At 37.6% G+C, this 72,089-nt stretch overlaps 2 pseudogenes; one reads left to right on the forward strand and one right to left on the reverse strand.

The window, feature by feature from the left end:
• Positions 1-15,634: 15,634 nt before the first annotated feature.
• Positions 15,635-17,847, reverse strand: Gm52282 (annotated as a pseudogene).
• A 22,201-nt stretch (positions 17,848-40,048) lies between these two features.
• On the forward strand, positions 40,049-41,092 carry Obox6-ps1 (annotated as a pseudogene).
• The last annotated feature ends 30,997 nt before the right edge of the window (positions 41,093-72,089 follow it).

A 72,089-nucleotide genomic window follows, 5' to 3' on the forward strand; every position in this document is an offset into this window, starting at 1 on the left:
ATACCAGAAAAAAAGGTCGCTCTTTTTTTTTTTTTTTTTTTTTTTCCGTCTAAAGTGGTTTCCCGTTTTTAAAATCTTAGCGAGGACAAGACTGAATCTGAAATGTGTCCAGACACCTAGATTGTTAAGATGATTGATTGACCAGCTTATCCCGCTACTATATCCATGCTTCCAATCAGTAAAGTCTTACTGTAAAAGTATCTTTCTTCTCCTGTAGGCTTACTCCAAGGTTTGTCTCCAAGGCTTACTGCCTCCATCTGCTAACCAAGGCCTAGTCCTGGAAGCTTCTAGCCTCCGTACAATCTTATTTAGACCAAGGGTGTTTTCAAGTCTCTGAGACTTACTTTTCACTAAGCTCGATAAGCTATTTCTAGTTCTGAGTTCTGACTGGCTTGTTCAGCTCAGCTGCTCTGTCTGTGTCCTGCCCTCTTCAAGATGACTGATTCAACTTGAACTGAGATCCACTGATAGGAGGGTCTTCATAGCTGGTGTTGCAAACCTAGCTAACTACCTGTGGCTGGTGATGACATGAACATTAGAGCAGCGCCTCCTACTGGCAGCTCCTGAATTAATATAGTTTCGAATTATACTCTACCTTTAGACCCAGAGAAAAATGTAACTCTCACTCTTCATCCATGAAGCATGATTTTTAAAGCAGATGAACACTGTTACAGAGACCCACGACTAGTCCAATGAAGGACAGTAAGTAGTGGTGGAGGCCCAAATACAACTGGTATACCTAAAAAGCAACTTCCACACTTAAAACAACTTCCACACTTAAAGCTCAGAGAGTATTACAGAAGAAAGAATAAAAAGATTGGAGGAGCTAAAGCACTAAGATATCTTCTTTTTTCTTCTTCTTTTTTTCTTTTTCATTAATTATTCCATTCATTTACATCTCAAATGATGCCACCCTTCCCGGTTAACCCTCCACAACTCCCCCCTCTCTTTGCCTCTATGAAGGTGTTCTCCAACCCACTCAGTTCTGCCCCACTGCTCCAGCATCCCCCTACTCTGGGGCATCAAAACTCCACAGGACCAAGGACCTCCCCTCCCTTTGATGTCACACAAAGCCATCCTCTGCTATTTATGTATCTGGAGCCATGGATCCCTCCTCCCCCTCCTTAGTTGGTGGTCTAGTCCCTGGGAGCTCCGGGTGGTCCAGCCAGCCAACATTGTTCTTCCTATGGGGTTACAATCCCCCTCCACTCCTCCAGTCCTTCCCGCAGCTTCCCCACCGGAGCCCAGAGCTCAGTCTGATGGTTGGCTGCTAGCATGCACATCTTCATTCTTCAGGTGTTGGCAGAGCCACTCAGGGGACAGGTACACCAGGTTGCTGTCTGCAAAAGCTTCTTGGCAGCAGCAACATTTTGCTGTCTGAAGACAGGATGGATCCTCAGGTGTATTGCAGTCCCCGGTTAACCCTTCTTTCAGCCTCTGCTCCAATTTTTGGTCCCTGTCTTTCCTTGAGACAGTAACATTTAAGGGGTAATAACTTTGAGATGGGTGGGTGGCCCACCATCCTTCGACTGGGGACCGTGCCTATCTGCTGGAGGTGGTCTCTACAGGTTCTATCTCCCATTTGATGCACATTTGGGCTAAAGTAATCCCTGTTGGGTCCTAGGAGCCTCTCCCTTCCCTGGCATCTGAGATCCTCCACTGGCTCCTCCCCCAGTTCCTCATCCCTCACAGCTACATAATTTTATTCGATTTCCTGACCCTCTGTACCTCTCTCCAGTCCTCTCCAATACCTGATTCTGCCCACCCCTGGCCCCCACTGAGGCCATTCTCCAATGGCTGGTAAGCATCCAACACTTCAGTCTTCCTTCTTGAGCTTCATGTCACGCAAACATTCTATTCACAAGAAAACCAAGAGAAAACTTTCATTTAACAGTTTCACTGGGATATCTGAAATTATTTCTAAATCAATTTCTAATTTGTGATCTGGATAATAACTTATCCTAGTTAGATTTAAATATTAAACCTGTAAAGACAATTTCAAGGTCTTTGTAAGCATAAATGAAGTTCTTTGTTGTAGACTTACTACAAAGTCGGTCCTTATTCCTCATAGTCAGTCTTCTCTCACTACCCACTGTTTTATGATATTTAGGCTTCTCCCTTTATGGGACTCCCTCTCTGCAATCAATCTGAAATTGACTATATAGTTTAGATCAATAGTGTACTGTAAAACTGATCCTGTTCCAATACCAGATCTGGGTATAATGACTTCACTGCTTTCTTCCTATTCTAAATGTCTATGTTTGATTTTACCTGGTTGAAAAGAACAGTAGTTATGGTAAACAAGTAGATGTGTAGACAACGATTCATTTGAAGTGTCACTAAGGTGAGCAGTAATGGTTGAGAGCCTTAACCCCGTGTTTATTGTTCAACCCACTGAAATTCAGTGTTCTTTGACTATACACCAAACATTTGGAAATAAATACACTCTATCCACACTAAACTCATTAAAAAGAATGTTGTTTCTTGATCTAGCATCAATTTGATAAAAGCACCAAACAACAGTGAATAAGATGAGCTATGGAAAGTAGACTATGTGCTGTCCTGTTGATGACCAGAACCATCCGAACACAAGAAACACTCTTGACAAACTAAACTTCTTGCTCCTTAGGTTAATGTTATCAATAAACCAAGTTTTACAAATAAGAATCTGGGTATTATCAGAATTTTTGGGCCATATAGAATGAGATGAAAGCAAGCATTGAGAATAAAAGAGAGATAGAGGGTAATACCATGAAAATTAATTGAAAGTTAAAATACAAAACATGTTTGTACTTCAGTAACCTACATATTGGTTGGATTAGTTAAAAACAAACAAACAACTCCAAAATTCTTTCAAAATATCTGATTAGGATTATGTTTTAATCGATAAATGCCCCCTCAATAATCCACTGAGTGCACTAAGTTCCCTGTAAATTTAGAAGACATAATCTTATAATAGTTCCTCATACATGAAGAAATCATTTGTATATCTGACAAATGTTGAAAGGCACAAACACACACACATACACACATACACACACACACATGTCTGTGTGCATGCACACATAAACACACACACACACACACACACACACTACACTAGTTCTTTGTGTATGGATAGCTAAATATATTTTCCCACATTTTCTATGGAAATCTTTAACTAAATACATTTTTCTGCCTTTTTTTGAAATTGTTAAGAAACAACATATTACTTACTATGGTTGCGTATTGGTGTTACTATAAGTAAAGTATTTTGACCTATATAATTTGACATTTTTCTGTTTTAAATAGTGATAGTCAACATTACTCCATGTATTATAACTTAGTATCTCACCAAGTTATGGTTTTTACTTCAAAATAATTTTTCAAACCTATAAGTTAAAAATAAAATGATATGAAATGCATCTGAACATTAAAGCATGCTTTTTTCTTAGGTGAAAGTTATGTTTATTGAGACACCAATACTAAGAAGAGTGCACTTCCTTCAAAAAAGCAAGTTATTTATGGTTGTCATATTATGATTTAGACCTCTGCATCAGCTATGGGAAGACAAAAGCAAAGACATATCCTCAAGTCTATGCAAAGTTTACGTGGACAATTTGCCATGGAATCAGTTCTATAAAGTAATTTCATAGTATTCATAACTCAGCTTTAGTTCTTCCTTCACATAACTCTGTCTGCCTTCAATGAGTATTAAAAACTTTTACATGATCAAAGTACAGGGATTTCAGAGTATAAGGTTAGGTCCAATGCTAGCAATGAAATGTGTGTGACCAACTGTTTCTTCCTTGATGTGAAATTCTGTTCTGTGTATTGCTCACATTAGTGTTTACTTGAAATGGGTGACATATGTATTAGACAGAGCACAAGGCTTGCGATTGAAATCCTGCATCCAATTCTCAAAGCTCAGAGATCTTCAGCAAGTTTTTCAATTGCTCTGAGCCTCAGGTACTTAAGGGAAAATTCTCAATCTCAAAATGTAAATGTATGAGTAGGTTGTTGTGTGGCTGGCATAATTGAATAATCCAAGCAAGTTGACCAGCCCTGGATAACAAATAAGCGTGAGTTATTCTCCATTTCTCTTAGCACAAAATACATATTAAAAACAATATACCATTCTAAAAGCACAAAGAAAAATCAAAATATGATGGCCAGAAACCTAGACAATTGAAATGCAGATAAAATCTTATCAGCATGCCTCCTTTAATAAATCTTGTGAAATGTGGAAGAAAAAAAGTTTATAAATGCTCTTTAAAAGAAAACTATGAAAACAAAAACATTTTGAAGAAAGTATTTTTAAAAAGTACTTAACCCTTTGTGTCACCATTAATTTGTCATAAATTTATATATTTAATTTCAGAACCATAAGTATCTTAACTATCTAAGAGACAAACGTGGATTTCATCAACACATGTGATGGTTGGGTGTATATATGGAAGAATAGGTTTACATGTGGTATATGTGTGTGTTTGTATATGCCCATGTGAACAAGTGTATGCCTCTGTAGATATATACACTGATGGGGAGGTATCTCTCTCTCTCTCTCTCTCTCTCTCTCTCTCTCTCTATCTATCTATCTCTGTGTGTGTGTGCATGTGTATGTGTGTGTGTGTGTGTGTGTGTGTGTGTGTGTGTGTGTGTGTAAGCAAATTCCCAAAGAATTTTAACTGAGGGAAGAATTTCATCCTGAAAATGTGGAGGACCACTTCATCACCCAAGGTTCTGGAATAAACAAAAAGAAAATGGGAAGAACAAGTTCAACTCTGGAATTTCCCTTTCTCTCTGAGGATGACAATTCTGCTGCTATAGATCTGAGCCACTGTGCATTCGGCACTGAGATGGAAGATACTGAGTCAAAATATACCACTCATCTGTTAATTTTCTTCTTGTCAGGTATTTGGATGAAGTTTCAAAAAAAAAAAAGAGTACTACATAAAATTGGTGCTGGGAACAGAGCTATTGCTTTAAAAGAAAAAAAAATGTTCATGTAGAATGTCAAAAATGTGGAGCTGTGGAACAGCAAAGCCCTGGAACACTTTAAGCACAGATTAGTAAGCAATCTTGGAAGGAAATCAGAAAATCATAATTCATAGAAAAAAAACAGCTACAAAAGACTATGTTTATGAAGAAAGAGGAATGTTGGCTCCCATGTGTGGTCTTGGTACTTGGCAGGTGGATGCAGGGGAGTTATACACAGTGGGTTTGTTTACATGATACTATGCCTCTAAAATAAATGCTCTGATAAAAATTTTAGAGGATAACAGGAAATCAACAGGAAACAGGGCTACAGGTTATTGCTGCTGTAAAATGACAAAGAATCTAGCTGAATTCTGCCTATTCTGCCTGCATTCTGAATATTTGAGCAAGGGTAAAATAAAAAGCTGTGTATTAAGGTGTTTGAAAAAAGCCTCAAGATATCACACAATATAATATTTTGGCTGTGGCAAGTGTTTGAATACTGCAAGCCCCTGAGTTTAGAATCAGAGAGAGTAAAAACAACTGCAAAAACATAGAAGATAGGTAGTTTGTCCAGGACAGGAGTCTGAGTCTTTTGATGAGGCAGATATAGCAAAGGCATATGTAATATATAAACAATAACTCAGTCAAAGAGAATCCACAGACTTTACATGGGGACAATAGAGAAAGCGCCATGAAGGTATGACTCTACTTGCTTAAAGAGTTACAGGGTGAAACAATATAAATTCACCATAAAGTTTCTATTTCAAAATAGAGTGACTAAGCAAAGAGAGTCTTCAGGGATTCTTAAACCAGAAGAGTCACCTAAGAAGAGGTGGAGTTTATGTTTGTTTGTTTGTTTGTTTGTTTTGTTGTTTGTTTTGTTTTTGTCTTAAACCAAGTATAACCTCAAATGCACAAGAGACTGTATATTAGTTACCTGTATCCTTGTTATGACAAAAAAATATCTTAAGAAGTAATTGGTAAAAGACTTATGGGTACAGCCTATCTTATTGTCTTAATGGGACAGTTAAGGTGACTGGTGTCTAAGGCATCTGGTCATATACATCTCCTATAATGATGTTGAAAGCACTGTCTGTGCTCAACATGTTTCTTGTTGTTACATGAAATTAGAGGATTCCAAGAAACTGTTCCTCCCATATTTAGGGTAAGTCTTCCTACCTTAACCTAAATAATTCTTTACAGATATGCACAGAGATTTGCTTCCATGTTGATTCTAAATCCCATTAAGTTGTCAAACATGATCCTATACTAAAAACCTGACTCTTGTCTACTTGATACCTAATTACATTGCTTGTAAGCCACAAATTTCCCCATCTTGTTTCTTTAAACTCATGCTCATTTCACAGAAAAAGGAAAAAAAGATGTATTTACACCAACTTAAAAAAAAATGCCCTATTGTCTTTTGAAAGTCCCAACATATTGAAAATCTTTAGCGCAAGTCTTGCATGATACTGAATACAATTTTATTATAGCTGGGCTTCTTTAAGATCAAAGTCTATTTACCTAATTCTTATCCACAATGGCAGAATGTAAAGTCCCTTTCCATCTTGGAAGAATGAGCTTAGCAAGGATGGAATACTGAAGATCATAGAAAATATCCTGAAGCATCACAGCAGCACTTTGGGCTAACAACGGAATCATTTCTTCAAAATCATTCCTTCGAACTCTTTACACATTTTATAACGTAAGTCCACCTTCCTAGGGTTGATCCCACCCATCTGAGGGAAGATCTCACAGCCCGAAGAGAATGTTAGATCTTAATACATGCCAGAGAAAGAAAAGAACTCCCCTGGATAGGGTTTTACAGATACTATGAATTGAGGACTAACTGAGTTCATTTTATTTCTCCAAATGATGACATACTTATCTTACCTTTCTTAGGTGCTAGACATGGAGTTACATGGTTTGGTATTTGTGTTGCTGTCATTCAGTATTAGAGTATTAGAGTCATTTCATAATCTTCTTTAAAATTAATTAATTAATTAATTATTTTTTTTTACAATCCAGATTTTATTTGCCCCCTTGGGTCACCCCTTCAACTGCTCCACATCCCATACCTCCTCCCCATCCCCTGTCTTCAAGAGGATGTCCCCAACCCCAACTCCCCACCCCCACCCACCTGACATTATAAACTTCCTGGGGGCTCCAGACTCTTGAGGGTTAGGTGCATCGTCTCTGATTGAACACAGACCTGGCAGTCCTCTGCTGAATATGTGTTGGAGGCCTCATCAGCTGGTGTATGCTGCCTGTTTGGTGGTTCAGTGTCTGGAGTCCAAGTTAATTGAGACAGCTGGTCCTCCTACAGGGTTGCCTTCCTCCTCTGCTTCTTTCAGCCTTTCCCTAATTCAACCACAGAGGTCAGCAGCTTCTGTCCATTGGTTAGGTAAAAATATCTGCATCTGACTCTTTCGGGTGCTTGTTGGGAATACTAGAATGAGGTTATGCTAATTCCCTTTCTTTGAGCACTCCATAGCCCCAGTAATAGTGTCAGGCCTTGGGACCTCCCCTTGAGCAGGATCCCACTTTGAGCCTGTTGCTGGACCTTATTTTCATCAGGCTCCTCCCCCTTTTCATCCCTGTAGTTCTTTCAGACAGGAAAAATTAGGGGTGAGAGGTTTTTATTTTTTTATTTTTTTATTAGGTATTTTCCTCATTTACATTTTCAATGCTATCCCAAAGGTCCCACATACCCACCCCCCCCCAATTCCCTACCCACCCACTCCCCCTTTTTGGCCCCGGCGTTCCTCTGTACTGGGGCATATAAAGTTTGCAAGTCCAATGGGCCTCTCTTTGCAGTGATGGCCGACTAAGCCATCTTTTGATACATATGCAGCTAAAGACAAGAGCTCCCAGGTACTGGTTAGTTCATATTGTTGTTCCACCTATAGGGTTGAAGTTCCCTATAGCTCCTTGGGTAATTTCTCTAGCTCTTCCATTAGGGGCCGTGTGATCCATCCAATAGCTGACTGTGATCATCCACTTCTGTGTTTGCTAGGCCCCGGCATAGTCTCACAAGAGAGAGCTATAACTGGGTCCTTTCAGCGAAATCTTGCTAGTGTTTGCAATGGTGTCAGCATTTGGAAGCTGATTATGGGATGGATCCCTGCATATGGCAGTCACTAGATGGTCCATCCTTTCGTCACAGCTCCAAATTTTGTCTCTGTAACTCCTTCTATGGGTGTTTTGTTCCCATTTCTAAGAAAGGGTAAAGTGTCCACACTTTGGTCTTCGTTCTTCTTGAATTTCATGTGTTTGGCAAGTTGTATCTTATATCTTGGGTATCCTAAGTTTCTGGGCTATTATCCACTTATCAGTGAGTACATATTGTGCGAGTTCCTTTGTGATTGGGTTACTTCACTCAGGATGATACCCTCCAGGTCCATCAATTTGCCTAGGAATTTCATAAATTCATTTTTTTAATAGCTGAGTAGTATTGCATTGTGTAAATATACCACATTTTCTGTATCCATTCCTCTGTTGAGGGCCATCTGGGTTCTTTCCAGCTTCTGGCTATTATAAACAAGGCTGCTATGAACATAGTGGAGCATGTGTTCTTCTTACCGGTTGGGACATCTTCTGGATATATGCCCAGGAGAGGTATTGCTGGATCCTCCGGTAGTACTATGTCCGATTTTCTGAGGAACCGCCAGACTGATTTCCAGAGTGGTTGTACAAGCTTGCAATCCCACCAACAATGGAGGAGTGTTCCCCTTTCTCCACATCCTCGCCAACATCTGCTGTCACCTGAGTTTTTGATCTTAGCCATTCTGACTGGAGTGAAGTGGAATCTCAGTGTTGTTTTGATTTGCATTTCCCTGATGATTAAGGATGTTGAACATTTTTTCAGGTGTTTCTCTGCCATTCGGTATTCCTCAGGTGAGAATTCTTTGTTCAGCTCTGAGCCCCATTTTTAATGGGGTTATTTGATTTTCTGGAGTCCACCTTCTTGAGTTCTTTATATATATTGGATATTAGTCCCCTATCCGATTTGGGATAGGTAAAGATCCTTTCCCAATCTGTTGGTGGCCTTTTCGTCTTATTGACGGTGTCTTTTGCTTTGCAGAAGCTTTGCAATTTTATGAGGTCCTATTTATTGATTCTTGATCTTACAACACAAGCCATTGCTGTTCTATTCAGGAATTTTTCCCCTGTACCCATATCTTCGAGGCTTTTCCCTACTTTCTCCTCTATAAGTTTCAGTGTCTCTGGTTATATGGGGAGTTCCTTAATCCACTTAGATTTGACCTTAGTACAAGGAGATAGAAATGGATCAATTCACATTCTTCTACATGATAACCGCCAGTTGTGCCAGCACCATTTGTTGAAAATGCTGTCTTTTTTCCACTGGATGGTTTTAACTCCCTTGTCAAAGATCAAGTGACCATAAGTGTGTGGGTCCATCTCTTGGTCTTCAATTCTGTTCCATTGGTCTACTTGTCTGTCACTATACCAGTACCATGCAGTTTTGATCACAATTGCTCTGTAGTACAGTTTTAGGTCAGGCATGGTGATTCCACCAGAGGTTTTTTTATCCTTGAGAAGAGTTTTTGCTATCCTTGGTTTTTTGTTATTCCAGATGAATCTGCAGATTGCCCTTTCTAATTCGTTGAAGAATTGAGTTGGAATTTTGATGGGGATTGCATTGAATCTGTAGATTGCTTTTGGCAAGATAGCCATTTTTACAATGTTGATCCAGCCAATCCATGAGCATGGGAGATCTTTCCATCTTCTGAGATCTTCTTTAATTTCTTTCTTTAGAGACTTGAAGTTCTTATCATACAGATCTTTCACTTCCTTAGTTAGAGTCACGCCAAGGTATTTTATATTATTTGTGACTATTGAGAACGGTGTTGTTTCCCTAATTTCTTTCTCAGCCTGTTTATCCTTTGTATACAGAAAGGCCATTGACTTGTGTGAGTTAATTTTATATCCAGCTACTTCATTGAAGCTGTTTATCAGGCTTAGGAGTTCTCTGGTGGAATTTTTAGGGTCATTTATATATACTATCATATCATCTGCAAAAAGTGATATTTTGACTTCTACCTTTCCAATTTGTATCCCCTTGATCTCCTTTTGTTGTCTAATTGCTCTGGCTAGGACTTCAAGTACAATGTTGAATAGGTAGGGCGAGAGTGGACAGCTTTGTCTATTCCCTGATTTTAGTGGGAATGCTTCCAGCTTCTCACCATTTACTTTGATGTTGGCTACTGGTTTGCTGTAGATTGCTTTTATCATGTTTAGGTATGGGCATTGAATTCCTGACCTTTCCAAGACTTTTATCATGAATTGGTGTTGGATTTTTGTCAAATGCTTTCTCAGCATCTAACGAGATGATCATGTGGTTTTTGTCTTTGAGTTTGTTTATATACTGGATTATATTGATGGATTTTGGTATATTAAACCATCCCTGCATCCCTGGGATGAAACTTACTTGGTCAGGATGGATGATTGTTTTGATGTGTTCTTGGATCGGTTAGCAAGAACTTTATTGAGGATTTTTGCATCGATATTCATAAGGGAAATTGGTCTGAAGTTCTCTATCTTTGTTGGGTCTTTTTGTGGTTTAGGTATCAGAGTAATTGTGGCTACATAGAATGAGTTGGGTAGAGTACCTTCCGTTTCTATTTTGTGGAATAGTTTGTGAAGAACTGGAATTAGGTCTTCTTTGAAGGTCTGATAGAACTGTGCACTAAAACCATCTGGTCCTGGGGTTTTTTGGCTGGGAGACTATTAATAACTGCTTCTATTTCTTTAGGGGATATGGGACTTTTTAGATGGTCAACTTGATCCTGATTCAACTTTGGTACCTGGTATCTGTCCAGAAATTTGTCCATTTTGTCCAGGTTTTCCAGTTTTGTTGAGTATAGCCTTTTGTAGAAGGATATGATGGTGTTTTGGATTTCTTCAGGATCTGTTGTTATGTCTCCCTTTTCATTTCTGATTTTGTTAATTAGGATGTTGTCCCTGTGCCCTCTAGTGAGTCTAGCTAAGGGTTTATCTATCTTGTTGATTTTCTCAAAGAACTAACTCCTCTTTTGGTTAATTCTTTGAATAGTTCTTCTTGTTTCCACTTGGTTGATTTCACCCCTGAGTTTGATTTTTTCCTGCCTTCTACTCCTTTTGGGTGAATTTGCTTCCTTTTCTTCTAGACCTTTTAGGTGTTTTGTCAAGCTGCTAATGTGTGCTCTCTCTAGTTTCTTTTTGGAGGCACTCAGAGCTATGAGTTTTCCTCTTAGGAATGCTTTCATTGTGTCCCATAAGTTTGGGTATGTTGTGGCTTCATTTTCCTTAAACTCCAAAAAGTCCTTAATTTCTTTCTTTATTCCTTCCTTGACCAAGGTATCATTGAGAATAGTGTTGTTCAGTTTCCACGTGAATGTTGGCTTTCTATTATTTATTTTGTTATTGAAGATCAGCCTTAGTCCATGGTGATCTGATAGGATGCATGAGACAATTTCAATATTTTTGTATATGTTGAGGCTTGTTTTGTGACCAATTATGTGGTCAATTTTAGAGAAGGTACCATGAGGTGCTGAGAAGAAGGTATATCCTTTTGTTTTAGGATAAAATGTTCTCTAGATATCTGTTAAGTCCATTTGTTTCATCACTTCTGTTAGTTTCACTGTGTCCCTGTTTAGTTTCTGTTTCCATGATCTGTCCATTGGTGAAAGTGGTGTGTTGACGTCTCCCACTATTATCGTGTGAGGTGCAATGTGTGCTTTGAGCTTTACTAAAGTTTCTTTAATGAATGTGGCTGCCCTTGTATTTGGAGCATAGATATTCAGAATTGAGAGTTCCTCTTGGAGGATTTTACCTTTGATGAGTATGAAGTGCCCCTCCTTGTCTTTTTTGATTATTTTGGGTTGGAAGTCGATTTTGTTAGATATTAGAATGGATGGATACCCCAGCTTGTTTCTTCAGACCATTTGCTTGGAAAATTGTTTTCCAGCCTTTCATTCTGAGGTAGTGTCTATCTTTTTCTCTGAGATGAATTTCCTGTAAGCAGCAAAATGTTGGGTCCTGTTTGTGTAGCCAGTCTGTTAGTCTATGTCTTTTTATTGGGGAGTTGAGACCATTGATATTAAGAGATATTAAGGAAAAGTAATTGTTGCTTCCTGTTATTTTTGTTGTTAAAGTTGGCATTCTGTTCTTGTGGCTGTCTTCTTTTAGTTTTGTTGAGGGATTATCTTCTTGTTTTTTCTAGGGCGTGGTTTCCGTCCTTGTATTGTTTTTTTTTCTGTTATTATCCTTTGAAGGGCTGGATTCGTGGAGAGATAATGGGTGAATTTAGTTTTGTCCTGGAATACTTTGGTTTCTCCATCTATGGTAATTGAGAGTTTGGCTGGGTATAGTAGCCTGGGCTGGAATTTGTGTTCTCTTAGTGTCTGTATAACATCTGTCCAGGCTCTTCTGGCTTTCATAGTCTCTGGTGAAAAATCTGGTGTAATTCTGATAGGCTTGCCTTTATATGTTACTTGATCTTTTTCCCTTACTGCTTTTAGTATTCTATCTTTATTTAGTGCATTTGATGTTCTGATTACTATGTGTCGGGAGGAATTTCTTTTCTAGTACAGTCTATTTGGAGTTCTGTAGGCTTCTTGTATGTTCATGGGCATCTCTTTCTTTAGATTTGGGAAGTTTTCTTCAATAATTTTGTTGAAGATATTTGCTGGTCCTTTGAGTTGAAAATCTTCATTCTCATCCACTTCTATTATCTGTAGGTTTGGTCTTCTCATTGTGTCCTGGATTTCCTGGATGTTTTGAGTTAGGATCTTTTTGCATTTTCCATTTTCTTTGATTGTTGTGCCGGTGTTCTCTATGGGATCTTCTGCACCTGAGATTCTCTCTTCCATCTATTGTATTCTGTTGCTGATGTTGGCATCTATGGTTCCAGATTTCTTTCCTAGGATTTCTATCTCCAGCGTTGCCTCACTTTGGGTTTTCTTTATTGTGTCTACTTCCCTTTTTATGTCTAGTATGGTTTTGTTCATTTCCATCACCTGTTTGGATGTGTTTTCCTGTTTTTCTATAAGGACTTCTACCTGTTTGGTTGTGTTTTCCTGATTTTCTTTAAGGACTTGTAACTCTTTAGCAGTGTTCTCCTGTATTTCTTTAAGTGAGTTATTAAATTCCTTCTTTATGTCCTCTACCATCATCATGAGATATGCTTTTAAATCCAGGTCTACCTTTTCAGGTGTGTTAGGGTGCCCTGGACTGGGCGAAGTGGGCGTTCTGGGTTCTGATGATGGTGAGTGGTCCTGGTTTCTGTTATTAGGATTCTTACGTTTACCTTTCGACATCTGGCAATCTCTGGAGTTAGTTGTTATAGTTGTCTTTGTTTAGAGATTGTTCTTCTGTTGATTTTGTTACCCTCTGAGTTTCACTGGTCAGAGCAGTCTCTGCAGGCAAGCTCTCCTCTTTCAGGGAAGGTGCACAGTTATCTGGTGGTTGGACCTCCTCCTGGCTGAAGATGAAGGCCCAAAACAGGATCTTTCCCAGAAGCTGTGTTGCTTTGGCCAGGAAGGTGGCCGGTTGTCTGGAGCCGAAGATGGCACTGCCTCACAAGCTCTGTGGCTCTCCCTATTGTGTGATTCTAAGAGCTGTGGTCAGGGTGAGAGTTTTGATTGGGGTGGCAACCCCCTCCTATTTTGATATATATATATATATTTAGAGAGAGAGAGAGAGAGAGAGAGAGAGAATGAGAGAGAAGAAGTTCATTTGCTGCCAAACTACACTACAAAGCCTGAGTTTGACGTCAGGGACTCACATGGTAGAAAAAGAGTAATAAGTGCTACTAGTTGTCCCTTGGGTTTAATAAGTGCACTTGTCTGATTTCTTCAATGTATGAGAGAACATAATAAATAAAGGATTATGTGGAGCATTAATTAAAACTAAAGGCCTCTTGAAAAGCCAAATGGATACCCACCATTCTAGAACCTTCCTAAAATATGTGTGTGTGTCCAGTTGGAGGAAGAGTGTCATTGATGGTAGGCTTTGGAGTATTAAAGGGCCAAGCCAAATTCAGTCCAATCCTATATATATATATATATATATATATATATATATATATATATATATATTTTAAATGAAGTTACTACATAATATGTGTGATGTTTAATAACCAGCTATCATATACAGTTAAAATACATACATACATATATACATACATACATACGTACATACATATATATATATATATACTATTTTTAGATGGAGACATTTAAAGCAAGGTTAGTACAAAAGTTATTTTCTGTTTTCTCATTAAGCATATTTTATGTGCGATGAGCCATACAACTTCACTGCCACAGCACAAACCACCTGCTGATGAAATGGCGGATGGTATCCCCTCAAATAGTGGGCCAACAAACAACCCAACAGTCACATACATACAATATCAAACACACAGAAAACATATCTATCCCTAATTCATAGTAATGTTTAGATGTATTTTGCCTGCTTATCATTTTGATAATGTTTTTGTTTCAAATTTAACTGTGAAACTTAAAATAAAATAGGCTATGCAAAAGCACTTGTAGTGTTTCTGAAGAACAATTGACCTCATAGACCATGGCCTTGTTAGAGTTCTCTTGGCCTTATTGAGGTAAGTTTGGCCTAGTTGGAGGAAGTGTGTTATTGGTGGTAGGCTTTGGGTTATCAAAAGGCCAAACTAAACCCAGTTCTCTTACTCTTCTTTCTGCCTTTGGATATGGATGTACCCTCAGTTACCCTGTCTACCTTTGTTGACCCCTCCTCTCTGTTATGAGGTGAATAAACTAAATTTCTGAAATTATAAACAAGCCCCAATTAAATGGTTTCTTCTTATAATACTTGCCATGAACTTGGTGTCTCTTCACAGCAGTGGAACACTGGCAAAGACAATTTTTCCCCATCTGAGTTTGATAATGTTCATTAGTATTTTATTTTAAACATTATGGATATATTGATTGTGAGAATAATGAATTGTATAAAGTATAAAATAATGTTTTAAGATTCTGGTGGATTATAGGAGATAAAGCATTGGATAGTGGATGTAATCATGAAAATAGAACAATATTTCCTGTATCTATTATGTATTTATTAAAAGATAAGACCATATAAATAACTAAAACAACAATCAATACCAGGATGAAACTGTTTAAGTGATTTTTAGATTTTTAGTGTGTATGTTTTTGTGTATGTGTGTGTGTGTGTGTGTGTTTGTGTGTGTGTGTGTTTGTGTGTGTGTGTGCGCGCGCGCGGGATGAATAGTTCAGAAGTGAGTGTCAAATTCTCTAAAGTTGGAATTGCAGTCAATTGTGAGTATCTCGGCATTAAATACTTGGAACCAAACTGGGGTCCTCTAAAGTTTTATTAAAACATAGTCATGCCTACTGGATATACACATGGTTGTGACAAATTGTAAAATTTGATGAGAATTTGAAGAGTTTATAGATTGGCTAAGTAACATTCTTGGGGAAAATGAGGACAAAAATTTTAAAGATATTTCCATTATTTTATAGCAGTTTATTAGGAAGGAACCTATATTCATACTTATATGTAAACAAAGATGTCAAAAATATCTAGAGAAACGCATCTGATATCACATGTGTACAGTTATTGTTACATTATCCTTTATATAACCAATGTACAATACTTAAGTAAAGTTTAATCCTTTTTAAGCAAACATTTTTGCATACACTGCCTTGTCTTTATCATTTGTTTTACTTCAAGTAATCTGCTTGGAGAGCTTTAACTCCTGGGGCTATCTCCTGTACCTGCTTAAGATCAGCCAGTGTTCATCATATTATTTTAATTCAAACTATCCTTGTGCTTTGCAATACAGTGTTTTGTGCTTGCCATGTCTATTTCATGAGCCTCTAAACAATTTAAATTGCTCTCTGCCAATTGGGCATCTTCAATTTACAAGCACCAATACTTAGCTCACGGTTTAAGGCTATAGGTTGCAGTCAGGATGGATCTGCTGTCTCAATAAAAGCCTTTGAATTATTCATATGCCTTAAAACTTTGTGTGTTTTTAGTAGCCACCTTCCAGTTTATAGATTTGAAATAAGATATTCCCAATTTTTAAGTCTTTGGTTTTTAATAAAATTTTACCTACATCTTTTAAATCTTTAGCTCCATCTTTGGGTTCTTACCAGTGTCTTCTTTGGATTTTTTTTTCCTCTGCCATTTGAAATTGTTGCTGACAACAGGTAGCATTTGTCACAGGAGTAGCTAGCACTGAGAAGGGTGGATACCTTAAGAGACCATCACATGAAAAAGAGAAATGTACGTCTGAATTTCAGTGAAAACTACAAGGATTTGGTGATAATAGTGTTCTGAGACATCCAGCAGATAAAGCTACATATAGGATATAGAAACAGCTCAATAGATAGATTATATTGCCTATATTGATGGAAGAGATTTCAACATAGCCAAGGGTGCTAGAACTATCATAATACACAGGAATACTGGTAAAGAACCTGATATTCTCATTCAAAACCCAAGGCAATTAGTTGCCACAAGTTTTCACTATAGCATAAAGGTTTTTATATTATATTCTACAAAAAGGGAAAAATTGTTTTGTTTGCCTTCCAAATTATAAGTGGAATATAATAAACAGAAGCAGGCAACATAAACTGGAGGCTTTAGATGCAGAACTCAAAACAATGGTAGGAGAACATCCTCAGCGCGATATTTGCATAACTTCCATTCCCCTGTGGGCTTCTAGCTGCAAGTAGACTCCAGTTTCCTTATCTTTATTTGCAATAGAAGGGGAAGTTTGCTAATCTTCCTGAACAATTAGGTGTACAGAGAAGAAACAGATTATTCCTGCCAGAAAATTTATCTTTACAGGTTATCTAGCTGCACTAAAGTCTACAGTGAAACATAGGCTTTAATGGGACTAGAGGATGTTCTAGATTGCCATCGAGGATGCATAAATGCAATGCTGACAGCTGGCTAAGCTGTGAAAAAGCAAAACACATTGGCCTTATAACAATTAGCCCGAGTTAAGAAAAGAGGAGTGTACCCTGGGAAGCCTGGCCAAATAGCATCACATTCACTTTCCCCACTGAAGATCTGCTAGCCTTAACGTGGGAAATATCCTAAGATAGTAGTCCAATTATGCTATAGCACTGATCCTCAGTCCAATTATCCCAGAGCCCTGAATCCCCAAAAAACTGCATGCATCCCAAGTATCTTGAGAGCTTACAAAACAGCTTGTTGAGAGCCACCCTGGAAATTCGGATTCTAACAAGCTCCCAAGTGACGAAGATACTGCTGACTTCCGTCTACATTTGGGGAATGTAAGGAGCAAAGGTGTGATTCGATTCAAATCTTAAAATATTTGGTTTTCAAGACTTATGGTGTATGCTATAGTTTTTAAATGTGGATGGGACCAAATAGAAACTATGAGAATGACCATAATAGTCACAGGAATAGGGATATTCTTTCAGTGTCAAAATCCAGTGTTAAGTATATTGTTTTTATACAGAGGGTGCTGATAACCAATTGTTTTAGCTGGTGCAGTAAGATATATAGAAATACTAACTTACATGTAGCATTATTCTTTAGAAATTATATTGCAAATCACATATTAAAACATCAGCTTGTTAGCATACACCCTCACATATAAAATATGTAGATCACCCCTGGGCTGCAGAATTTCTTTGATTTGCAATCAAGTGACTCCTGTGTAGGAAGCTATCAGTGTGTACCATGGGAGATAATGCTCTCACATAGCACTGTGCATTGCAAAGAGAGATTAAGTGTTTGGTTTACTAGAAGGAAAATATGTTCAAACAATAAACACCTTGTCCCATGTCTTCATTTTGGTAGCAAAAGTTTTAAGATCAAAACTGCACTTTTTATACTTTCACAACCCATGACATTACCTTAAAATACAAAGGAGAAGCTGGAGATGTGGGTCAGTGCTTAAGAGTGCTTGCTGCTCCTGCAGAAGACCTTGTTTTCATACTCAGCATTTGAGAGAGTGCACAGCCCCTTGTGACTCTAGCTACGAGATCTGATTTGATATCCTCAGTCATCTGCAATCACACACACAAACACATAAACACAATACACACATACACACACAAACACATACACACACACACATACACACACACAATTTTTAATTAAATAACCACAAAATTCCTTTCTAAGGAAACAACACTTATCATGTACAAGGGATAAATAAATAAATAAAAAATCAAAGATGCACTGTTCTTCAATTATTGGCACTATTAGTAGTTTCAACTTTTGTCCAGAATATATGGGAATTTAAGATACCAAAGATTTTAAAATTATACAGAATCTATGCATTTCTTTTGCTGTACTGAATTACTCACAAACTTATAAGGGAAGACAAGAAAAATCAAAGTCTCTCTGTCTCTCTTGTCTTTGTATCTCTCTTCCTCTGTCTCTCCCTGCCTCTGTTTCTTTTCCATATATATTCCCAAACTGTACATTGGCTTCACATGAGAACTGCTTTTTTAAAAAATAATTTCTTCATAGCCAATATTATTTTGTCTTAAAACCATATGAAATAAATATAACACAACAGTGCAAGTAAAATTTTCCTTTTTTCAAAATTTTCCTTTTTTTATTAGATATTTTCTTCATTTACATTTCAAATCCTATCTCGAAAAATCCCCTATACCGTTCCCCTGCTTTGCTCCCCTACCCACCCACTCCCAGATTTTGGTCCTGGCGTTCACCTGTCTTGGGTCATAAAATCTTCTCAAGACCAAGGGCCCCTCCTCCCAATGATGGCTGACCAGGCCATCTTCTGCTACATATGCAGCTAGAGACAAGAGATCTGGGGGTACTGGTTAGTTCATATTATTTTTCCTCCTATAGGGTTGAAAACCCCATCAGCTCCTTGGGTACTTTCTCTAGCTCCTCCATTGGGGGCACTGTGTTTCATCCAATAGATGACTATGAGCATCAACTTCTGTATTTGCTAGGCACTGGCATAATCTCACCAGAGACAGCTATATCAGGGTCCTTTCAGCAAAACCTTGATGGCATATACAATAGTGTCTGCATTTGATGGCTGATTATGGGATGGATCCCCAGGTGCACCAGTCTCTGGATGGTCCATCCTTTCATCTCAGCTCCAAACTTTGTCTCTGTAACTTCTTGCATGGGTATTTTGTTCCCTATTCTAAGGAGGAATGAAGTATCCATGCTTTGGTCTTCCTTCTTCTTGATTTTCTTGTGTTTTGCAAATTGTATCTTGGACATTCTAAGTTTCTGGACTAATATCCACTTTATCAGTGAGTGCATATCAAGTGACTTCTTTTGTGTTTGGGTCATCTCACTCAGAATGATATCCTCCAGATTCATCCATTTGCCTAAAAATTTCAGGAATTCATTGTTTTTAATTGCTGAGTAGTACTCCATTGTGTAAATATACCACATTTTCTGTATCAATTCCTCTGTTGAGGAACATCTGGGTTCTTTCCAGCTTCTGGCTATTATAATTAAGGCTGCTATAAATATAGTGGAGCATGTGTCCTTATTACCAGTTGGAACATCTTATGGGTATATGCCCAGGAGAGGAATTGCTGGATCCTCCGGTAGTACTATGTCCAGTTTTCTGAGGAACCTCCAGACTGATTTCCAGAGTGGTTATACCAGCGTGTAATCCCACCAAAAATGGAGGAGTGATCCCCTTTCTCCACATCCTTGCCAGCATCTGCTGTCAACTGAATTTTTTATCTTAGACATTCTGACTAGTGTGAAGTAGAATCTCAGGGTTGTTTTGATCTGCATTTCCCTGATGATTAAGAATGTTGAACATTTTTTCAAGTGCTTCTCAGCCATTCCATATTCCTCAGTTAGGAATTCTTTGTCACCATGCAAATTCCAACTCAATTTTTCATCGAACTAGAAAGGGCAATTTGCAAATTCATCTGGAATAACAAAAAACCTAGGATAGCAAAACTATTCTCAACAATAAAAGAACCTCTATTGGAATCACCATGCCTGACTTTAAGCTGTATTACAGAACAATTGGGATAAAAACTGCATGGACTGCTACAGTGACAGACAGGTAGATCAATGGAATAGAATTGAAGACCCAGAAATGAATCCACTCACCTATGGTCATTTGATCTTTGACAAGGGAGCTAAAACCATCCAGTGGAAAAAAGACAGCATTTTCAACAACTGGTGCTGGCACAACTGGGGGTTATCATGTAGAAGAATGTCAATTGATCCATTCTTATCTCCTTGTACTAAGGTCAAGTCTACGTGAATCAAGGAATTCCACATAAAACCAGAGACACTGAAACTTATAGAGGAGAAAGTCGGGAAAAGCCTCAAAGATATGGGCACAGGGGAAAAATTCCCTAACAGAACAGCAATGGCTTGTGCTGTAAGATCGAGAATTGACAAATGGGACATCATAAAATTGTAAAGCTTCTGTAAGGCAAAAGACACTGTCAATAAGACAAAAAGGCCACCAATAGATTGGGAAAGGATCTTTACCTATCCTAAATCAGATAGGGGATTAATATCCAATATATATAAAGAACTTAAGAAGATGGACTCTAGAAAATCAAATAACCCTATTAAAAATGGCATACAGGGCTTATACTTTTAAAACTCACATCACTTTCATGATATTTGTGATTCTAAAAAGCATGTGAAACTTTCAGCTTTCAACAATTTTGTCTTCCCTTGTTAAATGTAGGTCATCATATAAGACCCATGAAAACCACAAACTTTCCTTTGCAATGGCCCACTGAATTAACTACCCTTCTTGCCCACTTGGTCTCTCTACCTGTTGATCCACAAATGACATAAGTCAGGAATAAGCATTTTGCTTACTTTTTGACCTCTTAGTCAATTTACACATTTTCTCTAACACATCAAGATTTTTGTGAAGAATTACCACATGATTACAAATAGAAGTGAGGAAACATTTCAAGGCTATGAATGTATCCCAAAAGGCTGCTGAGCTATGATTAAATCCTTACATTCCTCTTAGTCCCCTCTGATTGACTAATTGGGAAAAATGTAGTAAAATACAAAAAAAAAAAAAAAAAAAAAAAACCTTTTCCCTCCTTGCTGTTGTCAAGCCAGTATTCTATACTATAAACATTAAGATTCAGTTTTGTCTTCATGGTTTATAAATTCCCTTTTCATTTAGCACAATGAGAAAATAATTTCTTAAATATCTTTCTTGTCTCTTGGAGGTTCCACTAAACTGATTGCATTTATCTTGCTAAAAAGAAGTTTTCTTTGATCCTAACCCTGATTTAATGTCATAAAGTTTAGCACATAGAGAAGGAAAAAAAAAAAAACGTTAAAATATGCCTAGGTCTGGAGTTTCCGATCAAAAACCTTATGTGAAATACAGGAAGTTTCCTTTCTAAGCAATGACATGCATTTCTATCAACCCTCTATGGAATACAATGTCAGTCCTCTGAACTTCTAGTTTATGTGAACCCTGAGCCATTTTAGTCCTGTACAGGTGACACTGTGTTATTTCCTGACATTGACTGGATGGAATAAATTAACTAACACTTTTCCTAGAGCATAGACACAATTTGGATATCATATTGGGAGGACTAATGCTGAATTCTTCCCAATCTCTATTAATTAGTACTATTACAAATGATTTTACTTTGACTCCAATATTGAATATCTATGAATCCTAATAAAGCCCTATGTGAATTCAATATAATAAGTAGCTTATAAATGTATATAATATGCAAGGTCATCATATATCTCTAGACCTTGGCAATGATACTATTTATCAATATTTTTAATTTATCTAAACACCTTCATAACTTTTATTTTAACGTGTTTTTTATTAATCATTCCATTCATTTTCATCTCAAATGATATCCTACCTCTCAATTAACTCTTCCAAAGGCCCCCATCGCACAACAACACTCTCCTCCCTCCCCTTTGCCTCTATGAGGGTGCTCACCCACCCTCTCTCACTCCACCCCTCCTGCATCCCCTTATGCTGGAGCATCCAACCTCCACAGAACCAAGGACCTCCCCTTCCATTGATGTCAGACAAAGCCATTCTCAGCTACCTATGTATCTGGAGCCATGTATTCCTTCCTGCACACTCCTTGGTTGGTGACTTAGTCCCTAGGAGTACTGCGTGGTCTGGCCAGCTGATGTTGTTCTTCCTATAAGGTTGCAATCCCACTCTGCTTCTCTAGTCCTTCTGCCAGCTCCCCCACTAAGGTCGCTGAGCTCAGTCTGATGTATGGCTCCAAGCATCCATGTCAGTATTGGTCAGTTGCTGGCTGAACCTCCCAAGGAGCAGTCATACCAGGTTTCTGTCAGCAAGTGCTTCTTGACCAAGGCAACAGTGTTTGGTTTGGTGTCTGCAGACAGGATGGATCTCCCGGGTGGGGCAGTCCCCGGATGGCCCTTCCATTTTTTCTGCTCCAGTTTTTATCCCTGTTCTTCCTTTGGACAGAAATATTTCTGGGTTAAAAAGTTTGAGATGAGCTTGTGGCCCTACCTCAAACCCCACAATCAATCAAAATGCAAAGTTGTGGAACCCTGTCCAATGGGAAGAATTTCAAAACATATCTCTAACTAAGGATCAGTGAACATTGAAGCAGAGGGAGCAGAAAGATTGTTAAGAGCCAGAATATAAAGAAGTTTCCTGCATTCTTTTGTTTTCCTATTAATATAAGAAGCTATAGCCATAAAGTCTCCGCACGATGACTGCCTAAATATGGGCTCAAATACAACAACATAAAGATATGACAAAGTAGTTTAGGAAAATTCCATGAGACCTAATTCCTCCACAAAAATTATGGGCTACTGAGGAATGGTGGGAGGAGGAGAAGAAAAAGTCTTCTCCATGGAAGTGCATTACAATTGGTTTTTCTAAGATAAAATTTTTAGCCCTGAAAACATGTACGAGCTTAATGTTATAAGGATTGAACTGGTTGTATTGAAGAATATATATATGTATACTTATATACATATGAGAATTCAATAATAATAAAAAAGATATATTTAAAAATAGGAAAAGACATATGGAACGTCTTGGTGGGAGAAAAGGTAAGGGAGATATATTGTAATTATATTATAATATCAAATATGGTAAGAGAAAGATTTAGAGAGTAGGGAGAAAATAAGTTTATATACATAAAGATCATTAAAGATATCCACACTTTCTCTGCAGAGAAATTTCAGTCAGTAAACACACGATCCCTATGGAAAAATTACATTTAAATATCTTATCTTATAAGAAATGCATTTAGGGAGTTAGGATCCATATATATGGTATACTGAATTTCTGAAATAAATAGTAAAATATAAATCATTTGGCTTTGTTTAAAACCGGATGAGAATATAAAAATTATTCTTATTGCTTCTCCTAACATCACACTCCAAATAAGCATTTGTTTTGAAATTAATGATTTTTCAAGTGTAACTATGTAACTTAGCTCAGTGGAGATTTTTCAAAATTGCTTAGGGATTTCCAAATATATCTAGCCTCTAAAGCTAATTCCAAAACTTCCCCCATGAACATCAAAACCATTAATATTCCTACTTTTCAACACTAAATATATGTTATTTCTCAGTGCACTTTTGTTCTACAGTAATATCTTTGAAACTGCAGTATGAGTCTATGTGAGAATCCATTTATTGATTTATTAAACATCTTTTGCTGTCAGAACTAAAGATAATAAAAAGAATAAAAACATTCTTGTCATCTTTAATTTTCTTTACAATGTTTTATAGGTAGGAAGATGTATGTATGGATACACAAAACAAGAGTTAACATTGAGAGGAATATATTGAAAATAAGTTATTGGATGGTAAAATGAAATGATGAACCCTTTCTAAATGCCAAACTATTCATATTTTTTTTTACTGAACTTAACATACTTTTCTTAATAGCACGAGAGTTTCAGATTTCTTAAATATTTTAGACATTGGGTTTTTAAAAATTTTTTCTAAACAAAGAACATTGTGAAAGTTTATTTTTCTCTCATACTTTTCAGTAAAGAGGAAGAGAATCAGTGATACTTATGTTATGAGTGCAATATATTTGAACATCTTTTGGGCACATCTAAATTAAGGCATCCACCTTATCATTTTCTGCTTTCCTATTAAACATTTTTCGCCATAGGATAGTCAGCAAATTGGTTCTTCAGTTATTAAAGTGATTATATAAACATTTCAAATATACTACATCTATGTAAAATGCTTTTAAAACTCCTTAGATTCTTCTTAAATTAATAGAATTTTTGCCAAATTTATTTATAGTTAATAAGCCAAATTTCCAGGCAGTGTTGTATAGAAACAATGCAAAATTAAACAATTTTGTTCCAATTTTATGAATCCCGAAATTATTTTGAAAACTAATCTTTAAATATGAGCTTTTGTATTTTGCATATTTATCAAGAAAATGCAGCCTTTCCAAGGAAAAGATGTTCTTTCTTTTAAGATATTCTTTTATGCTTCATGTATCTACTCTTAAGCTATTCTTAGTTTACTAAAATTTATTTTAGTAATTATAAAAAGGCACAGCAGTTCAGTATTCAGATGTCTGATCATAGTGAGTCTAACTCCAACTGATAAATCTACAATAGACTGCCATACTTAAGGGTCATGTAACATTACAGAACAGTGAGGGGAAAATCATATGGATCAGAGGACCAGAAATCTGATGCACGATTTTGTTTCCTAGAAATAGCAAGAAACCTGACCCAAGATACATCAACAATATGACTCCCTAAGCATGGTGTCAATAACAATATGAATAGACATGATATCATGGAATGGGAGAATTGATTGGACCTCACCTTTAGACAAAGAACTAAGCTGTGCTGAAAGAAGAAGAATTAATCTTCCCCAGGAATAAGACTCTAATTGGTTAATAATACCATGTGGTCAGCCCAGGATACCATGTGTGTATAAGTGCCAATGGATGAATTTATCAGGTTCTAATCACATATTTATAAAACTAATTACAGTAACAATAGCAGTTATAGTTAAGGAAGGAGAAGCCATGAGAGGAAGATTGGTAGGGCCCTTGAAAGGGGAGGGCCTGGGGAAAACTACAATAGGGTAAATTGCGTAATTATATTTTAATTTAAATATTGCAAATACAATATAGGACAACTAGAAAAAATTTATCTTACTGAGATGTTTGATAATACCAAGGCATTTGCTGTGCAGTACTCAATACTTCTTGATAAATAAGAGTGTACTTTTAACTGGACAACAGTGGTGCATGCCTTTAATCTCACCACTCAAGAGGCAAATGTATGTAGATCATTGTCAAGGCCAGCTTGGATTAAAGAGCAAGTTCCAGGACATCAAGGGCCACAAGACAAATCCTGTCTTGAAAAAAACAAAACAAAACAAAACAAAACAAAACAAAACAAAACAAAAGAATAACCTCAACAAAACCAAAAGAACAGCAGTAAAACAAAATGACAAATTCAAAACAACAGAAGAACAAACAACAAACAAAACAGAATAACAAAAAAGATTGTCCCTTTATTTTCTAAAATTAAATTGACAGATTAAAATGAAAAAAAAATCTGCATTAAAACCTAGATTATGCCAAGGAGAGTGTGGTTGAAACTGTACTATTCTTTTACTAGTAAGAACGTGGATGTGCTTCACAGCACCTTTTACTTTAAGTTTCCACAGAGTTAATTACTATTAAATAGTATATATTAAATATATATATACACACATATATATGTAAATATATATATGCACGCATATATATATATACTATTATTGTGCATATCAAATTGCAAATGCTTTTTGTTTTAAGTACGTATTATGAAATTATTATATAATTCTTTTAAAAATGTTTAATATAAGTGCATTATGAGAATCATCTATTCTAAGGGTAGTATTCTTTTCATATCAGCACAGTAATTCCATGAGTAGAATGTTTCACTAAATGCTGATAATGAATTTGAAAAAAACTCGAAGTATAGATTTTTTTCCCTTTAAACAAAGTTCTCATGGTTTCATCTGCAATTGGAACATCAATGTATTTTTTTATTTTCTGGGACAATATCTCATTTGAGAAGAAATTGTCATAATAGCGTCAGATCTCTTATTTTATTTATTAAAGTTCTTTGAGAACTTTTTTTATTGGTTATTTATTTATTTACATTTCAAAAATCCCCCTTTCCTGTTTCTACACAAACTAGACACACATCTCTTCCCCACTGCCCCTGCCTCTATGAGGGTTCTCCCTTGCCTACCCACCCACTCCCGTCTCACTGCCCTGGCATCCCCATACTCTAGGGTATCAAGCCTCCACAGAACCAAGGGCCTCCATTCCCATTGATTTCAGACAAGGCCATACTCTGCTACCTATGCAGCTGGAGCCATAGGTCCCTCCATCTGCACTCTTTGGTTGGTGGTTTAGTCCCTGGGAGCTCTGAGAAGTCTGGTTAGTTGATATTGTTGTTCTTCCTATGGGATTGCAATCCCCTGCAGTTCCTTCAGTCCTTCCCCTGACTCTTACATTGGGTTCCCATGCCCAGTCCAATGGTTGGCTGTGAGCATCTGCATTTGCATTGGTCAGGCACTGGCAGAGCCTCTCAGGAGATACCTATACCAGGCTCCCATAAGCAAGCACTTCTTAGCATCAGCAATAGTGTCTGGGTTTGGTGTCTGCAGATGACATGGATCCCTAGGTGGGGAAGTCTCTAGATGGCCTTTCTTTCAATCTCTGCTCCACTCTTTGTCCCTGCATTTCCTTTACACAGGATCAATTTTGGGTTAAAGGTTTTGAGATGGGTGGGGTGGGTAGCCGAGTCCAGCAATCAGGGCCATGCATACTTAACTACAGGATATGATCTCGACAGGTTCTATCTCCCCTCTGTTGTTTATTTTATCAAAACATTTAAAATGCAAATTTAAGTGAAAGAGAAAACTTGATAAAAATGTCCCTCGAACTGTGTTCACAATTTATTTTAAACCATTGGAACACCTTGAGATATTTAATAATTATATGGATGATTAACATCCCTTTTCAATTAAGAAAGAATATTTTGATAAACCCTAATTCAAAAAGATTATAAAGTAAACTAAATTGATGAAACCGAACAGTTCTGTAGTAACATGATACTTATACAAAGGCATTTCAAGTACACTGGAAGATACATTCAATTATGTACTACAGAACTTGCAGATAGTTATTTGGATTTGGTACAATACAAAAACACAAGTTATTAATCTTATAAAATGCTTATTATTATTAATTGAGTTGTAAGCCACACAGAACATGTAAAATAATGCATATCTATTTCCTCATTTAATATTGCTAATGTTATCCCTGAAAAATGTAACTGATCCCTACTCAGATCAAGCTTCAGTCAGAGTCTGAGGAAAAGCATTTAGTATAAACAATTCACATCATTTACACTTTTGCATTAATTAAATCCTTCCCGAACAAAAGCACACATTAGAAATGATGATGAGCTCTGATGTTTACAATTGCCAAGAGCTTAAAGTCAGTCAAAGGCAGTTTATCTATGAACTTGTCTCTTTTACTAGCAATAGGAATGTCCAACCAGTACTTGATATATAGAAATCTAATTGAAAGTGTTGAAATCTCTTAACATTATGAGTTTGCAAGAATGCTGTCCTATTTATGGGCTTTTCTTGTTCTTTAGAAGTGGTTTTTATAGCAGAGAACAAGAGTTTTAATGAATGGTGATTAAATAGGTCAACATTTAAGTTATTTTTAACTTCTGGAAAATATGAGAGCAAAGAACATATAATTTTGGCTTATGTGCAAACAACTAGAAACTATTTAAAATAAATAATAATGATCTATCAGACTTGGTTAGCCTGTGAGTACATTTATATGGTTTGCTTTAGATTCAAGTTGACTCTCCTGTGGAACTTATTTTCCATAAAAAATTTGTGTTGCACTTGCTAAGGTTCTCAGTTAATGCTATTCTTGATTATAATTATAGATTAGTGTTATTTTGCCTTCACAATCAGCGCTTTAATTTGTTGTAGGTTTGGTTAATTATAAAGTGATGCATAATTCCATTAACAATCTTTTTAGGAGCCTAATTTTTAAACAGGCTTTCAGAAAGAGTGTGCGTTATGGTTCAAGCAGGAATTATTATATTTTTACTTCTGCTTGCTGTTCTTTTGGGTAAAAGAGTTTATTCACAAAGCAGTATGTTTTACAACAGTATTCATTGGAAAATAACACCAGGATTAGTACATCTTTATGAGAGGATTTCATTAAAGAATGAAAAGTGGAAATAGTTTTATATTACTAGCTATGAGAGCTTTGAAGCAGTAGGGTTAACTGAAACCATGAATTCAAGACCAATCTTAGCAATGTAGAAAGATCTTGCCTCATAACAATCTAAAAGTAAATAAATAAAACAATATCCAACTAGCTATCTAGCTAACTACGACTTCTTGAGGCACATTCCAAAACAAAATCTGGTTTTATCACCTAATTGCTCTAAAAATAACTAAACATTTGAATTTGCTTTTAACTTAATTCATATATCTTCCTGTATGTAACACTTCTTCTCCCCCAATATATAAGGAAAAAAATGTATGGCTACTAATATTGGCATAACCTGATCTAGGACAAAATTAAAATCAAAGTAAATATGAAGTCTAACCATACTTCTAATTACTTTGGGTAACATGTAATCTTGTTAGGGAAAACATTTTGATTTTGGAAATGATATTAATAATACTCAAGCTGTCCCTAAACATTCTAAGCAAAAGCAACTTGGGGAGAAAAGAGTTTACTCTGTTTATACTTCCAGGCCATAATCTATCACTTAAGGTAACCAGGGCTGAAACTCAAACAGAAACTGAAGCAAAGATCATGAAGGAATGCTACCCACTGGCTCTCTCATAGTCTCATGGCTAGCTAGCCTTTCTACATATCAGAGGCTGCATCCACGGCCTAGGGTGCTACCATCCACAGTTGCCTCCGCCTTCCCATCAATCATCAATCATAAGAATCTCTCTCAGATGTAGCCACAGGCCAATCTGATCTCAATAACTCTCAACTGACTCATGACTTTAGGCTGTATCAATTTGACAGCTGAAGGTAACTAGAGGAAACCCTCTGTCCACAGATACATATACCACCTTCAGATTCTGTCCATATTGTTTTTCAAACAATAACTTTAAAGTGACAATTCATACAGTTATAGCTTTACATAGCACAACCGCTACCAGGCATTCAGGAAGACAGAAATACACTTTAAAGTTGTCTCAGTGGAAAGAGGGAAGCAGTATTTGTGGGTTTAATGACCATTGGTTATTTTTAAGAAAAACACTTGGGCCGTTTGGTGATTCACAATCTCAGAGATCTCTGACATAAAACTCTTATTCAAAAATGTCATTCTGCTGTTGTGATAGTTTATGTCGTAGAACAGTTGCAAATTTATTTTATAGTGTTCTATTCTAAATTTGTACTTATTTAATTCATTTTTAATACATGCAAACAAAATATTTTCATCATATCAATCTTACTTCATCTCCTTCTTATGTCCTCATGGTCCACCTAACACATTTCTCTTCCAGCTTCAAATCATTACCTTTACTGTTTAGTGTATTTTTAATTTTTTAATTTGTTCTTCCCTTATGCAATAATTTCTGACTACAGCATCCTTTCCCTTCGCTCCTCCCATTCTCCCCTGCCCCCTAGCCCACTACTCTCCCTGAGATTCACTTTCTTCCTAGTCTCTGCCTTTAACTTCCAGGGAAATGAAATGAATATGGCACAAGAAGATACATTAAGACCAGGCACAAATCTTCAAGTCAGGGCTGGACAAGGCAACTCAGTAGGAGGAAAGCATGTCTCCAAAGCAAGCCAAATCAATGTATACGCATGGTTTGGGGAGGGAGGGACATTATTAACTGTGCCATAAGCAACTTAACATCGTCCATGCCCAAATGATAAATTACTACTTCTCAGTCAACAGCCATCTTTTGATGATAGATCCTCTCAGCTAGGCATGGGGCCATGTGGATTCTTCTCTAATCATGCTGGAATATTGACAGACTTGATTGTGTACAGATCTTATAAGTAAGCATAACAACTGGGTTCATGAACATAGCAGTCATGTCAGTTGGAGAAGTCAGTATGATCAAGCATTGTTCCCATTCCTCCTGCCATTGAGGGGTTGATGCGTACCTCATTTGTGAAGTAAGCCCCAAAGTCACTTACTCTCAGAATTTTTAACAGTTATTAATAACTATACATTAATTGCCCCCAAATGCAAAAATAGAGCTTCTCGAAAAAAGACCAGGAACACCCAAGGATTATGGGTATAAATATAAATATTTAGAAGATAAGTTGACAGAATTTAGCAAAAATAACCATAGCAGTTTGTATTCTCGGGTCTATGGGTATTTGAGTCTATGGTGTTTGACCAGGCTTAGAACAACAGACATGGATCTTCTTGCACCTCAAATCCATTCAGAAGATGTCTGCTTACCCCCAAGACAGTCATGCCACTATGTTATCAGTGGGCAAAACTTTTCTGAAGTTAGGAATTTTGGCATGCCTTGCCCCTTATTAGCAAAAGCTAGAAGGCAGGGGGGAAGTATCATAGTCATTTTGAGGTTGATTTTGCTTTGTCATGCAGAGTATGTAGTATCTTTATCATGAGGTCTAATAATCTAGTTATGGTGAGCAACCAGAAGCAGTAGAAACAGCTCATGTTTGACAGGCTTCTGGGGAATATCTGTTGAGCAGCTCTGTCCATTCGTGTAGGGTACCTACAAACCTCTTTGTATTTTAAAATGACATTTTAAAAAATTATGTAACACACTATTGAGCTTTCCTAAGATATTTTTATGAATCACTACTTTTTATTAATCCTTTTTATTAATCCATCTCCTACCTGTAAACTCTCATATGCATTTTGCTTTATGCCATTAACATGATGACTTTGCTGTGTAACACTTAAGAAAATACATGTTTTAAGAATTTGTTTCAATTATAATATGTGTTGGTGTATTTTCTGCATGAACACATGTGCATCTCTTTGTACCCAATTGTTTTAAGAATTTGTTTCAATTATAATATGTGTTGGTGTATTTTCTGCATGAACACATGTACATCTCTTTGTACCCAACTTCTAAAGAGGTCAGAAGAGGTCTTTATTCACCTTGATTGAAATTATGAAGAGTTGTTAACCACTAAGTATTTGCTACAATTTTAACTCAGGTCTTCTGGAAGAGCAGTCAGTGCTCTCAACCAACGAACAACGTTTCTATGGCCCTGGTTTCATTTCCATAACCACATATATCTAAATAATATTGTTCTTTATTTTGAAATTTCCAATTTATTTTAATGTAGACTCTTTTTTAAGATAGTCCCTATAATTTCATAATTACATTGGTATCTTTTATGTCTCCCCTTCTGTCTCTAAATGTGGTAATTTATGTATTCTCTCATTTAGTTTGATCAAAGGTGTGTTAGTTTTGATTATCTTTTCAGAGAAACAACTCTTCATTTCATTTCTTCCTTGTGTTGTTTTAAATTTCATTAATTTCTCCCCTGATTTTGGTTATTTTTCTACATCTACTAGTTTTGAGATGTTATTGTTTTATCAAGGCATTAGGTTCATCATTACATAATTAAAGTGAGTTCTTTTTGACCTTTAACGTATGCACTTACCATTATAATTTTTTAACAGGGTTTCTCTGTTTAGCCCGGGCTGTCCGGGAACTCACTTTGTAGACCAGGCTGGCCTCAAACCCAAAAATCCACCTGCCTCTGCCTCCCAAGTGCTGGAATTAAAAGCATGCGCCACCACTGCCTGGCTGCTTTTATCTTTTAAAAGTAGATATAGGATTGATGTATTTTGATTTTTTATTTAATTCCATTTTATTCAATTTCCTGTTTTTATTTCATCTCTATGTGGGATATGTTATGGCTTGACAATGTTTCTATTGTAAAATTAATTACTCCTGTGTTTGGTGCATACACATTTAGAAACATAATACTTTTCCCTGTCCCCTTAGTATGAGGACAAGATGACCGTCTTTATTTCTTCTCCTTAGTTTTGGACTGAAGTTTACTTTATCATATATTAAAAAAAGCAATACCAGCTGCTCTCTTAGTTTCTTCATTTGGAATACCTTTCCCATCCTCTTACCTTCAGTTGGTATCGATGTGTTTTTGATTGTGTCATATCTTTCTTCGAGTCAGCAAAAGGTAGTTCTTGTTTTTTAATCCACTCTACTCATCTGCACCCTCTTATGGAAATTCAGATCATTAATATTTAGAGCTAGCATCGAAAGGAGTGTATATTGATGGTTCTCTGTATATTATTGATTTAGAGCCATTCTTTAGACTTCTTTTTTTATTATTTCTTATTAGATATTTTCTTCATTTACATTTCAAATGCTATCCAGAAAGTCCCCTATACCCTCCCCCTGCCCTGCTCTTTTCTCTAAGTGTTCTGCTTTGTTTAGTCTGCTTATGTGATCACTTAAGTGTTTATCCTTCTCTTCATACTGAAATATTTCTTCCAGTACTTTTTATAGAGACACCATAGTGGTCATAACATATTAGTTTGGTTTAATTATAGGAAGTTTTGATTATTTTCAATTATGATTAAAAAATGGTTTGTGTTGGCAAAATGCTATTCCAATGGGTATGTATTTCTTGGCCCATATGGCTTTAAAATATTATTTAGCAACCCTATAGGTGGAACAACAATATGAACTAACCAGTACCCCAGAGCTCTTGACTCTAGCTGCATATGTATCAAAAAATGGCCTAGTCAGCCATCACTGGGAAGAGAGGCCCATTGGACTTGCAAACTTTATATGCCCCAGTACAGGGGAACGCCAGGGCCAAAAAGTGGGAGTGGGTGGGTAGGGGAGTGGGAGGGGGGGTATGGGGACTTTTGGGATAGCATTGGAAATTTAAATGAGGAAAATACCTAATTAAAATATAAAAAAATATTATTGAGCATTCTTTTATAACATACTCCATCATTCTCTACTGCAATATTCAATACACTTTTATTTCTGTGATTTTAGTACTTTAGCAATAAACTTAAGAAATTTCTTTTCTGGTCCTTTTCTAGATAACATCCTGTAAATCTATAGTAACTTCATATAATTGTTTTCTCTTCTGCCTTAGAAATTTCTTTTGGCTAATGCCAACCAAAAGGTCAAAATCTCTCTCTCTCTCTCTCTCTCTCTCTCTCTCTCTCTCTCTCTCTCTCTCTCTCACACACACACACACACACACACACACACACACACACACACACACACACCACACACACACACACACACACACACACACACACACACACACACATACACAAACCCAGAAACAAAAATGTAACAAAAAAAAAAGAAAGAAACTGAAATAAACATGGAGGCTAGCTTCAGAACTTCACCTCTCCAGCTGCCCCTCCAGTCCCACTCCCACTCCCACTCCCACTCCCACTCCAACTCCCACCAGTCTCATCCCCCACACTGCAGCAGGAAACCTATTGTGGTCCTCCTCTCCCCTCTGATAGCATCCACAAAGATCTTCTCCTCCAACCTTACGTCCCCCTTCTCATCTCATTATTCCAGCTTCCAACAGCAGTAAGCATTCCCAGAGAACACAGCAGCAAAACAGCCACGAAAACGCAAACCAAGTAAGGACCTTCACTGTTTTCTCCTTTCCTCCAAACCCAGTGCTCAGGCTTATCCCTAGCTCTGTAGCAGAACACCGGTTGCAATCCCTTTCCACACTGCCCACACCTCCTGTGGATCCCACAGATCTTCCCGTACTTCCTTCTCTCAGCACACTTGCTATTATCTCAGTCCCTAACTTCCGCAGGAACCTCCTGCTAACCAGAATACCAGTCCTGCCAGGGATACAGGTAAGGTGACAGACCTTCCCTGGTCCATCTGTTCCTCCAAATCAAATTCTCCACTCTCATCCCCAGCGATTTAGCTCATCATCTGGGGTATTCTTCACCATCTACCCCCCATTACAAGGAGATGAAATAAGAAATAAGTAGATCTATGTTGAACATCCTCCTCTCTCCCTCTTGTGAACGCTTACAGATTTATTAGAATAACTTACACATTGTTGTCTATCTTGTCTAATGATAACTATCTACTAACATAAAATAGAAATGACACAAAATACATGGTTGTTGTTGTTATGCAAAAACTTCCCTTTCCATAAATTACTCTAGGAAACTCTCTTATTTGTCATTGTGGGAACAAAAATCACATGAAGACATTCCATTAAAAAGTATGTTTTTACTTTTAAGTCCAGACACATCCCAATTTCTGCTAAGTTATATTATCATGACCTGAAACTGAATGATGGTTGAACAGAGAAAATAAATGTATGAATGTAATTAGAATTCAAAACATAGCACTTGTTTTTACATATCTCTACTACATATTGATGTATTTCCCGTAACTCCAGTTTAGTTTTTATTATCTTCAATGCCTGAACTCTAAGACCTAATAATCCTATTAATTCTAAATTTAGTGGACTTAATTACATATTTTCTCTGATGGTGATCAAACATGTGAGGACCAAGACTTACATTCTCAAATTCCTTGCCCTCTTTGAGTATCAGTTGTAATGAAATAAACTCACATGCTAAACAGAACTGAATTATCAAACCAGCAAGTATGGTAGACATATTAAATGGGGGTAATAAATAATTATTTCAATATTTTCTAGAGATTTTTTACTGCTTACATTTTAGAATTCATTCTTGCTTGTTTAATATGTAAACTGCATTGCCTAAGTTTACTATTTATATTTAATGAATATAATTATCTAAGATAAGTATACTAAACAATCACATCCCTTTTAAATTTGTTCATTTTTTTGTCTAAGACCATCATTAAAATCTGTCACTTTAATTGTCCTGATATATAAATTTTTATTGTTTTTACTGTTTTCTTTATCAATGACTTGCTATAATATTTCCTCAGATATATGCTAGTGAATTGTTCTATCAATAATCAAGTCCTCCTTAAATTTTTGTCAAAGAAAACTGTGTGGCGTTGATGTAATAAATCTTGAGATTGAACGTAAAATATTTTTGCATTCACTTGGTAACTACCCAAGCCTCCAAAATTATACCTCAGTTTCAAGGGTTAGAATAGAAAAAATAAATCTTACCACACAGCTACCTCTCAAGAAGGTTCCAGGGTTCCATTGCCTGTTTATGAAACATAATCAATTTTAGAAGTAACATGATTTCACAATGAAGTCCCATAGTTTAGTAATATCAAATCTCATGAAAGATCTTTTTGAAACTGTAGCTTATAATTTATTTTCATTTTAAAATTCTGATTAAGCCTTATAAATGAAGTAATATATTACTTCATTGAAGCTTTACTATAACAGTGGTGAGAGAAATAAGTGAGGGCAAAATAATATTTGTCCACAATTATTGAGGTTAATGATGAGTGGGATTGAAATGAATGATAATGAGATCAAAAGATTTTTATAGTTTTTATTCTTTTATTCTTCATTCATAAGTTACTTCTCAACTGAAATTTCCCCTCCTTAATCTCCTCTCAGTCTGTCCTTGTGGTTAAAATGTGCTTGGCCCATCGGAAGTGGCACTGTTAGGAGGTGTAGCCTTATTGGAGGAGTTGTAGCTTTGTTAGAACAAGTATGTCACTGTGGAGTTGGGGCTTTGAAATCTCATAATTATTCTCAAATCTAGCCAGTGTGATACAGCCACTCTGTCTGGCTGTCTGAAGAAGATAGTTTCCTACTGGTTGCCTTCAAATCAAGATGTAGAACTCTTGGCTCCTTCAGCACCAAGTTTGCCTGCATGATACCATGCTTTCCACCATGATCATGATGAACTGAATCTTTGATAACTGTATGCCAGCCCTAAATGAATGTTTGCATTTATAAGAGTTCTCTTAATCATGGTATCTCTTCACAACAATGTAACTCAAACACTCCCCACACCATTTGCCCAGATCCACTTCTCCGTCCATTCTCTTCAAAAAAACAAGAGCAGCCCTCTGAGAGATATCTACCGAATATGACCTAACAAGATACAATAAGACTAGGCATAAGACTTTATAAGCAGAATGAATTGTTGGGAAAATGAGACACTGACCAGCTAGCTGAGTTGCATGGAATTTACACAAAGAACTCTAGAGATACAGCATTCATGAGTAATCACTCATGTGGTAGGGATTTTCAGACACACAGCTGCCTTTTAGGTTTTTATGTTCCTGTAGAAATCCCTCCTGCACAATATGGTAAATAACTCCAGTAATCTCACTGATACCCTTAGATGGTTCTACATGCAACCATTTATTTTGCCTATAATTGTTGCCTTATATAGGGTGAATATTGATTTCTTTTTGCTTTTGAGGGTTTGTTTTTATTTGTTTTCTTTGTCTTCTCAGGAAAAATCTCACAGAAAAAGATAGGAAACTTTTCAAAAGAGGAATAAAACATCAGACTTTAGAAAATACCCACAGTGATGTTAAAGTTGGGAAATAATGTAACATACTCTGAGCATAAAGATAATCTTCATTTTCTACAGAATTCATTCTTCATTCAGAGATGAAGAACTTTCTTTCCAGACTTCCTTTCTAGTCCATTTTTATTTATTATTTATTCTTATTTGATATTTTCTTTATTTACATTTCAAATGCTATCCTGAAAGTTTTCTATACCCTCCCCTTGCCCTGCTCCCCTACCCACCCACTCCCACTTCTTGGCCCTGGTGTTCCCCTGTACTGGGGCATATAACATGTGGATTCTTTAGAATAGGGAAAAAATACACATGGAAGGAGTTACAGAGACTACCCCACACGGGGATCCATCCCATAATCAGCCACCAAACCCAGACACAATTACATATGCCAGCAAGATTTTGCTGAAAGGACCCTGTTATAGCTCTCTCTTTTGAGGCTATGCCGGTGCCTGGCAAATACAGAAGTGGATGCTCACAGTCATCTATAGGATGGAACACAGGGCCCCCAATGGGGGAGCTAGAGAAAGTACCCAAGGAGCTGAAGGGGTCTACAACCCTATAGGAGGAAGAACAATATGAAATAACCAGTACCCCCAGAGCTCCTGTCTCTAGCTGCATATGTAGCAGAAGATGGCCAAGTCAGCCATCAATGGAAGGAGAGGCCCTTAGGACTTCCATATCCGTTTTTGTTGTGAGTCCCAGTCAGATCCAGTCTTACAACATTGAAAAAACAAAATGTACAGACTGATCTTTGAAAATGAATTACAAAACAGACAATACAGCAGGGGAGATAGCCCAGTTGGCATAGTGTGATTCATCAATACATGACGAGCTGATATTGGGACCCCAGAACTCATTTAAAATCCAGGTCTGGTTTTTATATGGTATTCATGTCTGAAATCCTATTGCTGGATAGGTAAAGACAGGGACTATTGGAGCTAGTGATATAGACAGTCTTTTTGAAATGCTGAGCTTCAATTCTCTGGTAGACTGTTTAAAAATAAGGAAGAAAAGAATAGAAGACACCCAAACTTGACATTTCACCTTCCCATGCATGTGTGCACAAGCACATGTGGACACATTCACACAACCACATGAGTTTGTTTCTCATGTGCACAGCACATGCACACAGAAGTATAAACTATGTTGTCACTTATTTATGCACATACATATATTTGCATTAAAAATGGAACAAATGTATTTTTAGTTACGATGTTCATTTCTTTTGCTAAAGTTATACTCACCATTTTCTGCGATAAATATTGGACCTGTGAGTACAGTGGGGATACAAATTTCAGTTCCTCTCATTGAAAATAGAATGGCAGCTCTCCACTAAAAAAACTTCCAAAGTTATTTAGGCTTTAGTGTAAAAGTATATGTTAAATTTACTGTTAATTTAAAAGCATTGGTGGCTGTTTTAGAATATTCTATTTTTTGTTAAGATAAAATGGTGATCTTGACTGAGTCTTCACATATTTTGATATTTTTATTAAATAAAATTCTTTTTTAGGAAAGGACCATGTGTGGAATCAAATATAGAGTTTAAAATGCATAAAGGGGGATTGCAAGCTTGCACAACCACTCTGGAAATCAGTCTGGCGGTTCCTCAGAAAATTGGACATAGTACTAGCAGAGGATTCCACAATACCTCTCTTGGGCATATATCCAGATGTCCCAGCCGGTAAGAAGGGCACATGCTCCACTATGTTCATAGCAGCCTTATTTATAATAGTCAGAAGCTGGAAAGAACCCAGATGCCCCTCAACAGAGGAATGGATACAAAAAATGTGGTACATTTACATAATGGAGTACTATTCAGCTATTAAAAAGAATGAATTTATGAAATTCCTAGACAAATGGTTGGACCTGGAGGGCATCATCCTGAGTGAGGTAACACAATCACAAAAGAACTCAAATGATATGTACTCACTGATGAGTGGATATTAGCCCAGAAACTTAGTATACCTGAGATATAAGAGACAATTTGTAAAACACATGAAACTGAAGAAGAACAAAGACCAAAGTGTGGACACTTTGTCCCTTCTTAGAATTGGAAACAATCACCCATAGAAGGAGTTACAGAGACAAAGTTTGGAGCTGAGACAAAAGGATGGACCATCTAGAGACTGCCATATCCAGGGATCCACCCCATAATCAGCATTCAAACGCTGACACCATTGCATACACTAGCAAGATTTTATTGAAAGGACCCTGATATAGCTGTCTCTTGTGAGACTAGCCCGGGGCCTAGCAAACACAGAAGTGGATGCTCACAGTCAGCTATTGGATGGATCTCAGGGCCCCCAATGGAGGAGCTAGAGAAAGAAACCAAGGAGCTAAAGGGATCTGCAACCCTGTAGGTGCAACAACATTATGAACTAACCAGTACCCTGGAGCTCTTGACTCTAGCTGCATATGTAGGCCAAAAGATGGCCTAGTAAGCCATCACTGGAAAGAGAAGCCCATTGGACAGGCAAACTTTATATGCCCCAGTACAGGGGGATGCCAGTGCCAAAAAGTGGGAATGGGTGGGTAGGGAAGTGGAGGGGAGTGTATGGGGGACTTTTGGGATAGCATTGGAAATGTAATTGAGGAAAATACGTAATAATATATATATATATATATTAAAAAAATAAAATGCATAAAGGGAAAATTATAAAAGGAAGGATTTAATAATTGTAGGGTGTATATAAAATCAGGTAGAGAATGAAATATGAGGAAGGATATATTAATATAATAATAAATAATAGCAATTTAATAAATTAATAATAAATATGAAGGAATCAAATAAAATACAATGAAATAAAATATAAGGAGGAAAAAATAACACTGAAAGCATTTTGAAAAGCCATATTATAACTGAGTATTTTATTATAAATGTAAATAAATGAATTTAAATAAAGATTCTATAGAGATGAGGAAAGGGAAGTGTTAATAAAACTTTACATACATACATCATTAGTCTAGGCTAATACAGGTACATCAGTATCTAAAATGGTGGTTCTCACCTTGTGGGTAGTGACCAATTTGGAAATGGGGGTCTTATATCAAATATCCTTTACATTAGATAAATACATTATGATCCAAAGCAGTAGCAAAATTACATTTATAAAGTAGCAACAAAATAATTTTATTATTAGGGTCACCACAACATGAGGAACTGTATTTAAAGGTCTCAGCATGAGGAAGATGGAAAACCAGTGTTGTAAAGCCTCTAAGGTTCCAATTCGTAAAAATCAGAGAAGTTCTGTGAGTGTTTACATTCAAAAACAGAACGAGTTACTGTGAGGTCTTGAGTAAAGGTAGGTGTTTGCCAAACTCTAACTGGGATAGACTGAACTTGGAGGGTAGGAGATGTCATACTGGGCAGGTTAGGAAATGGACGAGGCCGCGCTAAGCACATATACTGGAGTTACTGAGTAGGACCAAAACCTTTCTCTGAAGCAAGCAAACTTATTTCTCCATTGTGCATTAAACAAGTTTAGACTCTTACTTTGAAAATCTTGAAGCTTTTCAGAACGTAGATAAGAAAGATCAGACCTGCCTTTGAGTAGAAATCAAACAGAGGATTGGGCAAACTATAGCAACCCTCTGGTTTTAGTTTCTCCTGTAGGAACATGCTTCAGTACAATCAGAGCTCACATATGCCCCAAGGTCCCTCCTTGCATTCAAAATTCCAAATGTCTTCAAGTGGACCCATAGAAATCAGTTTTCAAATGCATCAGAAGCCTGCAAGGAATTTGTCTTTCCAAATGTTCCAGAGTCCTCTAGTGATCCCAAGAAGTCCAATGAAATCAAGTCTTTCAGTCCCTGAAAGGGACCTATGTCCGCAAGAGTCCCAAGGTCCATCAGGAAAATCAAGTATACAAATGCAGCTAGGTCTTGTAATGGACCCAGGTTTACCAATTCTGAGAAGCCTCTTAATGCATTCAAGTCATCAGATACCTTCAAGATCCTCAGTGAGATCTGGTTTCCAGGGTTCTCTAGGACCTATGGTGTGGTCACCTAGTTATGGTGACCAACGAATCAGCCTTGTGACTCCAAGGAAGCAACGGAAAATACGCACTGTATACGCCGAGGAACAAAAGTGTGTGCTGCAAAAACATTTTGATAAGTGCACATACCCAAACCGGGAGCAACGCATGGCACTGGCAGTTTTGGTTGGTGTCACAGCAAATGAGATCCAGATCTGGTTCAAGAACCACCGGGCTAAGTCCAAGTGGGAGAGTCTCCAGAATGTTCCAGCAGCACTGCCAGAGACAAATGAAAGCTCTGAAGCTGTTTCTTAGTCAGTCCATTTTCCTGATTCCTCACCTGTTGTTGCTTCTGCCAATGGAGAGTCCATGTGGTCAGGCCCATTTGGTGAGGATTCCAGTCGCAACCTCAACTGGAGCCAGGAATCTTCTCTGCCTTATAATCAGGCCTGTGATAGTGCCAGGTGTTGTCCACAAGAATACCTGCTTAATGGCCATGCCCGTGTTACAGCTTGGAACTCTGGTCAATCAGTAGCAGTTGAAGTCCAGATTGGCCTAGCAGTAGCTGAAGCTCCAGTCGTCATGGTAGCTTCCACACAAGGTCCAGAGTATGCTGAAGATTCAGGTCCATCTACAGAGGAGCTCTGGCAATGGGTTCTTGAAGACTTTGATGAGTTGGAGGATTGAGATAAACCCGATTCCATAAAACACCTCTCACCCCCCCTTGACTTATCCAGGCCTTTATAGAAAGGAAGATGTTTGTTAGTGTATTTGGAGAAATTAAGTAGGCCTATCTGTAGTAGTTTCATGTCACTGGTTTATATAGTGGGATTGTTTTAAAAAACATGGAAAATATTCCTTCCTTATTGTTGAATTAAATATTCTTTAAATAAAAGAAAGAAAACATTAAAAAGAAAGAAAGAAAGAAAGAAAGAAAGAAAGAAAGAAAGAAAGAAAGAAAGAAAGAAAGAAAGGAAGGAAGGAAGGAAGAAAGAAAGAAAGAAAGAAAGAAAGAAAGGAAGGAAGAAAGAAAGAAAGAAAGAAAGGAAGAAAGAAAGGAAGGAAGGAAGGAAGGAAGGAAGGAAGGAAGAAAGAAAGAAAGAAAGAAAGAAAGAAAGAAAGAAAGAAAGAAAGAAAGAAAGAAAGAAAGAAAGATCAAACCCAGGGCTTAAACAGAATGCTTTGGCCTTCTCCGTGCCCTACATGAATAATTGTAAAATTTATTCTGAAAATTTAACTAGTAAGCAATTTAAGGATAGCCATATAGTTTTGGAACAACTGGACCAGAAAACAGTGTCAAAAACCATTTATACAGAATTAGGTGATCGTGATGAAGGGATGTTCTGTGCTCAGCATTTGTTTCACAACAATACACAGTCCCTTGAGTGAAGAAAACAAAACCAGAAAAAACCCACAAAACATCGAAGCAGACAACCTGATGTAAAGAATGCCCTGAGCCTGCTTGCTGTCTGACAGTCTTCATCAGTAGCTTTTAACTTAATTTCCATGTCAGAAGTCTTCATTATTTGTTACCTTGTAGTAGAATTTCCAACCATTAAAGCAAGAGCTTTTTAACAAACTGATTTCTTTAAGGACTGCCCTCTTCTAATCAAAATCCAGTGTTTGAATGGAATCTTCCATGCTGTATCATTGTGGCATTTCGTGGTGTAGACTCCATTGAGTTATAGCCAAATGCAGTGAATGAAAAGAATGATAGGAGGCAAACATGGAAACAATAGGCTGTCTTATCTAAGATGTTTTTATTTTCTTACACTGCGTGGTAAATGGGAATTGACTTGAGTGATGTAAACACATTCTTAGTGCTTTCATTAAAGTGAAATATCATAAAGTGCTTGTAAGTAAAACCATAATGAGTTTTTGCAATCAATCTTACCAGTTGTAATCAGCACATAAATTAAAAACTCATCTGAAGATTTTTTTTTCCTCCCCTCCTTTTTCTGTGGCAAATCAACATGAGTGGTAATGTCGCAAATTGGTTTTCCATGTTTTTGTATTCTGCACCAATGGAAATGTGTTCATTTGTGTCTGGCTTCTTTTACAAATGTATATATATGTGTGTGAGTGTGTCATAATTTTTCTTTATTTAGATTATTTATTCTCAGCATTGAACAAGATTTTTGCTATTACAAAGATTATTTTTATGAATATTATGGTTCATTGTGACTCAGTATTCTTTTAAGATTTAAAGTTGTATAATATGTGTGCATGTGTCTCTCTCTCTGTCTCTGTCTGTCTGTCTGCCTGTCTCTGTCTCTCTGTCTCTCTGTCTCTGTCTCTGTCTCTGTCTCTGTCTCTCTCTCTCTCTCTCTCTCTCTCTCTCTCTCTCTGTGTGTGTGTGTGTGTGTGTGTATGTGTGTGTGTGTGTGTGTGTGTGTGTGTGTGTGTGTGTGTGTGTGTGTGCTTAAGTGTATGAAAGACTTTTTAGGCTTCTGAGATTTTCCACTCAATGTGCCCATTGTAATTTCTTCAATATTCTTACCAAATTATAGACACCTTCAGTGCTTTTTTAGTTCAGCTATGTAGTAGAGAATGCAGTGTTTATACATTGTGGGAATTACTGGAGGTTTTTTCTTGTTTCATTTTTGTGTGGTTTTCACTTTGTTTCAGATTTCAAATCGCATTCCCTAACTAGCTAATTACAAATTGAATATGATTCTCTTAAGTTTATTGTAATAGTCATTTTGGGGAGTGTGTGTGTGTGTGTGTGTGTGTGTGTGTGTGTGTGTGTGTGTTAAGTATGTTATAATATTTTGAGCTTTTATATTTTGAGCTTTTATTTTGGGATACATTTATTAATGTTTAATTTCATATAATGAGAACAATCTATGTTGATTCATCATCCTTCACATCTCCCCTCAAACTCCTAGGTTTCCTATACACATATCCTTTTCTCCTCCTCTCAAATTTAGTAATTCTCATACATGTATTTTCAAATGTACTTCATCTACTGTAATCTACATATTCCAGAAAGTGTTGCCAATTAACCAAAGGCTATAAGGCTGACCACTGGAAGATAAGCAACTAGTGAACATTTCCTTGAAGAAAACTGTTCTTCCTTCCCAGCAGTTACTATGGAATGCCTTGAGTGCCTTAAATACAAGTAAGGTATCATGAGCTCTTTGCCCCCCATGTTACAGTGTTGACTGATTTGATCATGTGCAGCCACAGCTGTAATGTAGACATGATATTTCTTTTAACTTCAGAAGACTACATAGCTGCAGGCCTCCTATGATTGAAGGGTAGAGTTTTAATAGAAGTGAAAATAATAACAATAAGATGTTAGAAAGATACATAACTATATATAATAATTTGTCATTTAAAACATACACATCTAAAATTATTGGATAGCTATTAACCCACATGGAGGAAGAATGTTCCACCTAGAAGCCATATGTGGTCATTTGAGTATGCTTGGCCCATGGGAAGTGTTACAACTGGGAGATGTGGACTTGTAGGAATAGGTGTGGCCTTTAGGGGAAAGTACATCATTTTGGAGGAGGACTTTGAGGGCCCCTAGTGCTCAAGCTCCACCCCCTGAATGAGACAGTCTTTTCCTGGATGCCTTTAGGTCAAGATGCAGAACTTTGCTACTTGTCCAACACCATGACTCTTTGCATATTTCCATATTTCCTACTATGATGATAATGGACTGAACTTCTGAAACTGTAAGCCAGCCTCAATTAAATGTTGTCCAATACAAAAGCTACTTAGGTCATTGTATTTCTTCTTAGCAATAAAACCCAAACTAAGATGATTTATATAGCAAATAAAATACTGAACAGGTGTGTGCCACATTATGCTAGGTTTTTGGTTGTAGACCTAAAGAGACTACACAAACAATACTGGCTCTTGTTTTTCAGTTAGAATTTGAGGATGTGACTCCCCCGCCCCCTCCCCGTTAGAATACAACACATAATTAAGAAATAAGACATGTAGAAATCAAGCTACTCTTGAACTGGAGATTTTTTCTAAGAGTTAGCTTCATAATGCCATAAGATATTAAGCATGATGACAGGTGAGAAGTATTATTGAGAATCCAACCAAGCTATGTATCTTGAGCTATACAGTAACTACTGGCCAAGAAAAACATGACCAATCATGCAGTAACATCACAAATGTCTTGTAGGATTAAAATTAAAACCCAGTAAATTTCAAATGTTATCCCTTTTCCCGTTTCCCCTCTGGAAACACCTATCCCATATCCCTTCAACCTGCTTCTATGAGAGTGCTCATCCTCCCACCTACCTACTCCCACCTCACGGTCCTGGCATTCCCCTACACTAGGGCATTAAACCTTCACAGGGCCAAGGGCCTCTACTCCTGTTGATGCTAGACAATGCAGTCCTCTGCTACAAATGTGACTGGAGCCATGGGTCCATCTATGTGTACTCTTTGCTTGGTGGTTTATTCCCTGGGAGCTTTGGTTGATATTGTTCTGCCTATTGGGTTACAAACACCTTCAGCACCTTCAGTCATTTCTCTAACTCCTCCATTGGAGTCACCATGATCAGTCCAATGGTTGGCTGTGAGCATTCACTTCTGTACTTGTCAGGCTCTATCAGAGCCTCTCGGGATACAGCTATAACAGGCTTTTGTCAGCAAGCACTTCTTGGCATCTGAAATAGTGTCTGAGTTTGGTGTCTGTATATGTGACAGATACCCAGGTGGAACAGTCTCTAGGTGGCCTTTCCTTCAGTATATGCTCCACACATTTTATCCCTGTATTTCTTTTAGACAGGAGCCATTCTGGGTTAAAAATTTGGAGCTGATTGTTTGACCCCATCCCTCAAACTGGGCCCTTGCCTAACTTCCATATAAGGTCTCTAGAGGTTCTCCTTCCCCTTTGTTGGGCATTTCATCTAATTTCATCCCTGTTGGTATCTGGAAGCCTCTTGCTATCCTAGCATCTGTGACTTGCTGGTGGCTACCCCAGTTCCCCATCCCCTATTGCTATACACCTGTGTTCAAATTTTGAACCTCTGTATATTATCCCAGTCTCCTCCCATACCTGACTCTTCCCTCCTTTCCCCTTCCCTCTTCTCTCTTCCTCCCAGGTCCCTCTCACCGTTTAACTCTCATGAGTGAGTATATTGTTCTCCTTTCTAGGAAGGAATGAAGCATCAACATTTTGGACTTTCTTCTTCTTGAGCTTCATATGGTCTGTGAATTGTATCTTGGCTAGTCCAAGAATTTGGACTAATAGTTACGTATCAGTGAGTACATGCAATATGTGTTCATTTGTGACTGGGTTACCTCACTCAGGATGATATTTTCTAGTTCCATCCATTTGCCTAAGAATTTCATGAAGTCATTATTTTTTTCTAAACTCTTTTTTTCCCATTTTTATTAGGTATTTAGCTCATTTACATTTCCAACGCTATACCAAAAGTCCCCCATACCTACCCACCCCCACTCCCCTACCCACCCACTCCCCCATTTTTGGCCCTGGCATTCCCCTGTACTGGGGCAAAAGCCCAGGAAGTCATTATTTTTAATAGCTGAGTATTACTCCATTGTATAAATGTACCATATTTTCTGGATCCATTCCTCTGCTGAGGGACATGTGGATTCTGTCCAGCTTCTGGCTGTTATCAATAAGGCTGCTATGAACATAGTGGAGCATGTGTCCTTTTTATATGTTGAAGCATCTTTTTGGTAGATGTCCAAGAGTGCTATAGCTGGGTCCTCAGGTAGTACTATGCCCAGTTTTCTGAGGAACTGACAGACTGATTTCCAGAGTAGTTGCAATTCCATCAACAATGGAGGACTGCTCCTCTTTCTCCACATCCTTAACAGCTTCTGCTGTCACCTTAGTTTTTGATCTTAATCATTCCGACTGGTGTGAGGTGGAATCTCAAGGTTATTTTGATTTGTATTTCTCTGATGACTAAGGATGCTGAACATTTCTTTAGCTGCTTCTAAGCCATTAGATGTTTCTCAGTTCAAAATTCTTTATTTAGCTCTGTACCCCATTTTTAAATAGGATTATTTGGTTCTCTGGCGTGTAACTTCTTGAGTTCTTTGTATATGATGGATATAATCTCTAGATTGAATGTGAGATTAGTAATCTTTTTTTTCCAATCTGTTAGTTTCTGTTTTGTCTTATTGACAAGTGTCCTTTGCCTTACAGAAGCTTTGCAATTTTATAAGGTTCCTGTGTTGATTCTTGATCGTAGATCATAAGCCATTGGTGTTCTGTTCAGGAAATTTTTTCCTGTGCCCATGAGTTTCTGTCTCTTTTGCTCTTTCTCTTCTATTCGATTCAGTGTATCTGGTTTTATGGGAAGGTTCTTGATCCACTTTGGACTTAAGCTTTGTAGAAAGAGAAAAGAGTTGATCGATTTGCATTCTTCTACATGCTGACCTCCAGTTGAACCAGAACCATTTGTTGAAAATGCTATCTTTTTTTTTTTTTACTGGATGGTTTGAGATCCTTTGTCAAAGATCAAATGACTTTAGGTGTGTTGGTTCATTTTTGGGTCTTCAATTCTATTCTATTGATCTACCTGTCTATCAGTTTTTATCACAATTTCTCTGTAATATAGCCTGAGGTCAAGGATGGTGAGTCCGCAAAATTTCTTTTATTGTTGAGAATCATTTTAGCTATCCTGGTTTTTTTGCTATTCCAAATGAATTTGCAAATTGCTTTTTCTAACTCTATGAAAAATTGGCTGGGAATTTTGATGAGGATTGCATTGAATTTGTAGACTGCTTTCTGCAAGACAACCATTTTTACTCTATTAATCCTGCCAACACATGAGCATGGGAGATCTTTCCATCTTCTGAGATCTTCAATTTCTTTCTTCAGGGACTGTAGGAATAATCTATTATATGTCTCTTCTGCCTCTGGAATTGAATGACATTCCTAAGAATACTTTCATTCCATAGTACTACCAGAAGATCTAGCAATACCACTCCTGGGCACATACCCAGATTTCCAACTTGTAATAAAGACACATGCTCCACTATGTTCATAGCAACCTTATTTATAATAGCCAGAAGCTGGAAAGAACCCACATGTCCCTCAACAGATGAATGGATACAAAAAATGTGGTACATTTACATAATGGAGTTCTACTCAGCTATTAAAAATAATGAATTTATGAAGTTCTTAGGTAAATGGATGGATCTGGAGGATGTTGTTCTGAGGTAACCCAATCACAAAAGAACACACTTGATATGCATTCACTGATAAGTGGATATTAGCTGAAAAACTTAGAATACCCAAGATACAATTTGTAAAACTCATGAAACTCAAGAAGAAGGAAGACCAAAGTGTGGATACTTCGGTCCTTCTTAGAAGGGGGAACAAAATACCCACGGAAGGAGTTACAGAGACAAAGTTTGGAGCTGAGACTGAAGGAAGGACCATCCAGAGACTTCCCCACCTGGGGATGAATCCCATAAACAACCACCAAACCCAGACACCATTGCATATACCAACAAGATTTTGCTGACAGGACCCTGATATAGCTGTCTCCAGTGAGGCTATGCCAGTGCCTGGCAAATGTAGAAGTGTATGCTCACAGTCATCTATTGGATGGAACACTAGGTCCCCAGTGAAGGAGCTAGAGAAAGTACTCAAGGAGCTGAAGAGGTCTGCAGCCCTATAGGAGGAACAACAATACAAACTAACCAATACTCCCTGAGCTCGTGTTTCTAGATGCATATGTAGCAGATGATGGCCTAGTCCGCCATCAAAGGGAGGAGAGGCCATTAGTCTTGTGAAGATTCTTTGCCCCAGTATAGGTGAATGCCAGTGACAGGAAGTGGGAGTGGGTAGGTTGGGGAGCAGGGGGAGAAGAGAATAGAGGATTTTTGGAAAGGAAACTAGGAACAGGGATAGCATTTGAAAGGTAAATGAAGAAAACATCTAATTAAAAATGCTGTCATTCCTAAGAACAGTACGTTATTGCATCTCAAACCTCATATTACAGAGATTTCATACTTTTTCTTTCCCCTTTTTATTAATTATTTCTATTTTTACATTTTAAACGTTGTCCCCCTTCCAGGTCTCCTCTCCATGAGAAGACTTCAGTCCAATCCACCTTTCCTTGCCTCTAAAGGGTGTTCCCTCACTCTCCCACCCACTCACAACTCACCCTTCTAGCATCCCCCTTGTCTGGGACATAAAGTCTCCATAGAACCAAGCATATCACCTCCCACTGAGGCCAGACAAGGCAGTCCTTTGCTACATATGTAGCAGGAGTCAATGACCAGTGCATGTATCCTTTCCGGTTGTTGGCTTAGTCCCTGGAAGGGACCCGGTTAGGTAATACTGTTGTTCTTCTTATGGGGTTGCAATCCCCTTCAGCTCAGTCAGTTTTTCCCCTAACTCTTCTATAGAGGTCCACAGGCTAACTCCAATGGTAGGCTTGAAGTGTCTGCATTTGCCTCAGTTGGGTTCTGGCAGAGCTCCTTCAAGGACAGCCTTTCTGCAAGCATATTGGCTTCAACTATAGTGTAGGGGGTTAGTGTATGCACATGGGATGGATCCCAACATGGGGTGGTCTCTGGATAGCCTTTCCTTCAGTTTCTGATCCATGTTTTGTCCTTGCATTTCCTTGAGACAGGAACAATTCTGGATTAAAAATTTTGAGATGAGTCAATGGCCATATCCCTCAACTGGGGGCCATTTCTCTCTACTGGATGTGGTCTCTTCAGGTTATATTTCCCCTCTGTTGGGCATTTTGGCTCATGACATCCCCATTGGGTCCTGAGAGCCTCCCACATCCCTTGATAAAGGGGAATTTCAAGTGATTCCTGCTGTTCCAAACCCCACTCTGCTGTACATTTCCATTCATTCCTGGCTCTGGGCTTCTTTCCTGTCTCCCCTCACACTTGATCCTGTCTTCCTTTTTTCCCTTCCCATTTACCCTGATCTCTCCCTACATCTGGCTCTCATGATTATTTTTTTCCCCTTCTAAGTGGGAATGAGGTAAACATACTTGGTCCTTCTTCCCGTTAAGCCTCATATGTTCTGAAACTTGTATCAAGGGTATTCTGAATTTTTTTGTCAATATTCACTTATTAGTAAGTACATACCATGCATGTATTTTGGGTCTGGGTTATCTCGCTCAGTTTGGTATTTTCTAGTTCCAATTTGCCTGCAAAATTTATGATGTCCTCATTTTTAATAGATAAGTAGTATTCCATTGTCTAAGTATACCACATTTTCAGTATCCATTCTTTGGTTGAGGGACATCTGGGTGGTTTTTATCTCCTGGCTATTTTTAAAAAGGCTGTTATTGACACAGGGGAGCACATGATATTGTGATAATCTGAAACATCATTTGGGAATATGCTCAAGAGCAATATAGCTGGGTCCTCAGGTAGAATTATTTAAGAGGAGTAGATGGCAGGAAATAAACTCAGGGATGAAATTAACCAGTTAGAAACAAAGCAAACAAAATAAAAAAAAAATCAACAAAACTAAGAGCTGGTTCTTTAAGAAAGTCAACAAGATAGATAAACCTTTAGCTAAACTAACTAAAGGCCACAGAGTCAGTATCCAAATTTACAAACTCATACATGAAAAGCAGACATAACAACAGAAACTGACATTCAAAAATTCATTAGATCTTACTACAAAAGCCTATACTCAACAAAACTGGAAAAACTAGATGAAAGGGGGATGATCTTTCAGACAGATACCACTTAGCCAAGTTAAGTCAGGATCAGGTAAAGGATCTAAACAGTCTTATAACCACTAAGGAAATAGAAGCAGTCATTAAATTTTTCCAACCAACAAAAGCCCAGGGTCAGATAATTTTAGTGCATAATACTATCAGAACTTCAAAGAAGACCTAATATCAATGCTCCTCAAACCATTTCACAAAATAGAAGCACAAGGAACACTACTTAATTCACTCTATGACACCACTGTTACTCTGAAACATAAAACACACAATGACCCACAAAGAAAGGGAACTTCAGACCAATCTTGCTTATGAATAAGTGTAAAAATACTCAATAAAATTCTCACAAACTGAGTCCAACAATACAATAAAATGATCACTCACCAAGATTAACTAGACTTCATCCCAGGGATGAATGCATGGTTCAATCCATCAATGTAATCTACTATACAAACAAACTCAAAGAAAAAAAATCACATGATCATCTCATTAGATGCTGAAATAGCCTTGGACGCAATACAACACCCCATCATGTTAAAAGTATTGGAGAGATCAGGAATTCAAAGCCCATACCTAAACATAATAAGAGCAATATACAGCAAACCAATAGCTAACACCAAATTAAATGTAGGGAAACTTGAAGCAAGACCACTAAAATTGGGGAAAAGGTGAGTCTGCCCACTCTCTTCCTGTTTAAAGTTAAAGTTCTAGCTAGAGCAATTAGGCAGCAAAAGGAGGCCAAAAGGATACATATGGGAAAGGAAGAAGTCAAGGTATCACTATTGTGGGTTATATGACAGTATATGTAAGTGACGCCAATAATTCTACTGGGTAATCAACTTCAGCAAAGTGGCTTAATATAAAATTAAGTCAAACAAATCAGTATCTTTTTCTGTACAAAGGACTGAGTGAGAAACTAGGGAAACAGCAGCCTTCACAATAGTTACAAATAATATAATATGTCTTGGAGTTCTAACAAAGCAAGTGAAAGATCTGTATGAGAAGAACTTCAAGTTCCTGTTGAAAGAAATCAAGGAAGACAACAGAAGATGGAAAGATCCCAAGCTCATGGATCAGTAGGTATAACATAGTAAAAATGGCCATCTTACCAAAAGCAAACAATAGATTCAATGCATTTCCCATCAAAATTCCAACTCAGTTCTTCATGGAGATAGAAAGAGCAATTCTCAACTTTATATGGAAAAACAAAAAACCCAGGATAGCAAAAAGAAGTTCTTTTATCTCATCAATAAAAGAACTTCTGGGAAAATTACCATCCCTGACCCCAAGCTGTATTATAAAGCAATAGTGATAAAAACATCATGGTATTGATGCTGATGAAGACAGGTGGGTAGAATTGAAGACCCAAAAATAAACCCACATATCCTTGGACACTTGTTCTCTGAAAAATAATACAAAACAATACAGTGGTTTAAAAAAAAAGCATCTTCAACAAATGGTGCTGATCTAACTGGTTGTCTGCATGTAGAAGAATGCAAATTGATCCTTATTTATTTCCTGTTACAAGGTTCAAGTCTAGACGGATCAATGACATCCACATAAAACCAGATACAATGAATCGAATAGAAAAGAAAGTGGGAAATAGCTGTGAACACATGTGCACAGGGGGGATTTTCATGGACAGAACACCAATGACTTAGTCTCCAATGTAAACAATTAATAAATGTGACCTCATGAAACTCCAAAATTTCTCTAAGTCAAAGGACATGCTCAATAGAACAAAATGGCAACCTACATAATGGGAAAAAGATCTTTAATAACCCTATATCTGATACAGGGCTAATATGCAAAATATACAAAAAAACCTCAAGAAGTTAGACTGCAGAAAACCAAATAACACAATTAATAAATGGGCTACAGAGCTAAACAGAGATCTTGTAACTATGGAATCTAGAATACACCACAAGCACCTAAAGTAGTTTTGGCATCTACAGTTATCAGGGAAATGAAAATCAAAATGATCCTGAGATTCTACCTTGTACCAATCAGAATGGCTAAGATCAAAAACTCTGGTGACAGCAGATGCTGTTTTCTAAAATCATTATTTCGTCAGATTATATTATGCCTATATCCTCAAAAGAAATGCATGACTATATTGAGGGGTGACCTGGCAAACCCGGAGAAGTTTGCCATCCATTTAAAGACCTTAAGGTAACCACATTGCAAATTCTATTTCAACAAATAAAGTAACAGACACACATCAATAATGAAAATTCAGATACATTTGGGGGGCATTGCTTAGCCCTAAAAAGTTAATAAATTTGGTAGGCCAGATGCTCCAACAGATAAAGGTAATTGCTACTAAGCCTGATGACCTGAATCCATTTGTAGGAGCCACATGTGTAAACAGAGAATTGAATCCCTCAGATTGTCATCTGGCGTATATCTGGCTACACCAGAGCACTCTGTACCCCCAAATAAATTACAAGCAAATTAACAAATGAAACAAATTAAAGTGAACATAATTTTAAAAAAATATGTCACAATGTTTTCATAAACTTTTCTTTGCTTTCCTTTTATATTCTCCTTCTGTTTAGGGCTGCATGCTATCTGACTGATTTTTCAGATGAATCAATACATATCAATTTGATAGTTTTTCTATCTATTTAGGGACAAGAAAGATGGACTAACTTTTCCTACTACACTTAATCTAAACATCTTTTACAATCACTAGTTGGAATATTTAAATTATGTTAAGCCATGCACAAAAGTATATGCTATATTCAGCCAGCCTCAGATGTGGGTCATATGAATAAGTACTGTAGTAATTGTGAAATTTTTTCTATCAAAAATCACACAGAGGAATTGTAATGCTTTGCACTGCAGGAAGAACTTCTGTTTTGACTAGGTGTGGATAAGGAATGCATTTTATATATTTGATGTTGGGAAGAATTTTCACCAACTAATTTTTGGCTATATTTATTTCTCCTTTTCTCCCCATGTCCCTCCTCCATGCACCACAGGACAGGTTCATGCCAGAGTACCACAAAATCCTCTGTGTGAAGACTATAAACCAAAGGATTTCTGTAGACACAAAACCTAATGGTAAATTTGTCATTCATACAAGAAATAGTTGCCATGTATATTTGTCCTTTTAAACTTAAGTTAAATATATCTACAATTCAATATTCCCTTGCTAAATCTAAAACATTCCTAAGGCAACACTATAGTTACCAAAACACTTTGAAAAAGGAAGACTCAGGGAATATTAGTATACACAAACAGTGGCTTTAATTAGGTATTGTTAACATAACTTTTTTGGTTAATGGAGAAAGCTACCTGACAATTTGAAGCCATTATCATGGTCATTCCAGGACACTCATTTGGATCCATGCAGTTGAAATTGCATGGATTTACAGGAATTCTACCTCCTCCCTTGCCCCTCTAAACTACAAACAGAAGAGTTGACATTTGTAAACATCAATATTTAAGTAACTTCAAGAACATCAAGGAGGTTCCTGGACTCCAACGAGACTAGTCTGCACAGGTGAGAGTGTGGACTACAGAAGCTAACAACTTCTGGGACAGGTGGGAGCCACAGAGCTTCTGAGGTAGCTCCCTTTTCGAGCTCCAGACATCCGGGCACCTTCCCTGCCAGAGGATAGGTGTCCACCTGGCCCTGGAGGGCTTTGCAGGAGCACCTGGGGGAGCCATCTTGATTCCCGGATCCCTCAAGACTAGTCTGTGAAGATGAGAGTATGGACTACAGAAGCTAACAGCTTCTGTGACAGGCCAAAGCAACACAGCTTCTGGGACAGGTCCCATTTTGGGCCTTCATCTTCTGCCAGGAGGGAGGTCCAAACGCCAGATATCTGTGCACCTTCCCTGTAAGAGGAGAGCTTGCCTTCAGAGAGTGCTCTGACCACTGAAACGCAGAGGAGAGATCTAGTCACACAGGTCTGCTGATGGAGGCAAACAGAATCACAAGTGGAACAATCTCTAACCAGAGACAGCTATAACAACTAACTACAGAGATTACCAGATGGCAAAAGGCAAGTGTAAGAATCTTACTAACAGAAACCAAGACCACTCACCATCATCCGAACCCAGTACTCCCACCCCACCCATTCTTGGGTACCCCAACATACCCGAAAAGTTAGACCCAGATTTAAAAGCATATTTCATGATGATGGTAGAGGACATCAAGAAGGATTTTAATAACTCACTTAAAGAAATAAAGGAGAACACTGCTAAACCTTAAAGAGGAAACACAAAAATCCCTTAAAGAATTGTAGGAAAGCACGACCAAACAGGTGATGGAATTGAATAAAGCCATCCAAGACCTAAAAAGGGAAGTAGACATAATAAAGAAAACCCAAAGTGAGGCAACGCTGAAGATAGAAACCCTAGGAAAGAAATTTGGAACCATAGATGTGAGCATCAGCAACAGAATACAAGAGATGGAAGAGAGAATCTCAGATGCAGAAGATTCCATAGAAAACATCAGCACAAAAATCAAAGACAATGGAAAATGCAAAAAGATCCTAACTAAAAACATCCAGGAAATCCAGGATACAATGAGAATACCAAACCTACAGATAATAGGAGTAGATGAGAATGAAGATTTTCAACTCAAAGGACCAACAAATATCTTCAACAAATTTATAGAAGAAAACTTCCCAAACCTAAAGAAAGGGATGGTCATGAACATACAAGAAGCCTACAGAACTCCAAATAGACTGGACCAGAAAAGAAATTCCTCCTGACACATAATAATCAGAACAACAAAGGCGCTAAATAAAGATAGAATATTAAAAACAGTAAGGGAAAAAGGTGAAGTAACATATAAAGGCAAGCCTATCAGAATTACACCAGATTTTTCACCAGAGACTATGAAAGCCAGAAGAGCCTGGACAGATGTTATACAGACACTAAGAGAACACAAATGGCAGCACAGGCTACTATACCCAGCCAAACTTTCAATTACCTTAGGTGGAGAAACAAAAGTATTCCACAACAGAACCAAATTCACACATTATCTTTCCACGAATCCCGCCCTTCTAAGGATAATAACAGAAAGAAAAAAAAAAAAACTAATACAAGGACAGAAAACATGTTCCAGAAAGAGCAAGAAGGTAATCCCTCAAAAACCTAAAAGAAGACAGCTACAAGAACAGAATGCCAACTTTAACAACAAAAATAATAAGAAGCAACAATTACTTTTCCTTAATATCTCTTAATATCAATGGACTCAACTCCCCAGTAAAAAGACATAGACTAACAGACTGGCTACACAAACATTGCTGCTTACAGGAAACACATCTCAGGGAAAAAGACAGACACTACCACAGAATGAAAGGATGGAAAACAATTTTCCAAGCAAATGGTCTGAAGAAACAAGCTGGAGTAGCCATTCTAATATCTAATAAAATCGACTTCCAACCCAAAGTCGTCAAAAAAGACAAGGAGGGGCACTTCATACTCATCAAAGATAAAATATTCCAAGAGGAACTCTCAATTCTGAATATCTATGCTCCACATACAAGGGCAGCCACATTCATTAAAGAAACTTTAGTGAAGCACAGAGCACACATTGCACCTCACACAATAATAGTGGGAGACTTCAACACACCACTTTCATCAATGGGCAGATCATGGAAACAGAAAACAGAAACTGAACAGGAACACAGTGAAACTACCAGAAGTTATGAAACAAATGGATCTAACAGATATCTACAGAACATTTTATCCTAAAACAAAAGGATATACCTTTGTCTCAGCACCTCATGTTACCTTCTCCAAAATTGACCACATGTTTGGTCACAAAACAAGCCTCAACAGATAAAAAAAAAAAAAAAAAATTGAAACTGTCCCATGCATTCTGTCAGATTACCATGGACTAAGGCTGATCTTAAATAACAAAATAAATATTAGAAAGCCAACATTCACGTGGAAACTGAACAACACTCTTCACAATAATACTTGGTCAAGGAAGGAAAAATAAAGAAATTAAGGACAATTTTGGAGTTTAATGAAAATGAATCCACAACATACCCAAACTTACAGGACATAATGAAAGTATTTCTAAGAGGAAATGTCATAGCTCTGAGTGCCTCCAAAAAGAATCTGGAGAGAGCACACATTAGCAGCTTGCAAACACACCTAAAAGTAGATGGCAGGAGATAATCAAACTCAGTGGGGAAATCAACCAAGTGGAAACAAGAAGAATTATTTAAAGAATCAACCAAATGAGGACCTGGTTCTTTGAGAAAATCAAGAAGATAGATAAACCCTTATCCAGACTCACTAGAGGGCACAAGGAAAGCATCCTAATTAACAAAATCAGAAATGAAAATGGAGGCATAACAACAGATCCTGAAGAAATCAAAAACACCATCAGATCCTTCTATAAAAGGCTATACTCAACAAAACTGGAGGACCTGGAAAAAAATGGACAAGTTTCTAGACAGATAACAGGTACCAAAATTAAATTAAGATCAGGTTAATGATCTAAACAATTCTATATCCCCTAAAGAAATAGAAGCAGTCATTAATAGTCTCCCAACCAAAAAAAGCCCAGGACCAGATGGGTTTAGTGCAGAGTTCTATCAGACCTTCAAAGATCTAATCATAGTTCTGCACAAACTATTCCACAAAATAGAAGTAAAAGGTACTCTACTCTACCCAACTCATTCTATGAAGCCACAATTATTCTGATATCTAAACCACAAAAAGAGCCAACAAAGATAGAGAACTTCAGGCCAATTTCCCTTATGAATATCAATGCAAAAATCCTCAATAAATTTCTTGCTAATGGAATCCATGAACACATCAAAACAATCATCCATCTTTAGCAAGTTGGTTTCATCCCAGGGATGCAGGCATGATTCAATATACAGAAATCCATCAAAGCAATCCAGTATATAAACAAACTCAAAGGCAAAAACCACATGATCATCTCCTGAGATGTGGAGAAAGCATTTGACAAAATCCAACACCCATTCATGATAAAAGTCTTGGAAAGATCAGGAATTCAAGGCCCATACCTAAACACGATAAAACCAACCAGTAGCTCAGCCTCAGCAGCAGCGGTCGCCATCTTGGTTCCGGGACTCAGCAGAACTTAGGAAATTAGTCTGAACAGGTTAGAGGGTGCACCAGAGAACCGGACAGCTTCTGAGACAGGCGGAAGCACAGAGCCACTGAGGCAGCACCCTTGGTGGGCCTCAGACAGCCGGCCACCGTCCGGACCAGAGGACAGGTGTCCGCCTGGCTTGGGAGGCGGCCTCAGCCTCAGCAGCAGCGGTTCGCCATATTTAGTCATAGACAGGTGAGAGTCTGCACCACTGAAGCTGACAGCTTCTGGGAACTGCCAGAGCAACACAGCTTCTGAGAAAGGCCCTGTTTTGGGCCTTCTTCTTCGACCAGGAGGAGGTCCAAAAACAAGATATCTGCGCACCTTCCCTGTAAGAGAGCTTGCCAGCAGAGAGTGCTCTGAGCACTGAAACTCAGAGGAGATAATCTGTCTCCCAGGTCTGCTGATAGACGGTAACAGAATCACCAGAAGAACAATCTCTAAACAGAGTCAACTATAACTACTAACTCCAGAGATTACCAGATGGCGAAAGGTAAACATAGGAATCCTACTAACAGGAACCAAGACCACTCACCATCATCAGAACCCAGCACTCCCACTTCTCCCAGTCCAGGGCACCTCAACACACCCGAAAACCTAGACCTAGATTTAAAAGCATATCTCATGATGATGGTAGAGGACATCAAGAAGGACTTTAATACATCACTTAAAGAAATACAGGAGAACACTGCTAAAGAGTTACAAGTCCTTAAATTAAAACAGGAAAACACAATCAAACAGGTAGAAGTCCTTACAGAAAAAGAGGAAAAAACATACAAACAGGTGATGGAAATGAACAAAACCATACTAGACCTGAAAAGGGAAGTAGACACAATAAAGAAAACTCAAAGTGAGGCAACACTGGAGATAGAAACCCTAGGAAAGAAATCTGGAACCATAGATTTGAGCATCAGCAACAGAATACAAGAGATGGAAGAGAGAATCTCAGGGCAGAAGATTCCATAGAGAACATCGGCACAACAATCAAAGAAAATGGAAAATGCAAAAAGATCCTAACTCAAAATATCCAGGAAATCCAGGACACAATGAGAAGACCAAACCTACGGATAATAGGAGTGGATGAGAATGAAGATTTTCAACTCAAAGGACCAGCAAACATCTTCAACAAAATTATTGAAGAAAACTTCCCAAATCTAAAGAAAGAGATACCTATGAACATACAAGAAGCCTATAGAACTCCAAATAGACTGGACCAGAAAAGAAATTCCTCCCGACACATAATAATCAGAACAACAAATGCACTAAATAAAGATAGAATGCTAAAAGCAGTAAGGGAAAAAGGTCAAGTAACATACAAAGGCAAGCCTATCAGAATTACACCAGATTTTTCACCAGAGACTATGAAAGCCAGAAGAGCCTGGACAGATGTTATACAGACACTAAGAGAACACAAATTCCAGCCCAGGCTACTATACCCAGCCAAACTCTCAATTACCATAGATGGAGAAACCAAAGTATTCCATGACAAAACCAAATTCACACATTATCTCTCAACGAATCCAGCCCTTGAAAGGATAATAACAGAAAAAAACCAATACAAGAATGGGAACAATGCCCTAGAAAAAACAAGAAGGTACTTCCTCAACAAACCTAAAAGAAGACAGCCACAATAACAGAATGCCAACTTTAACAACAAAAATAACAGGAAGCAACAATTACTTTTCCTTAATATCTCTTAACATCAATGGTCTCAACTCCCCAATAAAAAGACATAGACTAACAAACTGGCTACACAAACAAGACCCAACATTTTGCTGTTTACAGGAGACACATCTCGGAGAAAAAGATAGACACTACCTCAGAATAAAAGGCTGGAAAACAATTTTCCAAGCAAATGGTATGAAGAAACAAGCTGGAGTAGCCATCCTAATATCTGATAAGATTGACTTCCAACCCAAACTCATCAAAAAAGACAAAGAGGGGAACTTCGTTCTCATCAAAGGTAAAATCCACCAAGAGGAACTCTCAATTCTGAATATCTATGCTCCAAATACAAGGGCAGCCACATTCATTAAAGAAACTTTAGTAAAGCTCAAAGCACACATTGCACCTCACACAATACTAGTGGGAGACTTCAACACACCACTTTCACCAATGGACAGATCATGGAAACAGAAACTAAACAGGGACACACTGAAACTAACAGAAGTGATGAAACAAATGGATCTGACAGATATCTACAGAACATTTTATCCTAAAACAAAAGGATATACCTTCTTCTCAGCACCTCATGGTACCTTCTCCAAAATTGACCACATAATAGGTCACAAAACAGGCCTCAACAGATTCAAAAATATTGAAATTGTCCCATGTATCCTATCAGATCACCATGCACTAAGGCTGATCTTCAATAACAAAAAAAAAATAATAGAAAGCCAACACTCACATGGAAACTGAACAACACTCTTCTCAATGATACCTTGGTCAAGGAAGGAATAAAGAAAGAAATTAAAGACTTTTTAGAGTTTAATGAAAATGAAGCCACAACGTACCCAAACCTTTGGGACACAATGAAAGCATTTCTAAGAGGGAAACTCATAGCTCTGAGCGCCTCCAAGAAGAAACGGAAGAGAGCACATACTAGCAGCTTGACAACACATCTAAAAGCTCTAGAAAAAAAGGAAGCAAATTCACCCAAGAGGAGTAGAAGGCAGGAAATAATCAAACTCAGGGGTGAAATCAACCAAGTGGAAACAAGAAGAACTATTCAAAGAATTAACCAAACGAGGAGTTGGTTCTTTGAGAAAATCAACAAGATAGATAAACCCTTAGCTAGACTCACTAGAGGGCAAAGAGACAAAATCCTAATTAACAAAATCAGAACTGAAAAGGGAGACATAACAACAGATCCTGAAGAAATCCAAAACACCATCAGATCCTTCTACAAAAGGCTATACTCAACCAAACTGGAAAAACTGGACGAAATGGACAAATTTCTGGACAGATACCAGGTACCAATGTTGAATCAGGATCAAGTTGACCTCTAAACAGTCCCATATCCCCTAAAGAAATAGAAGCAGTTATAAATAGTCTCCCAGCCAAAAAAAGCCCAGGACCAGACGGGTTTAGTGCAGAGTTCTATCAGACCTTCAAAGAAGATCTAATTCCAGTTCTGCAGAAACTTTTTCACAAGATAGAAGTAGAAGATACTCTACCCAACTCATTTTATGAAGCCACTATTACTCTGATACCTAAACCACAGAAAGATCCAACAAAGATAGAGAACTTCAGACCAATTTCTCTTATGAATATCAATGCAAAAATCCTCAATAAAATTCTCGCTAACCGAATCCAAGAACACATTAAAGCAATCATCCATCCTGACCAAGTAGGTTTTATTCCAGGGATGCAGGGATGGTTTAATATACGAAAATCCATCAATGTAATCCATTATATAAACAAACTCAAACCCAAAAACCACATGATCATCTCGTTAGATGCAGAAAAAGCATTTGACAAGATCCAACACCCATTCATGATAAAAGTTCTGGAAAGATCAGGAATTCAAGGCCCATACCTAAACATGATAAAAGCAATCTACAGAAAACCAGTAGCCAACATCAAAGTAAATAGAAAGAAGGTGGAAGCAATCCCACTAAAATCAGGGACTAGATAAGGCTGCCCACTTTCTCCCTACCTTTTCAACATAGTACTTGAAGTATTAGACAGAGCAATTCGACAACAAAAGGAGATCAAGGGGATACAAATTGGAAAGGAGGAAGTCAAAATATCACTTTTTGCAGATGATATGATAGTATATATAAGTGACCCTAAAAATTCCACCAGAGAACTCCTAAACCTGATAAACAGCTTCGGAGAAGTAGCTGGATATAAAATTAACTCAAACAAGTCAATGGCCTTTCTCTACACAAAGAATAAACAGGCTGAGAAAGAAATTAGGGAAACAATACCCTTCTCAATAGTCACAAATAATATAAAATATCTTGGCGTGACTCTAACTAAGGAAGTGAAAGATCTGTATGATAAAAACTTCAAGTCTCTGAAGAAAGAAATTAAAGAAGATCTCAGAAGATGGAAAGATCTCCCATGCTCATGGATTGGCAGGATCAACATTGTAAAAATGGCTACCTTGCCAAAAGCAATCTACAGATTCAATGTAATCCCCATCAAAATTCCAACTCAATTCTTCAATGAATTAGAAGGAGCAATTTGCGAATTCATCTGGAATAACAAAAAACCTAGGATAGCAAAAACTCTTTTCAAGGAGAAAAGAACCTCTGGTGGAATCACCATGCCTGACCTAAAGCTTTACTACAGAGCAATTGTGGTAAAAACTGCATGGTACTGGTATGGAGACAGACAAGTAGACCAATGGAATAGAATTGAAGACCCAGAAATGAACCCACACACCTATGGTCACTTGATCTTCGACAAGGGAGCTAAAACCATCCAGTGGAAGAAAGACAGCATTTTCAAAAATTGGTGCTGGCAGAACTGGTTGTTATCATGTAGAAGAATGGGAATCGATCCCTACTTATCTCCTTGTACTAAGGTCAAATCTAAATGGATCAAAGAACTTCACATAAAACCAGAGACACTGAAACTTATAGAGGAGAAAGTGGGGAAAAGCCTTGGCACATGGGAAAAATTCCTGAACAGAACAGCAATGGCTTGTGCTGTAAGATCGAGAATTGACAAATGGGACCTAATGAAACTCCAAAGTTTCTGCAAGGCAAAAGACACCATCAATAAGACAAAAAGACCACCAACAGATTGGGAAAGGATCTTTACCTATCCTAAATCAGATAGGGGACTAATATCCAACATATATAAAGAACTCAAAAAGGTGGACTTCAGAAAATCAAATAACCCCATTAAAAAATGGGGCTCAGAACTGAACAAAAAATTCTCACATGAGGAATACCGAATGGCAGAGAAGCACCTGAAAAAATGTTCAACATCCTTAATCATCAGGGAAATGCAAATCAAAACAACCCTGAGATTCCTCCTCACACCATTCAGAATGGCTAAGATCAAAAATTCAGGTGACAGCAGATGCTGGCGAGGATGTGGAGAAAGAGGAACACTCCTCCATTGTTGGTGGGATTGCAGGCTTGTACAACCACTCTGGAAATCAGTCTGGCGGTTCCTCAGAAAATTGGACATAGTACTACCGGAGGATCCAGCAATACCTCTCCTGGGCATATATCCAGAAGATGCCCCAACTGGTAAGAAGGACACATGCTCCACTATGTTCATAGCAGCCTTATTTATAATAGCCAGAAGCTGGAAAGAACCCAGATGCCCCTCAACAGAGGAATGGATACAGAAAATGTGGTACATCTACACAATGGAGTACTACTCAGCTATTAAAAAGAATGAATTTATGAAATTCCTAGCCAAATGGATGGACCTGGAGGGCATCATCCTGAGTGAGGTAACACATTCACAAAGGAACTCACACAATATGTACTCACTGATAAGTGGATATTAGCCCAAAACCTAGGATACCCAAGATATAAGATACAATTTCCTAAACACATGAAACTCAAGAAAAATGAAGACTGAAGCGTGGACACTATGCCCCTCCTTAGAAGTGGGAACAAAACACCCTTGGAAGGAGTTACAGAGACAAAGTTTGGAGCTGAGATGAAAGGATGGACCATGTAGAGACTGCCATATCCACGGATCCACCCCATAATCAGCATCCAAACGCTGGCACCATTGCATACACTAGCAAGATTTTATCGAAAGGACCCAGATGTAGCTGTCTCTTGTGAGACTATGCCGGGGCCTAGCAAACACAGAAGTGGATGCTCACAATCAGCTAATGGATGGATCACAGGGCTCCCAATGGAGGAGCTAGTTAAAGTACCCAAGGAGCTAAAGGGATCTGCAACCCTATAGGTGGATCAACATTATGATCTAACCAGTACCCCGGAGCTCTTGGCTCTAGCTGCATATGTATCAAAAGATGGCCTAGTCAGCCATCACTGGAAAGAGAGGCCCATTGGACACGCAAACTTTATATGCCCCAGAACAGGGGAACGCCAGGGCCAAAAAGGGGGAGTGGGCGGGTAGGGGAGTGGGGGTGGGTGGGTATGGGGGACTTTTGGTATAGCATTGGAAATTTAAATGAGCTAAATACCTAATAAAAAATGAAAATAATTGGAGGGTAAAAAAAAAAAAAAAAAAAAAAAAAAACAACCAGTAGCCAACATCAAAGTAAATGGTGAGAAGCTGGAAGCATTCCCACTAAAATCAGGGAATAGACAAGGTTTCTCACTTTCTCCTTACCTATTCAAAATTGTACTTGAAGTCCATAACCAGAGAAATTCCACAACAAAAGGAGATCAAGGGGATACAAATTGGAAAGGAAGAAGTCAAAATATCACTTTTTGCAGATGATACGACAGTATATATAAGGGACCCTAAAAATTCCACTAGAGAACTCCTAAACCTGATAAACAGTTTCAATGAAGTAGCTGGATATAAAATTAACTCAAACAAGTCAATGGCTTTTCTCTACACAAAGAATAAACAGGCTGAAAAAGAAATTAGGGAAACAACACCCTTCTCAATAGTCACAAATAATATAAAATATCTTGGCATGACTCTAACTAAGGAAGTGAAAGATCTGTATGATAAGAACTTCAAGTCTCTGAAGAAAGAAATTAAAGATCTCAGAAGATGGAAAGATCTGCCAAGGTCATGGATTGGCAGGATCAATATAGTAAAAATGGCTATCTTGCCAAAAGCAATCTACAGATTCAATGTAATTCCCATCAAAATTCCAACTCAACTCTTCAATGAATTAGAAAGGGCAATCTGCAAATTCATCTGGAGTAACAAAAAACCTAGAAGAGCAAAAACACTGCTCAAGGATAAAATAACCTCTAGTGGAATCACAATGCCTGACCTAAAGTTGTACTACAGAGCAATTGTGATAAAAAACTGCATGGTACTGGTATAGCTACAGACAAGTAGACCAGTGGAATAGAATCAAAGACCCAGAAATGAACCCACACATCTATGGTCACTTGATATTTGACAAGGGAGCAAAAACCATCCAGTAGAAAAAAGACAGCATTTTCAACAAATGGTGCTGGCACAACTGGTTGTTAACATGTAGAAGATTTCGAATTGATCCATTCCTATCTCCTTGTACTAAGGTCAAATCTAAGTGGATTAAGGAACTCCACATAAACCAGAGACACTGAAACTTATAGAGGAGAAAGTAGGGAAAAGCCTCGAAGATATGGATACAGGGGAAAAATTCCTGAATAGAACAGCAATGGCTTGTGCTGTAAGATCGAGAATCAACAAATGGGACCTCATAAAATTGCAAAGCTTCTGCAAGGCAAAAGACACTGTCAATAAGATGAACAGGCCACCAACAGATTGGGAAAGTATCTTTACCTATTCTAAATCAGATAGGGGACTAATACCCAATATATATAAAGAACTTAAGAAGGTGGACTCCAGAAAATCAAATAACCCCATTAAAATATGGGGCTCAAAGCTAAACAAAGAATTCTCACCTGAGGAATACCGAATGACTGAGAAGCACCTAAAAAATGTTCAACATCCTTAATCATAAGTGAAATGCAAATCAGACCAACCCTGAGATTGCACCTCACACCAGTCAGAATGGCTAAGATCAAAAATTCAGGTAACAGCAGATGCTGGCGAGGATGTGGAGAAAGAGGAACACTCCTCCATGTTGAGGGGGTGATCTGCAAACCTATAGATAGAACAACATTATGAACTAACCAGTACCCCGGAGCTCTTGATTCTAGCTACATATGTATCACAAGATGGCCTAGTTGGCCATCACTGGAAAGAGAGGCCCATTGGAATTGCAAACTTTATATGCCCCAGTACAGGTTAATGCCAGGGCCAAAAAGTGGGAGTGGGTGGGTTGGGGAGTTGGGGGGGTGTATAGGCGACTTTCGGGATAGTATTGGAAATGTAAATGAGGAAAATACCTATTTAAAAAAAAGAAAACATAATAAATAAATAAATAAATAAATAAATAAATAAATAAATAAATAAATAATTCCTTGTAGTGATTCTGAGCTTTTTATAGATTGACCACAATGAGTTTCTGTAACTATGGTGTAAGAGTCCATCACGTCCTTATTCTAGCATCTTTCTTCTTCATAAAACTATTACCACATTGATATTCCTGGTGGTCTTTCTTGCCATCTAATATTCAGTCTAGATTTTGTTGGCCTAGAGTTCTATATGGATTTTAGGAAACACTTACCAAGGTGGTTCTTGTCAAGCAGCAACCATCTCAGGTTAGGTTTTCTCCTTTCATGTACATTCAGATTTTGCTTGTTTGTTCACAAACTTGAGCCATCATTGGGTAGGATCTTGCCATGCAAACATCTTTCTTGCTGTTTTGGTGTAAAGACGATTATTTTGTAATGGTGCTAACTTCTCTTAGAATTATTGTTGCTTTTCAAATTCCTAGCCTGTGAAGTCAAATTTGATCGTCCTCTTGCCAAACTACATGTTCTTTTACAATGATGCTTTATAATTTTACTTTTCTCACCATATACCTGGATGGCAGTAGCAAGCAGGAGCTGTGCTATGGACTGAATGTTGTCCATCTTGTAAATGGTCTATTTGATCAAAACACCACAGGTATTCAGCCAAAATGAAAGTTATACTGCTGTTGTGTGTAATATTTTTAGGTATATCTGTTAAGTCTATATATATGTAGTTTTTCCTCAATTATTCTATTCTCTTGATACTTTTCACATACCATTCTATTCACTACTAAATATAAGCATTTAATTCTCCACCTATCTTTGTGATGAATTTACACTTTCTTCCAGATAGTTTCATTGTTGTTTACAGTCATAATTTAGACTAACATATACTTGGTATGGTGTTAAAATGTCTGCTTGTTTACATTTATGAAGATAATTTTAAATATTATTAGATATCTAGAATATCATTTCATATTTTTAATCAGTAGCCTTTAGTCTGTGAATCCAAAATGTTCTTTTGTAGGGACCATACAACTGAGAATAATAATTTTGTATTTTACTTTGGCTATTATCTTTCTTTAGTTAGCTAAATATACATTTACTTGACCAATACAGTTGCAAATAAGCTGTTATTTCTACAATTAGTGTCTGTTTTCATTTTTCTGTTCTGTTTGTAATTGTTCCTTTACAACTTTGTTTTTGTGTGTATTTGTGTATTTAATTCATATTTCATAATTAATTAATTTATTTTAAAAATATTTTAGACTAGTGTTTAGTACTGTAGTAGTTTTAAATGTTAGCTAATAAAATCCACATTTAATTATTAGTAATCTAAATAAGTATTCCATGAAAATACTCTTTTTCTGTTCAGAATTCTCTTAGACTTGTGGTCATTACAAAGAGTTTCTTTATCAATATCATTTTGCATCTTGTAAAATGATTGCATGTAAAACCATGTAGGATAAAATGTAAGTACAAATGTGAAGTATGAGAAAAAGAGCTTAGTTTCGCGGTTACCTATGGGCTTACCATTATCCACATTCTTATTCAACATATGTTCGTGAATTAACTGTGACATTTCTATTTCAGCCACAAGGACTCTCTTGTTATACTGCTCAATTAACATCAAATTTATCTTTAAATGTATTAATCTTTCTTTTGTTTCAGAGAAATGTTTTGTCAGATCCAGAATTGCCAGCAGGCAATTAATCAGCTCTGATGATACACCCTCCCTCTACATTCTGACATACATGGTGCCTCAGAGAAATCAGAGGGCACTCTTATGCATGAAGAGTTGTTTCAATTTTTCTGATAATAGAAATATTCTATATTCTTCAATTTTTTTCATTGACTGTTTCTCTGAATTTATTCTAACATTCTTAGATACTTTTGATCATTAGATTTATTGATCTAGTTTAGTCAGCCATTTTTTGCTTGTGACTGTATTTGTTAAGAGTTCATGTACATGTGGACAGGTAATACACCCACTAAAGGCCTGAAATTGACTTGCACTGTCTTCCTGTGTCACTCTTCACTTTATCTCTTTTCATTTAACAGCTCTCACCGAATCTGGAAATCACCAATTAACCTGGGTGACTGGCCTGCAAGTCTCAAGTATCCTCTTAGTTCTTCCTCTCTATTACTTGGATTGCAAGTGTAAGCTACCTAGCTTTTGATGTGGCATTGCAGGGTCTAGACACTGGTTGTCAAGATGTCTCTGGTATTTGAATGATATTCTATCATAAACATTGGGGACTTTGGGACAGTATTACTTCAAGTAATCCTTCTGATGTGCTTTTCTAGGTCTTTTTTTGTAAATAAATGCTGTGGATGGGGCATTTTAGGTCATATTCATTTACATTCTTCATTTTCTTTCTCTCTCACACTAGGTGGTTTCAGTTAACCACCATTTTTATTTTGCTGATTATATCTTCTGCTTTCCCAGACGTGTGGTTGTACCTCCCTGGGAAACACTTTGATTTTATACTTTAATTTTTAATGGTTTCATTTTGTTGCTGACATATTGTTTGTACATTTTTTTTCATTTTATTTAAGGATTACTTTAGTTATCTGAGAATATTTTTAGAAAATAATTTAAATATTTATCTTGTAGTTCATTATCTGAATATCTTCAAAAGCAGTTATGCTTATTGCTTTCAGCTCCGGGTCCTTTGGTTTGTTATAATACCTAAGAAATTTTGGAATATTATAATATAGCAGTTCTAGAAATCTGAACATTCCCTTTCCTTGGGGTTGGTTGTTACCTGCTAAAATTATCTAAAATTATTCTCTGATGATTCAAGTGAAAAGGTGTCATCTTTATATTCTTTGTTTTGAGTGGTCTTACTGTTCTCTGTATGAAAGTGACTGAATGCAAATTTGTTTAGATACCTAGAGAGGGAGATGGTAGAAAGGAAAAAGATGAGGGAGGAAAGAATGAAGTGAGAGAAACCAGGGCACAGGAAGGAGAGATAGCAGCCTGTGAGGATGCCGTGTATTCGGCATATCTTCATTACGTAGCTGGAGATTACCAATCTGACTTGTCTTCAGCTTCCACCACTCCCCAGCCCCCTGTTTGATGTTTGGTAGGTATTGGTAAAGTGCCATGACTGTGCTCACCCAGGTCCACTCACTCAGGGATTACTCTATCCACATGGATCTGTAAAAATACACAGCTACTTTGGTATCAATTTGCATTAAAACCATTGATACTAATACTCTTAAAAAGTTCCATGCAAACATTTTATTACCTAAGCTAAGACATTTTTAAAAATATTTTTAGTTAGGTATTTTCCTCATTTACATTTCCAATGCTATCCCAAAAGTCCCCCATGCCCTCCCCCACACACACACTCCCCTACCCACCCACTCCCACTTTTTGGCCCTGGCATTCCCCTGCATTGGGCATATAAAGTTTGTATGACAAATGGGACTCTCTTTCCAGTGATGGCCGACTAGGCCATCTTTTGATACATATGCAGCTAGAGACAAGAGCTCCAGGGTACTGGTTAGTTCATATTGTTGTTCCACCTATAGGGTTGGAGTTCCCTTTCGGCTCCTTGGGTACTTTCTCTAGCTCCTCCATAGGGGACCCTATGATCCATCCAATAGCTGACTGTGAACATCCACTTCTGAGCCCTGGCACAGTCTCAAAAGAGACAGCTATATCAGGGTCATTTCAGCAAAATCTTGCTAGTGTATGCAATGGTGTCAGTGTTTGGAGGCTGATTATGGGATGGATCCCTGGATATGGCAGTCTCAAGATGGTCCATCCTTTTGTCTCAGCTCCAAACTTTGTCTCTGTAACTCCTTTCATGGGTGTTTTGTTCCCAATCTAAGAAGGGGCAAAGTGGCCACACTTTGGTCTTCGTTCTTCTTGACTTTCATGTTTTTCGCAAATTGTATCTTATATCTTGGGTATTCTAAGTTTTGAGCTAATATCCGCATATCAGTGAGAATATATATTTTGAGTTCTTTTGAGATTGAGTTACCTCACTCAGGATGATGCCCTCTAATTCCAACCATTTGCCTAGGAATTTCATAAATTCATTCTTTTTAATAGCTGAGTAGTACTCCATTGTGTAAATGTACCACATTGTCTGTATCCATTACTCTGTTGAGGGGGATCTAGGTTCTTTCCACCTTCTGGCTATTATAAATAAGGCTGCTATGAACATAGTGGAGCATGTGTCTTTCTTACCGATGGGAACATCTTCTGGATATATGCCAAGGAGAGGTATTACAGGATCTTCCTGTAGTACTATGTCCAATTTTCTGAGGAACCACCAGACTGATTTCCAGAGTGGTTGTACAAGCTTGCAATCCCACCAACAATGGAGGAGTGTTCCTCTTTCTCCACATCCTTGCCAGCATCTGTGGTCACCTGAATTTTTAATCTTAGCAATTCAGACTGGTATGAGATGGAATCTCAGGGTTCTTTTGATTTGCATTTCCCTGATGATTAAGGATGTTGAATATTTTTTTCAGGTGCTTCTCAGCCATTAGGTATTCCTCAGGTGAGAATTCTTTGTTTAGCTCTGAGCACCATTTTTTCTTGGAGATATTTGATTTTCTGGAGTCCACCTTCTTGAGTTCTTTATATATATTGGATATTAGTCCCCTATCTGATTTAGGAAAGGTAAAGATCCTTTCCCAATCTGTTGGTGGCCTTTTTGTCTTATTGACGGTGTCTTTTGCCTTACAGAAGCTTTGCAGTTTTATGAGGTCCCATTTGTCAATTCTCGATCTTACAGCAAAAGCCATTGCTGTTCTATTCAGGAATTTTTCCCCTGTGCCCATATCTTCGAGGCTTGTGCCCACTTTCTCCTCTATAAGTTTCAGTGTCTCTGGTATTATGTGAAGTTCCTTGATCGACTTAGATTTGACCTTAGTACAAGGAGATGGGAATGAATCAATTCGCATTCTTCTTTATGATAATCACCAGTTGTTCCAGCACCATTTGTTGAAAATGCTGTCTTTCTTCCACTGGATGGTTTTAGCTCCCTTGTCAAAGATCAAGTGACCATAGGTGTGTGGGTTCATTTTTGGGTCTTCAATTCTGTTACATTGGTCTACTTCTCTGTAGCTATACCAGTACCATGCAGTTTTTAATCACAATTGCTCTGTATTACAGCTTTAGGTCAGGCATTGTAATTACACAAGAGGTTATTTTATCCTTGAGCAGAGATTTTGCTATCCCAGGTTTTTTGTTATTCCAGATGAATTTACAGATTGCTCTTTCTAATTCGTTGAAGAACTGAGTTGGAATTTTGATGTGGATTGCGTTGAATCTGTAGATTGCTTTTGGCAAGATAGCTATTTTTACAGTGTTGATCCTGCCAATCCATGAGCATGGGAGATCTTTCCATCTTCTGAGATCTTTAATTTCTTTCTTCAGAAACTTGAAGTTCTTATCATACAGATATTTCACTTCCTTAGTTAGAGTCACGCCAAGATATTTTATATTATTTGTGACTATTGAGAAGGGTGTTGTTTCCCTAATTTCTTTCTCAGCCTGCTTATTCTTTGTGTAAAGAAAGGCCACTGACTTTGTTTGAGTTAATTTTATATCCAGCTACTTCACCGAAGCTGTTTATCAGGTTTAGGAGTTCTCTGGTCGAATTTTTAGGGTCACTTATACATACTGTCGTATCATCTGCAAAAAGTGATATTTTGAATTCTTCCTTTCCAATTTGTATCCCCTTGATCTCCTTTTGTTGTCGAATTGCTCTGGCTAGGACTTCAAGTACAATGTTGAATAGGCAGGAAGAAAGTGGGCACCCTTCTCTAGTCCCTGATTTTAGTAGGATTACTTCCAGGTTCTCACCATTTACTTTGATGTTGGCTAGTGGTTTGCTGTAGATTGCTTTTATCATGTTTAGGTGTGGGCCTTAAATTCCTGACCTTTCCAAGGCTTTTATCATAAATGGGTGTTGGATTTTGTCAAATGCTTTCTCTGAGTCTAAGGAGATGACCATGTGGTTTTTGTCTTTGAGTTGGTTTATGTAATGGATTACCTTGATGGATTTCCATATATTAAACCATCCCTGAATCCCTGGAATAAAACCTACTTGGTCAGGAGGATGATTGTTTTAATGTGTTCTTGGATTCGGTTAGCAAGAACTTTATTGAGGATTTTTGCATCAATAATCGTAAGGGAAATTGGTCTGATGTTCCGTATCTTTGTTGGGTCTTTTTGTGGTTTAGGTATCAGAGTAATTGTGGCTTCATAGAATGAGTTGGGTCGAGTACCTTCTACTTCTATTTTGTGGAATAGTTTGTGCAAAACTGGAATTAGATCTTCTTTGAAGGTCTGATAGAACTCTGCACTAAACCCATCTGGTCCTGTGCTTTTTTAGGTTGGGAGACTATTAATGACTGCTTCTATTTCTTTAGGGGATATGTGACTGTTTAGATCTTTAACGTGATTCTGATTTAATATTGGTATCTGGTATTGGTCTAAAATTTTGTCCATTTCATCCAGATTTTCCAGTTTTCTTGAGTATAGTCTTTTGTAGAAGTATCTGATGTTTTCGATTTCTTCAGGATCTGTTTTTATGTCTCCCATTTCACTTCTGATTTTGTTAATTAGGATGCTGTTCCTGTGCCATTTAGTGAGTCTGGCTAAGGGTTTATCTATCTTGTTGATTTTCTCAAAGAACCAGCTCCTTGTTTGGTTGTTTCTTTGGATAGTTCTTCTTGTTTCCACTTGGTTGATTTCACCCCTGAGTTTGATTATTTCCTGCCATCTACTCCTCTTGGGTGAATTTGCTTCCTTTTTTCTAGAGCTTTTAGGTGTGTTGTCAAGTGGCTAGTGTGTACTCTCTCTAGTTTCTTTTTGGAGGCACTCAGAGCTATGAGTTTCCCTCTTAGAAATACTGTCATTGTGTCCCATAAGTTTGGTTATGTTGTGGCTTCATTTTCATTGAACTCAAAAAAGTCTTTAA

Source organism: Mus musculus, chromosome 17 (genome assembly GCF_000001635.26).
Source record: "Mus musculus strain C57BL/6J chromosome 17, GRCm38.p6 C57BL/6J".
In the NCBI taxonomy this organism is placed as follows: Eukaryota; Metazoa; Chordata; class Mammalia; order Rodentia; family Muridae; genus Mus; species Mus musculus.